We start from the raw sequence: 62,394 nt of genomic DNA on the forward strand, positions 1-62,394 counted from the left end.
GAGGGACATCAGTGTTCTGCTTACCTTCCCAAGTTTCTACTTCCCCTACGATGGCTATGCTCTCTAAAACCAGTAAGAAGCATGTATCAGAGTTATTACAAGATTCCGGTCTACTTAAGATTGTTCTATAATTTCAGCAAAAGTCAGAAAGGTGATTGTGCTTCCAGTAGACTGAATTAAAGCAAGGAGCAAGCTGGTAGAACAAACATTCCCAAAGGATCACAAAACACCTAAGATAAGATAGAACACTAAATGTCATGCCGGAATAACTTAAGACTGATCTTGTTTTAATTTTGTAGGGTCTCTTTATCTTCCTCTTGCACTTTATTTTTAAACTGAAGGCCCTAAGAATGTTGGGTTGGAAGCCCTTCAAAAAAGAAACTATATATATATATATATTTTTTTTAATTTATTTGACAGACAGATCACAAGTAGGCAGAGAGGCAGGCAGAGAGAGAGACAGGAGGAGGAGGCAGGCTCCCTGCTGAGCAGAGAGCCCGATGTGGGACTCGATCCCAGGACCCTGAGATCATGACCTGAGCCGAAGGCAGAGGCTTTAACCACTGAGCCACCCAGGCGCCCATATATATATATATATATATATATATATATATTTTTTTTTTTTTTAACATACTACTGATAGAAGTGTAAACTGGTAAGTTTTCCAGGGGGCAAACTGGCAATAACAAAAGCTTAAAAAAAACAAAACTGGCATATCCTCTCCACTAGCAATTCCATTTCCAAGCATTCATCTTAAGGAACATTAAGAACACACAAAAGATTTAGCAACATGAAGTTCTTTAAAGCAGTTTATTAGTGAAAAATTGGAAACCTAAAAATCAACAATAGTTTAATAAAATGTGGCACATATGATGGCATACCATGCAGCCATTAAAAAAGATGTAGAAATATATTTGACACAGCAGGATAGTTATGGTATTGTCAAGTGAAAAAAAGTTACAAAACAGTATGTACAACTTGATTCCATTTAAAAAATGTATAAATGCACAGAAGACTCTGGAAGGCTATACATCTCAATTACAGTTCTCCCAGATGGTGGGATTATAGGTGATTTTTCTTTAAACTAAATTTTCATTTTTTTCCCTTTTTACCAACACATCTATGACTTGTATTATTTCAAAAAAAAAAAAAAAGCTTTAACAATTCTTAAAAAGTCTCCTGTGAAGTAGAAATGAAAGAGCTTAGCAACCTGAGGCACAAGGCTGTAAACGTTAATCTGAAACCTCATTCATGGTTTCCCAGGATGCTTTAATGTCAAATTGTCACTGTGTTAATGGAAATGTGCATGGTCGTAGTGCTGACCCTTCTTCAGACTACAGGATCCATTCCTAAGAAACCCTCCACAGCAACCAAGTCCTGGCATTCCAAGTACTATTTCCCTTGCTTACCCTAAGCATACCCTTATTCCATCACAAGCATTCATAATACAGCCCAGCAAGGTGCCTCTACACTTGAGAGAGCAGTGCTGGGTGACGGTGCGGAAGCCAGGGAGGATTTCTCCAGTGATGTCAGGTAGTACCTGAAGGTGGAAGGCAAGTTTTTGTTTTCTACTGAAGTGGTTCTCAAACTTGTAAAAACAGATTCAGTAGATCTTGGATAAGGCTTAGGAATTGCATTCCTCCCCTTTCATTTGACAAATATTTACTGAGTACATACAATGTGCTAAGTCTTGTACTAAGAGTTGGAAATTTAATTGTGATAAAAAAAATTATAACCTCTACCTCAGGGAGCCTGTATTCTAGACTGACAGATACATATTAATCAAATAAATTATAGAACTATATAATTATGACAGTGTTAGAATACAGTAAAGATCAGAAGACAGTTTTTGTCTTCAACTATTTTTACAATGTTACATGGAAGAACTAAGACTAGTTCTATAGCCTCAAGATAAAAAATTCAGTACAAATAAAGGTAGAAAGTACTTGGAAATATGAATTAGCATTTGAAACAAGTCCCGAGGTGATGTTGATACTGCCTTTCCTGGGGTCTCACACAGAGAACCACTGCCCTACTGAACAGACTTTCTAATTAGGATAATGTGGGAGAAAGGGCACAACTCCCTTCTCCCCTTTAGAGTCTCACCACAAGGTAGGGGCCATTTAGTCATCTGGAGGAGAGGTTGAGGCAAAGCTAGCTAGCTATTATAGCTCCTTATTCAGGACTTAAGTGCTACATACTAGAAAAGATATTTCAAAATTTCAAGCACTTGGGAGGTAGGAAAGAGATTTTTTGAGGAATCCAGTCAACACATGGAGGTAAGCTGGGCTCTCTGGGTAAACAAAGCTGTTGATTCCTGTCCTGCACTCTGTCATCTTTCCCACAGTGTATCTCAGAAATGCCCTCCCACACCAGCTCCTCCGTTCACATTCTGTTCCTTTGTTCTGGTGGAGAACGGCAGACTATGAGGATGCCTCTCAGCGACTGGCGACCCCAGCCTCAGGTCTCTTAGCTCTCCTGTTACTCAGAATGAGGCACATTCCCATTTCTGGGACCTAATGTCCTACAATATGAATTTTTCTGACTAGCACCATAAAAAACAATTTAACACCATGACCTCTTAATGTTAGATTATTTTGAGAACAAATGTAGAAACAATCCAATCATTTTTGTCTGTCTACAAAAGTGCCTATAATTATTTCCAAGTTTATTATTTCATTCATATGTGCATCCTTCACATGTTACTAAACTTTTAGGTTAAGCTCAGGGGCACAGAGCTTATTTAAATCATTTAAAATTGCACCATGTTACTAGCCTTCCCAAGCTTTTCTTCCATGCCTAAGAACCTTTATGGGCTTTTACCTGAGTAAAAATTAAATCCATGACTTCAGAAGTCAAAACCAAAATAAAAAAAACCCACAAAAAAAACCAAGCTAACCCTCCCCACCCCCACAAACAAAACTCCTTTAAAGTAAAAAGCAACAAACATAAGAACAAGTCCACGTATTATAGTGGATTTGTGGTAGACAGAGGCACAAGAAGCATTCGAATCTTACTATTATTGAAGGCTATTGCACATAGGGTTATAATCAACATTCATTTGATGGAAAACAGAAGGTTCTGATAAAAAACTTATGCTGGCTGCAGTGAGGTTAAACCTAGATCTAGGTCTCCTTTAAAGTGGGATGGAGGACAGGGTCGATGAGCAGAATAGAGCATGGGTATAAAAGGTATCTCTGGTACACAGTCATAAATAAGGCCTATGCTCTGGTTGGTCAGGAAGCTATAGGGGCTAATTAAGGGAAACTGGTATTTACAGAATGTTTCTACTATGTGTCAAACCTTTCCCTAAAAATGACTTACCACACAAGTTAACATTTGCTACAGAATCCTCATAGTAACCTTAGGTGGCATAATTATTATCCCCATTTTACTAATGAGGAAACAACAGTTGATACAATGTTGGAGTCCAAGCTCAAAAAGCACAGGATGTGGGACGCCTGGGTGGCTCAGTTGGTTGGACGACTGCCTTCGGCTCAGGTCATGATCCGGGAGTCCCGGGATCGAGTCCCGCATCGGGCTCCCAGCTCCATGGGGAGTCTGCTTCTCTCTCTGACCTTCTCCTCGCTCATGCTCTCTCTCACTGTCTCTCTCTCAAATAAAAAAAAAAAAAAAAAAAAGCACAGGATGTGAGGAAGATTGGATTTGAACCTGCGACGATTTCACTCCAGTCCCCATACTTTCCCCCACTTTACTACTCTACTTCCCATAAGCCTAATTTATAGTTGCTGTTTGAGTTGACCTGGATTTTTTGTATGATCTTTTAAAACCTAAACCTGAACTCATGTCACATGAAAGACAGTACCCCAGGCTGGCTCTGGAACTTCCTTTCTAGGAAAATAAGCAGCTCACTCACTCACCTGGAGCTATAGCTAATTAACCAGCTTGAACAGCTTTTAGGGTTGAGTATGGTGATTCACGGTATGAATCAAAATGTCTTTGTACAATTAAAAAATTGCAGAGGAATGTGTCTCAGTACAGAAATAAGAGGGTAACAACTACTGTTGAAGTTTGGACTGTGAACTAAATTATTATCAACATGTTTACAAAGCTCTTACTAGGAGCTCTTAAACACATTTTTTTTTTTTTTAAAGATTTTATTCATTTGACAGAGAGAGATCACAAGTGGGCAGAGAGGCAAGCAGAGAGAGAGAGAGTGAGGAGGAAGCAGGCTCCCTGCAGAGCAGAGAGCCCGATGCGGGACTCGATTCCAGGACCCTGAGATCATGACCTGAGCTGAAGGCAGAGGCTTAACCACTGAGCCACCCAGGTGCCCCCTCTTAAACACATTTTAAAATACCTTTTTTGTGTTAAGTGTTCATCATTTTTTAAAGTACCAAAAAATATTTCAATACATTAACATTCTCTGAAGAAATCAACTACACTTTTGCACTTCATGTGTTAAGCCAGACTGAAATACTACTTGTAATTGTCAGAATATGCTACATTCTCTTTCCTCCAGGCCCTGCACATCTTTTTCCCTGTGCCTGGAACACTTCCTCTCCAAACCATCTCCTACTCCCCAAATCTGATTTAGGTGACTCCCAAAGTTCCCAAACACAGTACCCTGTATTTCTTCTATCATGACATGGATTCTGTTACATGGCAACTGTTTACTTTTCTGTATTTTCCACTGGTCTTTAAGGTTTGCCGGGGAAGGACTGTGCAGCTTAGTAGATCAGTATAGCGCCTGGCCCTCAACAATGAATGAATGAAAATGAATGCAGAAGTCCTAACATGGAAACAATCTGATTAACAGCTATGGTCCAAATAGCAATTTTTTGACGGCAAGTGTGGCACTAATGATTTCATTAGTGTGTTTCATAACCAGAGATCCTGATCAAGATAACCTAAGTTCATTAATAAACATTCAAAATTAGTAGGCTTAGAGTAACCAAAAATGTATTCTGTTTGTATACAAATTTTCTATGATGGGTGTAGTTGCACTAATCTATATTTTGATAAGGACTGTTGTTCCATAAGAACAAATTCTCTTTACTGAAGTATGTTCTTAACATATCTGATTCTGATTATGCATTACATTGTTCCAATTGAACAATCTTAAAAAAACACTGTTTAGCAAATTGAACTTGATCCAGATGTTTTAGAACCTTAGCTGAAAATATTCCAGAGTAATAATGCTTTTCAAGGACTAGTTTTTCTTAACTTTAGAAGAAATAATTTAGTAGTGTTTAATAAAAACCCCAAAACCCCCTAACCACTGAGATACAGTATTGAAATAATTCAATTTCTGTTGGAAAACAAGGTAAACATGGTATAATTGCATTTCTGTTTATGGAAACATTCAGAAATAATCTATTTTCCACAAAAGAGGATTATATCCTAGAGCTCTTTTTAAAACAACAGCTTAAAACAAATTTTAGTTTTATTCTTTGGCTATTAATTATACCTAATAAATGAGTCACTGATATCAATTCACAATAAATTTATTTTACATAAAAGAAAAAGCTTGCCATTAATGAAAAATTCAGTAGAAAACAGTTCTTCTGCTTTAAGTTGGAGCTCAAAAGTAGAAGCTGCTTATTAGTGAAACCTCAGTAGAAAGAGAATTTTGTAAGAAAACATTCTTGGCATGAAAGCACTAACATAAATTCTGTAATGAAATATGTACCATGCAATTTTATTGGCAGAAAGGCTGGCTTCTGGTGGCTGGTATTTTCTTTTCAGTCTCCTAAGAACATTAACATGGAAGATACTTAAACCTGCTTTATTTAGAGTTAATTGTATATAAATACTGGTGTCATGATGGGTAATCTTTCCATAGTCCACCTATTTAATTGAGCAGTTCTAAGTAGGTAATTGGCACCCTGCCCTTCTGATTTCCCCTTTCCCCCATTAGCCAGTCTGAATCCATTCCAACGACACTGAACACAGTGATCACCTACAAAATAAAATATTTCCAGTTATTAACTATGTTACAAAATAAGCAAATAGAAGAGTAATCAGATTTGTAATCTGTTTATTCATTACTAAAGTTCTTTAAACATTTTCCTCAATTTTGGGAAAAGATAAAGGATTTTATTAGAGGTAGTTTTAGAAATCTCCTAGTTACTTAGCAGTTAAAAGCTTTAAATATTTCTGTGATATTCTATTTTGTTAAAGAATAGTAAATTTTTTTTATAAAATGTTAATATAACCATCTTAAATCTATGAAAGTATTCACGATAAACTATTTCCAAAAAATTAATGCAGAATTTACACTTTACTATAATACTAGAAAATACGTCAATCTACGATACAGGTTTTCTTATACCCATATATTACTCACCTCATCTGCCAGAAGTGATAATTCACTACTGTTTGCAGCATCATAATCATACAGAACCCTGGCCTTCCTGCTGCCACTGCACTCCTTAAGGTCAATGAGGTTGGTAGGAGAGGCAATTACTAGGCCACTTGTTGAAGACAAGGCAGAAGAACCAATCACATTTGATGAAGCAGATGGCAAGGGTGCCACAGAAGTTTGATTGTTGTTACAGTAACTGGATGGAAAACTGTTGAAAAGAAAATGTCCAATAGACCAGTTACTAGAGCTTCTGAATACCACCACTTGGTGGCAGTATTTATTTTCTACCAACTTCCACTGGATAAAGATTTACAGATGTCAGTAATATTTTAATGACAAAGGTTGCTATCTAATTTATGCCTTTCCGGCCAGTTATACTATAGAAAATTCAGGTGTTTTCCAAATATAAGTCCTTCAAAGTTTTTTTTTTTTTTCAAAGCTCTCTTCACAATTATAAAGTTAAAAAAATGCCATTTTTTTCCTGAAAAAATTGAGTTTATCCTTAAAACACTTCCAAAAAACTTTCACTAGTATGTTTTATTAATCTTTTCCTGCCTTTAAGAGTTGTTAAACACAATGAAAAGCTACTTCTATATTAGATACTATCACAAGAGTGAAATTTTTCTCAAGTTAATTCTTTGAGAAATATTTCAACAGCCATACTTTTTTTATAAAACTGATCCAATCACATTTTTCTACTTATTCAAATGACAAATATTTATGGAGCATCCACATGTCCAGAACCACTACCACAAGCTGAAGATACTAAGAAGAAAAAATATCATTCCTTAGTGGGCATACAGACAGGTGACGACATGGGCATTCAAATATTATGCTACGACTAGTAGTTATCAAAATGAAGACTCAAAGTGAGAATAGGGCAAATTTCACAAGTTCATTCTGTCTTCTATTTTTTAGGGGGTAAAAATAAAAGTTTTATTAGAAATTAGTAAAATCTAGGGACGCCTGGGTGGCTCAGTTGGTTAAGCAGCTGCCTTCGGCTCAGGTCATGATCCCAGCGTCCTGGGATCGAGTCCCACATTGGGCTCCTTGCTTGGCGGGGAGCCTGCTTCTCCCTCTGCCTCTGCCTGCCATTCTGTCTGCCTGTGCTCACTCTCTCTCCCTCTCTCTCTGACAAATAAATAAAAATCTTAAAAAAAAAAAAAGAAATTAGTAAAATCTCTGTGATTGATGTGCTATAAATATATCTTAAAATTTAAAGATAATTAAAATTTTCATTCAATGTTTCTCCAATACTAAATGGAAAACAGCATAAAATGGCTGGCCTATATTCATTCTCACCCAACCATTTCTAAGGTTGAAAATTCATATTTAAATCTTAATAAATATAAAAAGACCTCATCTGGTAAGGTGGGTGAAATTGATCTCTCCATAAAATCCAATTTCCTTCATGACCACTGTGCCATCTGGAAATCACAGTCAGCCAGCAGCATAAAGAAAGTAGTTAAATTCTAGCAATTATCCCCTAACCTTTATTTTTTTTTTATAAAGATTTTATTTATTTATTTGACAGAGAGAGATCACAAGCAGACGGAGAGGCAGGCAGAGAGAGAGAGAGAGGGAAGCAGGCTCCCTGCTGAGCAGGGAGCCCGACGCGGGCCTCGATCCCAGGACCCCGAGATCATGACCTGAGCCGAAGGCAGCGGCTTAACCCACTGAGCCACCCAGGCGCCCTCCCCTAACCTTTATAATCAGCCAATGAGTTGTTTCCTTTTGAACTGAGTAGAAAAAGAACAATCACGAGACATCTAAGCTTTTGTGATCATCTGTCCTCTTACTACAGATGAGCTGTCTACACTTCTATGGTTAATTTCTTCACTTCTGCACAAAAATCTCACTTTCTTTTTCCTCTCGAGGACATCACACTAGCAATCTTCCTTTTCTTTCCCATGCTATCGTATTTCTCCATGTACTGTATCATTCTCACCGGCTTACAAATATGCTAATTTCTATCTTAAAAAATAAGAATCTGCTAGACAAACTTTCTCCTAGAGCTCCTGCTTCATTTTTCTGTTCCTCTTTACACTAGAACGCCTCTGAAAGACTTATCTAAATTCAACATCACAGTCCCTCTTCTGTTCTTTTACATTATAGACAAGCTTTTGCCTCCACTGTTCCGCTAGAACTACTCTTGTCGACGACAGCAATGACTCTGGTGTTCTAAATCCAGCAGTCTATTAATACACCTCATTTCACCTGGCCTATCTAGTGATCACAGTGGATCCCTTCCCTCCACTTTCCTCTACCTTCTTCACCCCACTTCCAGGTCACACTCTTGGTTTACATCTTACCTGTTACTCCATTCCACTGCTTCCTTAAGCTGTGCTGGGAGTGCTTCAAGGCTCAACCCTTAGCCCTCTTCTTTTCTCTACCTATACTTAGAGCCAGGCTTTCATTTGGTCTCAGATTTAAATACCCTTGATAAGCTGACCACTCTCTAATTTCTACCACTAATTTATCCTCCAAACTCAAAAGCTGCATATCCTACAACTGGGTATCTCCGTATCTCCACTTAGATGTCGGATAGGCATTTCAAACTTCACATGTCTAAAACTGGGCTTCTGGTGTAAACCTGGGGTGATACACCACCCAACCTGCTCCTCATGTGGCATTCCCTATTTTAACTAACTATAGCTCCATTCTTTTAGTTGTTCAGGCCAAGCACCTGCAGTAATCTGGACCCCTTTAAGCCCCATATAAATGAAGTCTGTCAGCAAATCCTGCTGGTTCAACCTTTAAAATACACCCAGGGTTTGACTGCTTCTACCATATCTACCACAATCACCCTGATCCAAGCCACTATCATCTCCTGAACGGATTGTAAGTTTTAAACAGGTCTGTTAGCTTCCACCCATGCCCCGTAACATTTACCTTTAACAAAGGAGCAAGAACAATCCTATCAAAGGTCAGTGTAAAACTCTCCAAGGGCTCCTCATGTCTGAGTAAAGGCCAAAGCCCTCTGTCTCCCAGCTTCCTGTTTCCTCAATTCATCTCCAGCCAAGCCCTCCTTACTGCTGCCTGAACATCACAACTATTTTCCTGCTGCAGGGCTTTTCTACTTACTATACACTCTCCTGGAGCACTTTCTCTCAGATGCCTGCCTGCCTGCTTTGCTTCCTCTCATCTTTCAAATCTGTCTTCCCTAAATAGTGTAAGCCTCTACTCCTAATCAAGAAGTATTTCCCTGCTTATTTTTCTTCACAGTATTTATCACCTTCTAATACACTATGCAAATCACATATTGATTTTCTACTTCCCTCTGCCCCCAAACAGAATGTAGGTTCAGTGAAAATAGGGATTTGGTCTGTTTTGTTTACATTGTATCCTTCCTGACTGGAATAGTGCATTTTTTAAAAATTAAAGCAAATATTTCTCTGACAAATTAACAGGGTTCTAATGACAAGAAACCCTAATTTCTAATTCAGATTTTACTCTGAAGTTAGGAACACCTTTCCTAGCATATCTTCCTCAGTGAACTGAGGAACTCAGCTGTGACTAAATATATACATTTCTGAAGATTAAAAAAAATAAGCTCTCATTCCCCACATATGTGGGGTTTTGAAAGTCTCTAACCATGGAATTTTACTTTCAAATTTATTAGTATAATTAGCCTTTGTTTACCACTGAGGTCTACCTATGTCAATTTTGAGGAATTAATGGTAAAAACAAAAACAAAGGGGCGCCTGCGTGGCTCAGTGGGTTAAAGCCTCTGCTTTCGGCTCAGGTCATGATCCCAGGGTCCTGGGATCGAGCCCCACATCGGGCTCTCTGCTCAGCAGGGATCCTGCTTCCCTTCCTCTCCCTGCCTGCCTCTCTGCCTACTTGTGATCTCTGTCTGTCAAATAAATAAATAAAATCTTTAAAAAAAACAAAAACAAAAAACCCCAACCAAACAACAAAACCCTGAAAGACCATTTTTACCTTATAAGAACTTTTACTGATATATTTTAAAAACTATAGACTTTTTGCCACTGTAGCTTGATATATTAAAACCTTCTAATTATTTAAAAGTAAAATACATTTACAAATTTTGTGACTTCTGCTTCCTCATCTGTAGAATACAGATACCAATACCTACCCTTACTAGTGTGAGGACTATCACATTACATATGAGGTGTCCAGAGGAGTGCCTGAGGACAACTGGAGCCCTTCCAACGACTACTACTACTACCAACACTACTATAACCATTAACATGACAATCTGGTTCTACTTTTCAGAAATAGCTTCTGAATTAGAGTGTAACTGGATGATTTGTCCAATACTGCATTTGAATATTTCTGTATACTCTCTTAAAAAGCCTAACTTGCAACATTAGGGACTTAAAAATTCCCCCCACACTCTATCATTGGTCCTCACCAGTAATCTAATTCTTTGTGGGTAGCGAGGTAAGCCAGACTTCTTCCCTAGAACAATAGTACCCATTTGAGTCTATAATGTTTGAGCTTATCCAGAAGTGCAATACTAGCATTTTGTTTGAATGGCAGAGTTCCAAGCATCTGTGTGGCTTTAAATGGAGTACAGGTATGAATGGTAACAACAGCGATCCCTTTGCTGCACTCCCCAAATAACAGGACAAGTGAAAAGGAAGTACTAAGGCTTCCTGGGCTTAAAATAGTTGTAATGAAGTGCAGATAAAGTAGTATTCTGCTTTCAGATACTGAATACCATTAACAAACTTCAAATATACAGAAGTATGAATCTTCTATAAATCTTATTGGAATAACCAGTGGTATCAGGCTATAATTAATCTTTAGGATCTAAAATTCGTTTTGTGGATGTGCCTAATTTTGTTCTAGGTCTAGTTTTAAAGGATTAATATGCAGAAAGGAACACCAAAGTGATTTTTAAAAAAACTTATTCCTTGAAAATAACTTCTCCTTATATTTCTCCTTAAATATTATATCACTCCCTTGCCTTAATGGCTCCTCACTATGTAAGTCTCAAACTCATCACTACTTACTTTACATGGCATTGGTGACATGACCCTGCTTCACTCTTGTAGTCTTATCTACCATTCCATTCTTAACTCAAACACTATGTATGCTCCATCCAGTACAAACTAGTGTCAGTTCCCTCAACTTGCCACTATCTCTTTTCTCTGGCCATTTCATATATGTGTTCTTCCTTTGTCTGGAAAATTTGTCCCGGCTACTTTTATCTAGATTATTCCCACTAGAATAATTTCATCTGTGAAATAATGTCAGACCCACCTGAGTCACAGCTAGAGGTCCTTCACAGAAACCTGGACTTCTACTTTCCACTTACTGCCTATCTGCCAATGGCCTATTATTTCTACCTAGACTTTAAATACCGAGGTATTTCTTTCTAGACCTAGCAGAGACCATGTTTGTCCTATAAATCGTTTTATTTCTAGTGTCTCCTTACAATGTGAGCTACATAATGGAAATCAATTTTGCCTGTTCTGTTTGCTGATATAATCCTAGAATACAGAACAGTGCCTGGTATATGACAGGTATTCAATAAACATCTGATGAATGAATGACCAGGCTATGTGTGTTTTGTGCTATCATTTTGCTTTAAAGTATATTAAAATATAATTTTTAATAATTACATCATGGGCTGGGCTTGAGGTCTTATAGACTATTCTAAAACTTTTTTTTTTAAATAGTGGACAGGTAAATAATGATTAAGTATAAATTAGTTTATCTCTAAGGGCAAATAAGTGTCAATGTAATCTCCCTCAACTAACTGGAAGGTATTTTAAGAGAGAAGTATACTTCAAACACTTAAGTTTTCTCTACATAGCACTAAAAAAGTATTCACCTAAACTATGTTCTCACCCCTGTTAAGTTTTTGGGTGCCAGAAGAGCACACAATGTTTTTGTTACCTCACGAGTCTGACAATTATTTTCCTTAAAATAAAATAAAACAAAACTGATTTTAAGTAAGCTAATAAAAGCCTTTAATTCTTCTAATCTTCACCTCCATTATTAGTTCATATGCAAAAATCTGAATTTCTTCTCTTATCAGGAGTTTCATGTGTGAAAAGGAAATTACAACCTTCCCAGTTGTTTCTGGAGGTCTAACATGTACTGGTAACACTGTGCATAGTAAGTCATCTGGGCTTCCACAAAGTCATTCAGACAGCGGAGATGATGGGCCTGTAAAGGAAAGTTACAGTTACCTCTTAGGTCTATAATCTACTTAAACGTGTTAAATTCCAAGGGGTAAACAGAGCACATATACTCAGGGAAAATCACCAGTATCTAGCATTCTACTACAAGGCTTATCAAGGCTGACCTCAGTTAATAGTGTAAGAACAAATTATGGCGCTAACAAAAACCAACAAATGGATTTGATGATGGTGGGAGAACTAGGCGATGAGGTGTAAACAAAAATTTAAAATATTTCTTTAAATATCTTGGAAAGTACTGCAATTTAAATTTCCTTGATAAATGACTGCAAAAGTTTTGAACTTCAGTTTTCCCCCTCACAGTGCCTTAGGATCATCAAAGTCTTCTGTTTCAAATGAATTCCCAGTGAATAAATACTCACATGCGTACTGCTGATTCCCTCTAGCAGAAGTCTTGTAATCTCTGCTTGACGATCAAATTCACTTTGAGTTATTCTCAATTCCTGTTCAGACTTAAATTGGAACACAGTTTTAGAATTTTATTTGAGGACTTAGTCCATTTTATGTACACTTGTTTAGAGAGTTTAAAAATCCCCCAAGTAAACCCTAAATGAGAAGCTGGCAATTCTCCGACTCTGCTGTGTTTAAATGTCCCTGTTTTCGATACCTTAGCTTTTCTACATTATCCAATTCCCTACCAGTACTTCACTCAAAAGAATCTATTAATGTCAAAGCTTAATGGCATATACATAAAAGCCTAGAAACACTACCATAAGACAGTCAATATGCTGTCATGACATTTTAAGAATATTGGTTTATATGTATAAAATAATATTTAAAAAAATTCTCCTGGGTGGCACAGATAGTAAGTGTCTGCCTTTAACTCAGGTCATGATCCCAGCATAGTCCATGTCTGGCTCCTGGCTCAGCAGGGAGTCTGCTTCTCCCTCTCCCTCTGCCTTCCCCCCTGCTCATGCACTCTCTTTATCTGTCTCAAATAAGTAAAATCCTTAAAAAAAAAATTGTTAAAAAAATTCTCAATTATCACTAGAGCTATTTTACTTTGAAGTTAAAGATAGTCTTTATTTTTTTATTTTTATTTTATTTTTTTGGCTTCTTTGTAAGACATATTCAACATATAATACTTTTTTAAAATTTAATTTTAAAATTTTTTTTTAAAAAGTCTTTAATCTCAAATGAAAAAAATTCAAAGTGAAGACATAGGATTTTAACCTCTTCTGTTTAGTTACCAAACATATTGTTTCTAGGCACACAGTTTTTAGCTTCTTTCAAAGGACTCTTTCTTGTATAAATGACTTTTCCAGTTTTCTTTTCAAACTTTATATAAAATGTGCCTTAAGTATCATTATTATATACAAGATATGCTAGGGTTTTTCTGCAAGTTATGGGGCACACCTTTAATGAGTGGTGTGCTGGGAGTGGGGTGAGTAAGTTCTACTGTGCTGATTTTCATGGTACAAATACTCCAACCACAGCTCGTTTTAAGCTACCAAAGTCATTGGTGAAGTCATTGACCTCAGATTTGGAAAAAGGTGTATATAATAGCACACCACTACCACTAGCTTTGGCCCTCTGATACAGGTTTAGTGCTGAGACAAAATAGTTCACTAAAAAATCAACGGGACCTAAAAATAATAAATACTGGCAAAAAAAAATCTTAAACCTTTAGCTTGGTTGGTGGTAAGTGAGGAAGAGAAAAATAAAATCTCACACTTGCGCAAAATAGTTAGCTTATCCCACACAGGGAATCATCAATGATGATAATGTCATTAATAACGCTCTCTTCTTCTACCTCTCCAGAATAAACAGCTCCTCCCACATCCAGGTAATTAAAATATTTCCAAGACTGTAGTAAGTATAAACATTAGGTCTAAGCATTTTCCTTGCATACCACATTTCCCTCTCCTTCACCTTTTGGTGGCAACAGTTAATCTAGCGAACCAGTCAAAAAGGAAGTAGCAGCAAAACAAATCATCGGTTGCTGTAGTCATTCTCATCCCACTGGCAACAGATCTGGGAGAGATGATTAGAAGTGACCACTAGATTGGATTTATGGATATAGGTTTGAATTACTCAACAATTCAAGATTAAATTTTACTTGACTGAAACCAGAATGCAAGGCTGAAGTACGCGTCATCTAGAAGAGAGTATGAAGTAGAAAATCAAGTCCCAGGAGAAGAAAAAAAATCAATGATCTTCCTAAGTAAAGTGTTAAGGAAAACCAATCACTTCAGTGTTACATTTGCTTTATTTACTCTTCTGCTTGGTTGAATAGGAAAAAGTTTTGATTAGTAGAAGTAACCATAGTAAACCAAAAATAAATGAACTTTAAAAGTAAACAAGCCTAGTTCCATTTGGGTCTCTATGAAAGTACAATTTGATTTAATGACCATTAGGAGAAATGGCAGAAAAGCCTTCGAAATGGCATTATTTCTGTATAAGGTGTAAGAAAATGAACTAGGTAACATATTAAGTGACGGGGAAGTTTGAGCATGAAGTGGAAAAAGTTATAAAATGATCTCAGAAAGTATAAGGGGTCAGTCTTCTGTGTTTGAGCAAAACATAAATAATTTAATTATGAAAAAAGGCACCGTATTACAAAGCCTAGGAAGTCAACCTTTGCACAACATACTTTGTATTTAGAAAAGGTAAATGACAGGAAGGAAATGAATCTCGCTTCCTGAACAAGTTTCAGTGTATGCCTGGGGTGGCTGTAGTCTAATCTCCCAAACCATCTCTACTTTTGACACACATAATGATCATAACTAATCTGAGAGGCAGATGTAACTGAAATAGGTTTGGCACAGTCAATTTACTTAGGAAGAGAATGATCCATATTAGAAAGACAGATAAAAAGGGTTTAAAGAAAGAATGAATTTTTATTTTTATTTTATTTTTATTCTGTCCTCCAGAAGATCTCATTTCCTGACTTAGTTTTATAGTTAAGACATAGAGTTCTAGTAAAGATACCTTCTCCTGCCAGAGTATATGACAGGAGAAGCTGGGTTAGGGAAGCAAGAATTCTTTGAAGCTGTAACATGGGAAAAGGGCAAGAATTTGTTGATCTGTGATACGAGGTCTGGGTCACTGTAAGTTAGAAATTTTGGTCATGCTTTTGAGGCATTTGCTGTGACAATCTTGTTCTGTCACCTATTTTTTTTTCTATAGGCCTAAATCTTAAAATATTCAAGGAATATGAAGTTTTAAAATTATAAAAATGGCAGAAGTGAGAAGTACAGAAGAAAAAAATCTTCCCAAATCCATTTTAATATATTCTTAAGTTTTACATTCAAAATGTAAATATTTGTTTCATGAGCTTCTTCCCATAATATCACATATTTCCTGAACTTACAGAGACTGAAGAATCAGAAATGTTTTGGTGTATCTACATGCTAATCAGAGAGGAAGAGACCCTGGTTTTATTGTTCAACCTATATTCTCTTCCATGATACTCTGTCCTCTTTTCAAGCTAGAGGTTCAGGAAAAAAATCAAAGGCCAATGGAGAACTATAACTAAGTTGATAAATGGATTCTACAAAGGGGGATGAGAGTGGGAGTCAACAACTTCACACTGGATTTCCAATTCATAGACTCAAACCCCCCACAATCTATGCACAGAATAGACCATATAGGTGGTAATCCTACAAAGTCAGAAAATAAAGAGTTAACATTTGGGGTGGGGGGAGGAAAGAAAAAGTCAGGGTCCACAATTATCACCTGCCCTCAATCTTAAGTACTGTCCTCATCTGGAGGTCAAATTTTGGTAGGCACAAACATGAGGAGTAAATAAAAAAATGCTTCTTAAGACTTCAAATAGCAGTTGAAACAAATCTACACTAATGTCATAATTTATTCCTTAAATTCTTGCTTAACTACTTTACATCCCATCCTAGGAAAGATTAGAAATGGTAACACAGAAAGAGGGACTACTAGTAGCAGTCACATGGACAGCTTCTAAGTGACAGTCTGACACTGAGGGAGGAGACAACATACTTCAAAAACAAACAACAGATCTAATTGTTACATGGTACAATAATGTACATTCATACCCTAACTGTAAGTAAAATTAAATATATGCTATTCTGTATTTAATGGAGCAGTAAAATATTATTTTACAAATCTTTTCAACTAAAGTGACAGAAGACTTAACTCTGGTACTGGAGAGAACAAGCTTCAGTTATCTAAGAAATTCATTTGTGTGACATACAATCACATATTCAACCACTGAATATATAAGACATGGTATAAACTGTATTTTACATAATTGTCATGTAAGTAAACCAAGTATGTAAACTGTCTCCTGGCAAGATTACTACTTAATGTAACACTGTATCAGAGCATGTGCAAAGCACATCTCTGTAACATTGTTCCATTGCTTTGTGGAGCTACTATTAGCCAAACAGTTCTGACCTTTCTATGATAATTTCCAGATTTTATAAGGTATAGTAGCAAAGACTATGACTGGCCCCATGGCTGCTGTCCAATAAGTACTTACTGAATGAATAACAACTGTTTCATAATTCTGTAGTTTAATAATTTACTTACTTTTGTCACTTCCTCTGCCCAAATCTAGCCAGCATTAAAAATCAGAGAAAAATAGAGCATGAAAGAAAGTTGAATTTAACATTTTCTACAACTTAGTATAGAAAAATGTAATTCTTTTAATTCAAAGGTATACTCTCCTTCTCCAGAATCACATTAACATAGTAGTAACTAAATCAGTACAGCTTAATGTACTGTGAAAGTATGCCTTCATATGTATCAATACTATTAGTTTTTGAATCTTATACTAATTTTATAAGTTACTAAGTAATAGTTTTCAAAAACTGGGAATATCTTAGTTGTAGTTCTCTCATCTGTAAAATGAAAGGTTTGGACTAAACAATTTTTAATTTCTCATTTAGGTCTAAAATTCTAGAATTTTAGGAAACTAAAATAAAGCAGGGATAAATAGACATTGATATAGCCACCAGAGGGGCACAATAAACTTGAGATATAATGAATTTAAAATGACCAGAATTAAACACATCTTATTATAAGTAGATGATATCAGTAGCAAAACAGATGCCTAATAAGTGAACGAAAGTCTTGTTAATTGTTTAGGATATTCTTACCTAAAATGAAACCTATGGTTTATATATGAAGTTACCAATGACTGAAATAGCTCACACATTTTCATTCACCTACAGCTAGGACAATGGAAATGAATGAATGCATTCTCTTGCTATCTAAGGAAAGCCTTAATTTAGCGAAGGCTTCAATAATTAGAGTAGTTTAGAACAACAAAAATGCATTTTAAGTATTCTGTATATAAACTTTCCTATTACATGAATTTTCCCCCTTTTAGCTCAATGCTAATGGAATAAAATCAATTAACTGTGAATTTATTATAACTACTGCAGATTTCATACCACTTCTATGAATGTAACGTATCTAGGAGTATAATGCCAAACACTACATGTATAAATCTTTATTGACTAAAGTTTATGAGTTTTTGGGCTATATTCAGATTTTACGAATTTCTATTTTGTTAAAAATTAAAAATTGCTAACATCGCAAAAACTTCCTCAAATCAAGCTCAATATATATATATTGGGTACTACAGAACAATTCTCATTTCTGATTCTTGCCCAAAGCTATCACTGTTCTGCAACTTTCTTAAGTAAATTAGTACCAAATAGGGAATTGGCCTTGCTACAACAGAAATATGGGGGGTGAGTATGTCTTGGCATGAAACTGCACAAGAAATTAATTCTATGTTGAGTTTGGGTGAATATTAAGGTAAACATCAAAGATACTGAAAAACAAAGTCAATCTGTAAACTTTACACTTTTCTCTAAGTAAATTTTGTTTTCTTTGCCAAAAGTGAAAATACAAAGTGCCAGTTAAATTAATGTCTTTCACTAGGATAAAAGGCACTATTTATATATAAATTTATTTTCTAAAATCTGAATTTGGCATAGCTAATATAGTTGGCAATTAGAACACAAAATTCTTTTCCTCAAGTTCCAATATTACTTCAGCTAATATTCTCTGTAATTTTTGTTGGACTAATGAATTCATGGCTTTGACTACGTTAGACTTTTACATGCAGATAATAGCAAGAGAAGGCACTTTACTCAAGATGTAGAAAACACAGTAGGCCAACAAACCTTCAGCCATTTTACATGCAGGAAGTTGAGCATGTAAGAGAAATTTACCATATTGTTATCTCCTTCAAGGCGAGCTGAGTTAAGTTGCTTAAGTGCATAGGTAAGAGACAAAGAACACATTATACCAATGAACACAGTGAAACAAGTTACTTCTTCACAATAAAGAACACACAAACAAGTATTAAGAAAGCTGATAAAATGGTTTTCTACTTAAAAAGAAAACTATGTTGTTCTATGGGATTTCACATTGTGGTGCCTATTCAACTTTTCCAAAAGACTCAGATTTTCAAAGACAAAAAACATGATGCTTGATTGATGCTTATTTTAAATTAGAATCATTTAGGAAAAATGCATCACTTTAAAAACTGCCAGTAACCTACAATTTTTATTAAATTTTCACCTATGAAAGCCCTTCTGCCTATCCACAATTCCCTAATCAAAGATCATTTCTATTTTATGAATGTATGATGCCTTCAACCATGTTCTCTCTCAGTCAGCCTCAGCCAGGTCTTGGCATACCCTGAAGAAATATGAAAGGTATGTCAATCCTTGTATTTTTAATAAGTTTTAAATTCTTGTATGTGTACTAATATTAAGGTTAAGTTATATGATGATGCTCAATTTATAGATTAAATATTTAGACATCTGTGGAAATGCTCAAGTGGGCAGAGGGACATTCACAATACTGTGTTACCTGAAGATGTATTTTCCACATTTGTATACCCAAAACTGAGGTCTAAACCTCTAAATATGAGAGAGAACTTTGAAACCAGATGATTTTTTTCTTCTCATTAACAAAAGTCTAAAATAATTTTTAAAAATTTATATAAGACTAAAGGAGGTTTAATGAATGTCAGTTCCTCATAATTTAAATGCAGAAATTTTGTCTTTGCTTCTTTGACAAATTCTACACTATTTTCAAAATTGTGTTTTTGTTCATTGTGAAACTTTCAAGTAGGTTTTCTTTCTGTTCAATTGGTGTATTTTTGAGAAATGCCTTTGATGTTGCCTTACCATTCTTCAACATGCTAACTAATAAAATACAAGCTAATAAAATAGTAATACTGGATACAGGCATAAATATTTTACTGACAGGGTTAAATCACCAAAAAGTTCAATCTAGTATACTAGATTGTGAACTGAGGGCAGTAGAGATTTTGCATTTATCTCTGAATTCCTCAGCAAAGTGCCTTGTACAAAATAAGCATTTGATAAATACAGATTTTAAAAAGAGGTCACAAGAAACTAGTAAACAAGTTAAAGAAAAAAAAAGTGCCGATACGCACAGGTCCCAAACTTTACTTGCAGAGAAATAACTATTCACAAAACAATCTAAGGCAATTTATAGAGTGAATTCAAAGGAATTCTGAAATTAGAGTAAGCTCTTCAAGCTGCCAACTAGGAATGAGGAAATGTGTCAAGAAAAAAAGCAAACACAAACTCCTAGTGGTTTCTATTTTTCTGTATTCTTCAAATAAACAGAAAAGAAATACAGAACCCCCCCCACCAGAGATCACAAAATAATAGGCATGCCTCAAGGATTTATGTAATAATAAAATAAGAGGACTTTTCTAAAGTATTTCAGACCTACTGCTATAAAGTTTGAAGAAAAATGGGTTGGTTATTTAGGGGAAAAGAACACAATTATAATCAGGAAATGTGAATTTCTGCCTAAACTAATATTCTAAATATTTGGCTATAGTTAAATTTGTTTTATGCAACATATAAATTCTAGGAAAAGCTGTGTATAAATGAAATTGCTCAATAAAGTTATTGGTATAATCTTTCATTTTTATTTTAAATGTAAATTCTCATGGAAAAAATTTGTCCTCAACAATACTTAGCACAAAAAAACTGTCAAGAAAAGATCTGGAGGGGCGCCTGGGTGGCTCAGTGGGTTAAGCCTCTGCCTTCGGCTCAGGTCATGGTCTTAGGGTCCTGGGATCGAGCCCTGAATCGGGCTCTCTGCTCAGCGGGGAGCCTGCTTCCCTTCCTCTCTCTCTCTCTACATGCCTCTCTGCCTACTTGTGATCTCTGTCAAATAAATAAAATCTTTAAAAAAAAAAAACCTTTATAAAAAAAAAAAGAAAAGATCTGGACATATCAAAAGGATCTTTCAAAATTTGTCTACTACTGATTCTTACACATTTTTATAGCAATGGAAAAATAATTTAGAATAACCAAAGGACCTTATAAGGTGTTAAATCTATAAATTTTCTGGAACTTTTCTAGGTAAAAAAGATTACATTATTCCGTAACAGTGCTTGTTAAAGAATTTTTTTTTTTTTTAAAGATTTTATTTATTTATTTGACAGAGAGAAATCACAAGTAGGCAGAAAGGCAGGCAGAGAGAGAGGAGGAAGCAGGCTCCCTGCTGAGCAGAAAGCCCGATGTGGGGCTTGAACCCAGGACCTGGGATCATGACCTGAGCCGAAGGCAGCAGCTTAACCCACTGAGCCACCCAGGCGCCCCTTGTTAAAGAAAATTTTGTACTGATACTTGATGACAGTATTCTCATTCCAAAATCATTATTGGGCGCATACAGGCATTTTGAATGAAGAGATTTTGACTTATTTCCAAATGATTCTTATTTATCTTAACATTTTTCCTGATTATGAAATTAGTATCTTAAAAATCAATTTCTATTTTACACATAAATCTACTATTAGCAACTAGAAACTAATTCTAATTTAGAGTCCTTTGCCACCCATAGTGTTCATTTTTAAAGTTCAGATTCTGTGGAAAGTCTGCTTTGGGAAGTTAGGGTGTTCTTGATGATGACATCATGATAAATCCTGAGGTGAAAAAGCCAGAGAATTTGGATTTAATGTCTTGTCAAAGCAAGCTCTCCTCCAGCAGTGACTAATACAGAATCTCCAAAAGGCTGTTTAGAAGAAAATATTTCTATAAGCAATTTATTCTGCTCATATAAAGTGTTAGGGTACTTTCACAAGATATCACTTTCCAATGCCAATTTTACCAGTTTAAAATTTCACTGTGAAACAAGTCTGAACCTCTTCTTTTCCCAAACAAGGGAGCCAAAGTTGTCTTCCACCAGCACTGTGGCGTATGTTCCTTAAGGCAATGATTCTTGATGATGACAGTGGTAGTGAGTTGGGAACAGAAGGCAGGGGGAATGTCAAGCTTCTTGACAAAATATATCTCTTAGTATAAATTAAGAATTAACTTGTTAGCCTCCTCTAATAAATTCAGACTTGTTTATATTGTACTATTTGATCAATGTCTTCAATCTTTGGAACGAAAATATAAACTGTATAAATAACAGATCAAATAAGTTTATAAATAAAACCTTTTAAGAAACTTATAAATACATAAATGTAAATCATTATATTATTATATTTAATATTTAACCAACTCCATTTAAAAAGATTATTCTGAGATTGATTTTATGAAATAAATATACCAGAAGTATATATCTGGTATATAAAAAATACACCAGAAGTTATGTATTCAAATGGGTTTCCTCCTCTTCAAAATAGTCACCTGTGTGTCCATGCTGCAACTATTTGAATTGTTTTGGAACTATTCTTGGTGACAATGCCTTTAATCAGTTTGACTCACATATGGAAAGGAAGTAAAGTTTAATTTTTAGGTCACACATGAGCAATCTCAAACTTGGTTCATTCTCATCTTAATTACTGTTTTTCTATTTCAAATATAATAAACCTATCTCCAAAAGAATATTTGCCATCATCACTGAGGATATTTAAAGAACGACAGAGCTTTAGGAGCTCTTATAACTTATTTTTTAGCAACAGGTGTATCACTGAAACAGTACTGCCTGTGGATATGACTACTTTGCGCGGATTCGGATGTATTGTTTTGAAAAGCTTGTTTAAACACAAAACAATATCCTAAAGTCATTATTATAGTCTTAGTAACAGACTGTAGCTTGCATGCTATAGGAGTAAAATATTTTACACATTTTAAATTTATCAACCCAAGATGTTTTCCTATGAAAAAACACTACTTACTGAAGCTCTAGTTTCTGCAGCTTTTGCCTTTTTTAGTCTGGTTTTTGCAGCATCCAAATCCAGTCTCTTATTTTGTAATAGTTTCCTCTCTTTCTATAAATATAGGAAAGAAAAAAATAAAGCCTAGTGATGTTAAAATCCAGTACAAGCATGCACATTTAAAGTATCATTCTCCATTAAATACATGAATCATCTGATAAACAAAGATCATTGATTACAAAATTGGCTATGAAGTGACGCTTGACTCTTTTTTCTTATGGTTTTCAATTTTAAAATAATGGAGACACTCTAGATGCCCAGGAAATCTGGGAAAGATGGCAGGTGATGGCACAAACAAAGGAATGCCAATTTTAATATTTTGCAGTTTTGCCATTTAGGGAATGTTTTGCTCAATCTTCTTGGTTGTCACAACTAGGGGTGGGAGATGTTACTAGGCAGAAGCTAGGATGCTTCTAAATATCTACAATGCAGTACAGCTCCTACAACAAAGAACTATTCTACCCAAAATGTCAGTAATGCGCAGGTTGATGAGCTGTTTCAAAGAGATTATCTAGGAAGTACCTATGGTAAAGGAGGTACGAGCCTAGGTTAAAGTTCCTTGACACCCCAAGTGATGTACAACAAGGACTGGGCAGGCTCCCTTAATGTGCCATAGCACTGAAAGCAACTCTGCTACTCCAAAGGAAATTTCAAATTTATAGAATGAATAATGAATAAATAGTGGTATCTTGGAATTCCTCATGGTAAATTCAACATAATAGGCAAGTTTATAAAAATTCACGGCTTGCTTTATTAATTCTCAGATTTCATATATCACATTTCATCCTACTGACAATCTAAGATCCTTTAAATCATATTTCAACTTGGTGGTTTTTCCTCTGTTCTCAGGCAAAATACTTTTTACCCAGAGACGAATTCATTGTAAACATACTGAGTTTCTAGAATATTTTATAATAAGGAATCTGCAAATTAAAGTTTAAAGTAGTATTCACAATAAAGAACAATCTTGCAAAAATCTTAGGAAAAAAAAAACCCACCTAGATCTTAGCTCTCCATTGCTGGAAAAACAAACTAAAAAATAGTATTAGGCTTGGGAAGGCTATTATTTATTTCTTCAGCAATAACACACAGCTGTGTGAAGAGAAGATAACAGACTTCTAGGGACGCAAACAACAGAAAGATAAACAGCGAGAGGTATAGTAACTAGGTTTTTGGCTCCCAGTTTAAATGAAAAACCAACATGGCTATACTATGGAGATATTTTGTGCCATATTTTTATAATCATCCCAGGAACTTCTCTACAAATTTTAGTGCTGGTAATGAACAACAACTGATGTAATCTCAATAACACTGCAGGGACACAAAGATGACATATATATTTTCAATAGTTCATTTTGGTTAGCTCTGTGTCCCACTGAATATGTACCTAGCTAGATTATTTAAATTTTCTACATCTACACAGTCAGTAGGAGGGCAAATTATTCATTAAAACTGTAGTAATATATATAAATTATTTTACTACAAAAAAAGGGAACATTTTCCAACTCACAGCAATTGTTTTGTAATCTCCTTCTATAAAGTTTCTTAAAGGAGTGAGAAAATTTAAAGCTGATGTTTGAATCAGCTCTCTGTCTGCTGTTCCAATTCGTTTTTGTGTTTCTCCACATTTAATAAGGGCATTACCTGCAAAGGAAAAAAGTGTTTTGTTTTGTTTTTTTACCATCTTCTGGTAATTTCAGAAAATAAAATCAGCAATCTGATCTGCTTTAAAGTTAGTTATCACTTGTTTACTTAAAAAAATTCAAGAGAATTAGCTGTCATTAGTTTTATTTTAAAAGTAAATTTAAGATTATAAATATCTGAATGAAAATGATAGATGTTCATGAAGTCCTTATCATATCATAGTTAAATGTACCAATTCAACCTATGGAACAAAGGAGGATAAATCATTAAAAAGTATTTATGATACAGCTCAAACAGTGGAGACACATTTAGAAAAGCATTATGCTAAAAAATTTTCATAAGTAGATCAAGTTAAAATTCGTCTATTATTTCTATAATATGCATGAGCCTCAAGCATCTTTAAATGATATTATATATTTGTATCTTAAGTTAAAGAAAAATCCACATTTTCCAACACATATACCTTAATGTTTAAATAGGACAAGTTCAATGCAAAACAGAGCAAAAAGGGGACAACAAGACCAAAGTTCTACTTCCAGTTCTATCTCTAAAAGCTTCAATTCTGTGGATCTTAAATCTTCCTTCCATGTTAGGATGAGATTAGATCTGATTGGCAAGGAAGATAAAATAACATAGTCATTAAGAGCTCCATGTCTGTTTACAGATCTCTCTTTGAATTACTAGCTGTATGATCACTGATAAATTATGTAATCTAAGATTTGGTTTCCTTGTCTTAAAAATGGAGATAACAGAATTTATATTATAAGCAGGATATAAGTGAAGACTTATAGAAATAATATATTTACTGTATAGTGTAGACCCCAATGCCAGAAATACTCAATTGTTAGTTCTTATCAATTACGATTAGATTCACAAAGCCTAATTCCAATAATCAAGTTACAGTCAACAGAATTACTACTGGTGAAAACAGATTAAGCATATTAAAAAAGGAAAAAATTGAGAAGCCTTTTGAATGTCCATGCTCCACTAGGCCTTCAGCTTGGTGAAGGAAAGGGCTAGGTGTCTTTCATGTACCTTTATGACCTGTAGGATCTAACTACTTCTGTACCAGCAGGCACAAAAAAACCTGTTTAATGTGTAAAATTTTCCTAAAATTAATAGTTAAAATTTAGAAATAAAACTATAGAAATTTTAAGCATTTTCAGACTTCTCAAAGAAGTATCTTTTGAAGGCCACGATGTAAAAGTTTCAATTGTACATTTAACAGTTATTCAATGGATTAATGCCATTCATTTTACAGTATTTAGGTTATTACCTTCTGACATAACGGTAACTATTAAAACTTTACATTCATTTTGTTCCAGAATTTATGAACTATTTTATAAATCGGTACCATATGTAAAAAATCATTTAATTTACCTACATTTCATTTCATACCCACATAAGGACCAATTTCCTGCAGAAGTCTTTTTTTTTTTTTTTAAAGATTTTATTTATTTATCTGTCAGAGAGAGAGAGAGAGGGAGAGCGAGCACAGGCAGACAGAATGGCAGGCAGAGGGAGAAGCAGGCTCCCTGACAAGCAAGGAGCCCGATGTGGGACTCGATTCCAGGACGCTGGGATCATGACCAGAGCCGAAGGCAGCTGCTTAACCAACTGAGCCACCCAGGCGTCCCCCTGCAGAAGTCTTAATAAAGAGAATTATTTGCCATGAACAAGAGGAAAAGAAGCTATAGAAATTTGAAATAGTCTTATATTCTGAGAAAATTAGATTTCAGGGATAATGAGCTTCAGAGTTATACATTTAAAAAGTCAGCATAGCAACTAACAAAGCAACTAACAAATGTAACTGCAAAACATGATTATAGAAAATTTGAACTGCATGAGGAAAATAGAATGAAATATAATCGAAACATCCAAAGATAACTACTGTTAACATTTTTGTGGTACTGACATTATCGTGTAATGAAAGCACTAGTGGTGTGTTCAAACACTATGTGCCAGACATTTTATTTAAAAATACATAAAACCTCAAGAAAACTTAAAATCACCTAGGAGACATATGTAAACAAAGTTTATAATACATCAAAAGAAGTACTATAACGGAGGTTACAATAGTCGATGGGAGTACAAGTGAAGAATTCATTTAACTTTTTAGATCTAAAGTGATAAACGTGAATTCTCAGAGTAATATATACTTAAATATATTAAATATTAAATTGAACTATTCATATTTGCTGGGCACCTCTATTTCTCACTTTGTCCAAAACATAAACAAAAAATTTGAAGTTAAAATTGATTCTACTAATATTAGATAAATGTTCATGATGTTTCTAAGTAGTAAAAATCTATAAGTAAAGCTAGTTCTTAGCTGATCTTTTTGCCTTTTGCTTACCATATGCTGTTCCTGGGCCAAACTCAGTCCCTGCATCAATCATATATTGTCCCAAAAGTTCTGGGTTGTTTATACGACTTGGAGCTTTTCTATCCAGTTTCTCATAAACAAATTCTTCTATCCTGGCATCTAGGAGAAAGGTTTAAAATTATCAATGATTTCAAAAAGCAAAACTATTTAAAAATTTTTTTTTACCTACTACCATTTATCACCCTGTAAAATAAGATGATGTTAGCATTTTTAAGTACATATCTTCATACTTAATTTTTAATTTTTATACTAGAATATTATATAGCTCTATGAAACTTATACTTTAGAAATCTGATAAAATATTTTGGCACAAAAATATTTACTTAAAGTAAAACTATCATATGATGAATATTCTATGAGATTCTAAAAGCGTTGTTCACCTAATGGCTAATGAAGTTGCCTTTGCCTCTTTGCACAGTCTGATTTTTAACTTTGAATGTATGTTCATTTCAATTTCAAAACCAGGGATTTCCAGCTATGAAAATATGGATATAAACTATCTATTAGAACCAAAGAGTCACATACTTCTAAAACCTTTATCATGCTTTTGCTTGCTCACATGCTCTCTCTCCTTCCTAGAGTCTAAATATAGGCATGGGAAATTAAGGAATAGAACAACCTAGGTTTGGAACAGTCACAGACCGACATCAGTAATATGAAGTCATGGCTTAATTTTATTTAAAGTACAAGATATATAGATATCTCTCAGCATGTACTCACTCAAAAGTTTTTGCCATTAAAAATGAGGTCAAAATATGAGATAGGTTAAAAGAAATAGCAGAATGCTAGTATACATGGAAAGGAAAAAAAATCAGTAAAATCTGAATAAATGCTTGGTTAGTACAATATACAAAATATTCACACCTGCACACCTGCCTAATAGGTATGACAGAGACAAGCGAGAAAAAGGTCAGTTTCCAGAAGTAATGATTAACTATAAATCAAAAATTTATCATCCAAAGAGAAGCTAAAAAAAAAAAAAGAGGCTCCTTTTAATCATCTCAGATAATTCCTCCACAAGTACAAGTTTCACACAGTGCACTGAAAACTTAAAAAGTGAATTGAACCAGTAATAGAAACACTTGAGGAATCAGCATAAGCATTAATTATAATACATAAAATAGGCTACTGGAATAATACTTGTTTTTGTGGTAGACTCTGGAGCAGCATAAGAAGTTTTTAAGCAGGACTTTAAAAACCTTTAAATCAGTTCAAACCAAAATGAGTCAGTTCAAAACATAACCATTTAGAAGATGCTAACTACATTTCAGAATTTCATTTTCTGACTAAGAGAGTCATTCTTAGCTTTGGTGCATTTCTACTTATTTGGTCAAAAGTTTAAAGTTGAAACCTATGTTGACTTTGTTCAGTTAGTAAAACATTTGGCATATTTTAAGTAAATGTTCATTTCAATAGGACATCAATAGACCATAATAAAATCTTAAAAGAATATGTGGGCGGGGCACCTAGGTGGCTCAGTGGTTTAAGCCTCTGCCTTCGGCTCAGGTCATGATCTCAGGGTTCTGGGATCAAGCCCCGCATCAGGCTCTCTGCTCGGCAGGGAGCCTGCTTCCCTGTCTCTCTCTGCCTGCCTCCCTGCCTACTTGTGATCTCTGTCAAATAAATAAATTCTTAAAAAAAAAAAAAAAGAATATGTGGGCAATACTGCTATAATGCGATAGAGATTTTTGAAAAACCCTAGGTTGTGGAAAATCATACCCTAAAAATTACAGGACTTACAGGTAAAAGAGGTTTGGGCCTGACTACTCATAATCTATGTAACTTTATAATCAGAGAACAAACAAAAAAAATCTAAATTTGTTTACTACTTTAGACTTAAAAAAACACTAATGTAAAACTGTATTATATGAGCCTCTGTAACTTTGTACTAATGAAATTCCCATTTACCAGTTGTGTATGAGTTTGTCTGCCACTCAGAAAAATATGTAGAATAGACTACTTATGTGAAGAACTCTAGACAGAGCAAGGAACATACAGAAAAATGTCTACGACTTTTTTTTTTTTTAAGATTATTTTTTATGGGCACCTGGGTGGCTCAGTGGGTTAAGCCGCTGCCTTCGGCTCAGGTCATGATCTCAGGGTCCTGGGATCGAGTCCCGCATCGGGCTCTCTGCTTGGTGGAGAACCTGCTTCCTCCTCTCTCTCTCTCTGCCTGCCTCTCTGCCTACTTGTGATTTCTCTCTGTGAAATAAATAAATAAAATCTTTAAAAAAAAAAAAAAAAGATTATTTATTTATTTGACAGAGAGAGAGAGAGAGAGAGAAACAGTAAGGACACAAGCAAGGGGAGTGGGAGAGAGAGAAGCTGGCTTCCCGCAGAGCAGGGAGCCCAATGTGGGGTTTGATCCCAGGACGCTGGGATCATGACCTGAGCCGAAGGCAGACACTTAAGGACTGAGCCACCCAGCCGCTCCATGTCTACTACTTTTTTAAGGTGCTCTGGTACATAATTTAAGTAGCTTTAAATGAGTAAGAAATAGCACATGGTGCTCAAAGATAATAGGCCTCACTCAAAAGTGTAGAAGGCCTATTTCAAAAGATTACCATGATTTAATTAAAATGGTACAGAATTACTCATGTTTTGTTTAGGTTCATAGGAGAGCAACAAAGATTAAAGCTTGGAACTTTAGTATCTAAAAATGAGCTTATGGCATTTCACAACATGGTCACAACACTGGGGAAAATAGGAAGGAAATCATTTGCTGCCCTTGTTCTTCAGTTTTGATGTGTAAAGCTCAGAGTGAAAAGACTGGATTTTGATGCACCAGATTCTAGTTCCGTTTCCACTTCTAATTAGCTATTCTACACTGTATAAAATGCTAACTTATGATTTGCAATTAATAAACAATCATGTACCTTATTCGATAAATTATTGAGATGCGTGATCTGAAAAACCTTACAGTTGTCTGAAAATCAAATGTATTAATTTATGTAAAAACATCAAACTTAACATAAATGTTAACTATGTAAGTTTCCATATAATTTTCCCTTAATTATTTAGGGACGATCATCCCCCCTATGAAAGGAAGATTAATTTATTGCCATAGCCCTTCCTGACTCTTAAAATTAAAAGCCACTCCTAGGGTGCCTGGGTGGCTCAGTCCATTAGGTGCTGACTCTCCTGATCCTCGACTTTGGCTCATGTCATGATCTTAGTTTTTGAGATCAAGCCCCACGTTGGGATCCACACTGAGTTTAGGATTCTCTTTCCCTCTTCCTCAAGGTGTGTGTGTGTGTGGGGGGGTACTTGTATTTCCTTTTCTCTCTCTCAAAACCAAAATTCATTCCCTTAAATTTTCAAAAAGATTCTACAAAGACATGGAAAACCCAAGCAGTCAATCTGTTAGAGGGTACACAGAGGTGTTTATCACCCTCTTCTTCACCAAAAGGACACACACACACACACACACACCCCATACACCTGAAAGCCATAAACCAAAAACTGTTTTCCAAGAGCCATCAAAACCTGTTTAGTTTTTTTTTTAACATTAAAAAAACCTAACGGTATCCTTTAATCAGATTAGTCAATAAGGTAGACAAAGGTAAAAAGTTTCTTACTTGGATTTGGCTGCAATAACACTTCAGTTTGTTTCATTATTTTTTCTGTCCATATTTTGGTACATTCAGCTTTGCTAAGAAGGTTCTCTAAGTGAGCATCCAATTCTGTCTTCTCTGCCTGGCCAAGCTTTTCTTCTGTGAACTGTTATTAATTACAAAAAAAAATTAAATATACCTCAAATACATTTTAGGAACCTATATCAATAATTAATAACTCAAACCCAGACAGTCCTGAACATACAAATAAATGTAAACCATTGCACCGAATGCTTTTTTTTGCCCCTATGGAAATTTATCCATACCTTTTTTACAGCACTTACGCTGACCTTCTCTTAAGGTTACATCTGCTAGAATGGATAGGGTAAACTCTAGAAAATCTATATGCTGCCTGGTATATGAAGTATATAAATACTTCTTACATATAAAGTAGGTTAGTATAGTGGTAAGTAGTAAGAACTTTAAGTCAGTCAGTACTAAATTCAAATTCCTGGCTGCACTACTAATTTTGTGACCTAAACAGGCTTTTGAATATTTTTTCCTTAGGTATCTTCTATCATTAAAGAGAGATGATACATAATGTACAGTACCTTGAGAATTAATAAGAGTATGTATGTAAATCACTTTGTTCAGTGCCTGGTAATTATTATTTTGAATTTAAAAAGGGCTGCTTATGTTTAATACGGCTTTATATTAATGGCACTTTAATCACACCTAGTTAGATAGGCTTTTATGGGATGTTTTGGGAAACTATCATTCAAGTTGTTTCTTCAGGATATGTTCCAACAATTGATTCACAAACTAACTTCTGGAACATACACTATTTCTACTATGGAAGAGCATTTTTTAAAGATCATAATATGTAGTTAAATATACTCAGCGTATCAATTTTTATTACCTTGAGTGTGTTGGTTTTTGAGGGAAGGCAGCATTGCCCATACACAAGCAAAGAGATAAAAAGATTACCATGTAAATTTTACGGAGACTTTTGAAGACTTTTAATTAAATACCAGAAGTGATGACTCAGGTTGTTTATCATGTATATTTTTCCTCTAGAATAGGCGGCTTTCTCCCATTTTAACAGAGGCATATCACTAGCACTAATTCTACACTCATTAGCCATGACTCATTTCTGGCTGAAAGAATATAATATTTACCTTGTTTTTTTCTCCCCTTTCATTTCTTAAAATATCTTCTGCTGCTCCATTTTTCTGAGTTTTATTATGTTTCTTTTAGCATCCTTCTTATTGGCCTAATACTTTCTGATTACCAGTTAATATTTTTAGTTAAAAAGTCCTCTAGAATGTTATTCTTAGAGTCTGGTTACAAGCCCCGATTGAAGGTCTTGTTCAGGGGCTAGAAATAAATGCTTCAATAGCTTTTGTAAAGCCTTAGGTCTTTTCAAGACTGGCCTGCAGCCAAGCCCTCAACCGGTGGGTGGAACGGAGAATATCACTTCCAAAGCTATTGCCTAAGCCCACAATCTTGCAGTATACTGTAACCGAGGAGAGGAACAGGAGATGCATTGGGCAAAAGATCAAAACCCTGATGCCAAGGTCAGTTGGATAACTACTGCAATTTCACTTTTAAGAGAGAACTATGGTATTCTCTACAGATCCCTGAAGATTTGAGGCTATAGACCTTCTACAGAGGGAAAGGTTAGAATTTCACATGTTCAAAGTCTACCTCTATTGGTTAAATAGATTATCTCTCAGATAAAGCAAGGAACAGAAGGGGAAAAAAAGAGGGTAATTTATCCAGGTGAACATCACCTATAAAGGATGATCTACCAGTAGAAAAAATTCTTAACTTAGCACCTTAATAAAAAAGTATATCTACTTATTTGATTCATTCCTTCAACAAATAATTTATCAAGCATCTTCATGTGTACCAGGCATTATTCTAAGCACAAGGGTTTCAGCAGCCAGAAAAAACAGGTTTCTGCTCTTAGGAGGGCAGACAACAAACAATTTGATAATAAGGATACAAAGATAAAAAGACAGTGGACAGAGGACTGACACAGGTGGTCCTATTATTTCTTGAGTGAGTGACTGAACAATTAACTGAATGAATTAAATGACTTTGAATATAGAGGAAGGAAGAATTCAATCCGCAGGGAGGGAAGGAAACAGGAGAATCAGTGAAGGCTTCAGGGGGAGAGGGATATGCAATTTTGGCCTGGACGTGGGGAAGAGGAGTTTGAGCGTGAGATGTAGGTGTTAGACAAACACCTTCTCTGAGCAGGTAACAATTGACCTGAGAGTGAACGATAAGAAATGAGGGATTCCAAGGGCAGCACATAGAGTTCTCTGATGATTTATCTTCCAGTTGCATTTCTAGAAGAATCATTAGCACCATCTTTATACATCCTATTTTTTTAATAGAAGTCCTTAACTTACATTTAACAACCAAGAATGAATTAAAACAATTCATAGACTCATAATTTAAAAATCAGTATTAGGTAGGTCAGTTTTTGTGCAAGGCACTCTCCTAAGAACTAGAAGACATGGTTGCTGTTTACAGGAGAGCTAAATGAAAACTATCATATAAACAATATAAACGTAACAGGCCTATTTTCTTCAGTACATAAAATCATGTTAAACTTTATCTAACACATCGTTTAGAAACAATGGAATTAGAGGTACAGGCTAGAACTTACTTAAACATGTTTATAAATAGCAATTTATAAACAGTAGTTCATCAGTAAGTTTATCTAACACAAGTTAGGTTTCAGGGCAAATTTTTTCCCAATAATATTTCAGAGAACCAACAACTAGAAAGCTAATTATTTGGAAAATAAAATATTTCAAACTTTAGGTCAGAAGATTCCTTTCTTTAATTATTTAGTTTCTCCTCTATGATTCTCATTATACTACCTTACAATATCTTTCATTAAATACTTTGCTTTTTAAGTGAAAAGACAGAGTGTGAAAGTATAACTGCAAAGCTCAGTATTTGCAACAAGCTATTTTTTGTATGAGTCTGAGCAAGAAATAAAGTAAACTGACTTAGAATGTAAGATCCTATAAACACAGTAAACAGGTTTTTAATATTTTAGCTTGGAAGGGTAAAAAACAAAACCCACAAAATATAAGGAATGCTTAAGTATGAGTATAGTCTGACTATAGAAAACCAGTTTAGAAAATAGCAGCTCTGTAGGAAAGCCCATGTGAGCAGTTTGTTAAGTACCAGTAATAAAGTCTGATATTTCCTTGCATTTTCTGGGAGTAAAAACTATTCTTTTACTCTACCTAATTCTGTGCTTTGAATTCCAGTATGTTACATATGTTCTTGTTTTATCTTTTGTCTTTAACGTTTTCTTTTCTCAGTAAGATCATTTATAAAGACTTTTTTTTTAAAACTTCTGTGTTTTTAATAGTGTTAGGGCTTAGTATAAATTAGAAAATGCCATTTAGTGGCGCCTGGGTGGCTCAGTGGGTTAAGCCTCTGCCTTCAGCTCAGGTCATGATCTCAGGGTCCTGGGATTGAGCCCCGCATCAGGCTCTCTGCTCAGCAGGGAGCCTTCTTCCTCCCCACCCCTCTCTGCCTACTTGTGATCTCTCTCTCTCTCTCTGTCAAATAAATAAATAAAATCTTAAAAAAAAAAAGAAAAGAAAATGCCATATGTTAAGCTGTACATTTTATATCAAATATTCCAAAAAACCCCTTCTTAATATATAGGTAAGAATCAATATAATATATAGGTAAGAATCAAAACTTTATTGATAAACATTTTGCCTAAGGTGTCAGTGTCATGTTTCAATTTCACATGTTTATTCAATCATAGTCTCATTATACTATAAGACTTCCAGTAAATATTTGCTGATTTTAAGATATTAATATTTTCTACTACCATTATACAAATATATTTCAGTTCTTTCTAGCCCCTGTGTTTTTGCTCACAGCACTCTGGTCAGCTGGATCTTACAGCCCACCTCGGCTTCCTACATGTATTCAATAATCATCAAATTAAGGGTAACTTTAATCCTATCTGGAATGAATAAAAAAAGGCAGGGGTACAGAAAAACACTACTAATGTTATCATATATTTAAGCTGAAATCATACATTTAAATTTTATTAAATATATATTTAATTATATTAAAAATATTTATTTTATATAATATGTGCTTATATGTTATATATTTATATATAATTTCATAAAAATATTTAATTACATTAAAATAATTTAATTACAAGACATACAGTATGTCTTGTAACTGTAAAAAGACATATGTAATATGTAAGAACACATATACAATATGTCTTATAAAAGACATTATCTCCCATGATTTTATTGTAGAGGTTTAAGGATTTTTTTCCATCATTAACCAGAAAGTATGACATATTAGCAATATAGTATCATTTAATACATTTTTCTCTAATACATTTTAAGAAAGCATCTACTGTAGAAAATGATGAGTTATATCAACTAAATTTAGGTTTACATTGTTAATCAAAATACTTGTGGCATATATTTCTTCTATTGTATGTGAGATGTATACAGCCCATGACATGGTTCTTGCCATCCAGGATTTTATGATCTTAAGAAACATAAAATGATAATAACGGTTTGCTTCTGAGAAAGATAAAAGACCCGTTCTTTCTTAAAAAAAAAAAAAAAAAAAATCCTTTTCCCAAATACCAAAAATCTAAGTCTAAAATCATTACTATTTGTAGTCTCCTACCAGCTGTTAAAAACTATAGTTGATTTTAAGCATTTTAATGAATGTTTAGTAGTTTTAATAAAAACCTTTGTGAAAACAACCTACAATGAAAGTCAGAATATATCACAGAAATCCAAACCCAATGTTCTCCTAGATATTATTTGATGTACAGTTCTCTCATAATTATTTCATGAGTAATACAGTAAAATGACATGAGACCAGAAAGCTTAATCCCCTCTCTTTATACATTTTCTGTAAACATTGCTTTAAGGAAAGGACTATGACTCAGCCACATTATGCCAAGCGCAGTGATCCTTTCTTTATTACAGGATAGCCATATAGCCTACAGTATGAAACACGGAGCCTGGATTCCAAACCATGCTTCATCACAAAGAGAAAAGGACAACAGGTAAAAAGGCTTTGTGATGAAAGGCATCTATAGTATGAACTCTTATCATCAATTCTTTGAGTAAAGTAATATTTTAAAAGTTACCTAAACTTCTTGGGGATAAAATGCGTAACACGAATTTTGATTATAATGTGTTAGTAAACTGTAAAGTAGGTCCTTCTCAGATCATTCTCATTTTTGGCTGCTCTTTGGAACTACCTGGGGAAGCTTTCAAAAACAGTGAACAAAACAAAAACAATCCCAAGGATTCCACTTTAACTAGACTGGGGTATATTCTGTAAAGATTCCTCAGGTAATTTTAAGTGCAGTTAAGACTAAGAAATACTGTTCTAAGCACACGGGTGATTATTTTAACATCAGGTTAACCATCTTCTATCTAGTAGTTTACTAAATTAACACCAGTAATACCAAAGGATATGATGTTTTGGGTAACAGCAAATATGCAAAGTTTTTACATAACAAGAAAATGTGTGGACTTTGAATGTGACAAGTTTTATTAGAATTTGAGAGACACGTAAAGTTGTTACAGTTTAAATTCCATAAAGGAAACAGGATTTCAAAAGGGCTTGGACCAATGCTTAGCCAATTTGGAAATCCATCCAGATAGGATCCAATAGGAGTTAGTTGAGGGCAGCATTGTATTCATCTTTAACTCTCCAGGTTAGACACACCATTATTTGTTAAATTAAATCAGAGATGAAAGCCAAGCTTGCAACTAAATTTTAAAGACTTTTTTCCCCCTCAGAAAATAGCTGGCATTCATGAAGTTCATAGTATAACTTCAGTAGTTAGGTCAAAGGAAATGTTAGAAAATTAAAATGAAACTCCTAAGTAATTAAAGTTGAAAATTTGGGGGGGGGTATATGGTCTTATTTTAAAGATGGTGAGCAAAAGTTTTGCTTCAGTATCAATTCTGAAGTAAAAATGTGTCCACTTGGGACATTTATCAAATGAAGTAACAGAACAATACTTCAAAAAATGGATATTTACTACAAAGAAAAAATAATTATGACAACTGGGGCAATGAAGTCTTTGAGGGCATCAACTAGGTCTCATTCATCTTTGTACTTCAGTGCTAAGCACCTAGGAGGTACTCAATAAATACAGACTGAATTAAATAGTTTAATATTTCAGACTGGCATTAGTCAACTCCAAGTTCAGCAGATATGTTAGAAAAATACTAATAAAAATAACAAGATCATTTAACATGCTAAATGATTCAAAGAGTAAACTTTGCATATGGATACGCTGCTTGGCTAAAATGATATAAAAATTTAAAAAAAACAATGTTGGATACTGTGAGAGGGGAATAAGAAACAGCTGATTCCTTAGGACATACAAACTTAATAAAGATGTGAAAGCCAGAGAGTTACAGAATTTTATAGCTCCAAGGGACCTTACATAACACTTATTAGATCATGCCACATGATCGTACAGAATTAAAAAATGACACAGGAGTTCACATCAAGCTCTTGTGGTCTGAGATGGACTTTAAGATTTATCTTGAGGGAAGGAAAGAATACACAAAGAGGGAGGGGGTGGAGGGCGTTCACAATGAGTTTAACTGTATGAACATAAAGTCTAGAGTTAGAAAAGTACAAAGTATTTGGGGAATTAAAAAATAATTTGATAGGAATACAGTGTTTATATATGAGTGAGAGAAAAGAGAAGGCTGCTCAATTAAGGAGTCTACCAAGAAGACAGTAAGAATAAATAGCTTTTAAGATACTAATAAAGTAACAATTTATGGAGGTCAAATTACCTGATGCTTTTGTATTTTTTTATTTTGAGGGAGTTAAGAATAACAAAAGCACCCAAACATACTGTTAAGGAATGAATATTCCTATTGATTATACATTTTTACCTCAACATTCTTTCAAAGTTGCAAGACATACAAACAGATTTTATGAGTGAGAATAGAGTGGTAAAACCCATTTGTATGTTTAATAGTTTTTCTTTTTAAAAACAGGGAATGTTCGCTTGTTAACCTAAAAATTTTTAAGTAAAATGAAAAAAGATATGGCAGTTGGTCACTCAAAGAATGGCCTATTCCTTAAGGTATAATTTGAATAGAAATTATTATTTAGAAATGTGAAAGCTGAATTCCATTCCTACTGTTCTTATTGCTTATAAGGAGTAATTGGCATAGCTCTTACCTATTCTTAGCATGAAACTTGGCACCTGACACTATACTGATGTCAATGCAATCTGACTGGGAATTCAGTTATTGACTAAGTACTAAAATGACAATGCAGTGTTTTTGCTGAAAATTACCACACAACATTCCAAATTTCACGTGTTATGTTTTCAAATGAATTTTTTTCCTTACATAATAAAAAAAAAGTACTGTGCAAAATGTCAAACATTCTAAATTTTAATAGTATATTGAAACTTAGCTTTGTAACTGTCAACATTCTGTCAATGTTTCAACTTTTCTCTCTTCTGGAATATTTTAAAGCAATCCTCAGACATGATATAGTTCATACATAAATATTTCAGAATCTATTTCTAACAGATTTAATACAAAAAGACATATTGAGGAGTCTATTTCTGCTGAAATTTTTCCCTTCTCAGTAAATGGCTCAAGCCAAAGCCTTATAGACACCCTTAACTTATCTTTCTTCCTAACCTAGAGCCAATCTGGGAAGGAATACTGAATAGATTCTGAACCTTCCCTGCTATCACTCTCACCTAAGTTTTATCACTTTTTGCCTATCCTATGGCTATAGCTCCCTAACCAATGTCCCAGGTACTCCAGAACCTCAGTCTTCGTACTTTTTCCTTCTGCCTAAATTGCTTTTCCTCCAAAACACTGGAACTGTCACTTCCTTGAGGTCTCTTGGAATTTGATCCTATTGGAAAGGCTTGCCATGATTATTATGCCTATACAACATGGCAAAAACTGCCATCCCCACCATTAACTCACCACCTCTCCTTCACCTGATATATTTACTGTTAGATTACAAGCTACAGGAGGGCAGATGTTTTGTTAATTTTATTCACTGCTCTGTCACCAGTGTCCAAAATAGTGTAAGGCAGACATGAAATAGGCATGAAAGTATTTAATACTAAAAATCATTTGATAGCTCAACAGATTGGGACAGACTTTAAAAAGTCTGAAACAGGGGTGCCCGGGTGGCTCAGTGGGTTAAAGCCTCTGCCTTCAGCTCAGGTCATGATCCCAGGGTCCTAGGATGGAGCCCCCGCGGCATCTATCCGGTTCTCTCTGCTCAGCAGGGAGCCTGCTTCCTCCTCTCTCTCTCTGCCTGCCTCCTTCTCTCTCTCTGCCTGCCTCTCTGCCTACTTGTAATCTCTGCCTGTCAAATAAAATAAATAAAATCTTTAAAAAATAAATAAAATAAATAAAAAATCTGAAACAAGTAATTAAAATTCACCTAGGAAGTCCATCTTTTGAGAACTTTGCTAGATTTTTTATATCAAGTCTATCGACAATTTAAATCAAATTCCAGTACCCATGTCTGTTCCATTTAAGCACTGTGCATTATGTATCTGAAAACATACATCTTTAAAAGTGTCATGTCAAATCTCCACTCCACAAACAAAATCATTAGGAACCAGCAATAAAACAAACACCAAAGGCCTCTTTTCAGTTAACATTAAGTCTTACAAATCAAGTTCATTTCAGACCTTCAACCATTCTTTTTGCACCCCGCCCCCGTCTTTGAGCTATTAAAAGTAGGTCAATTTAAATCAAGAAATTACTTTAACCATATAGTTCATTTGTCTCTACAGTATAGCTTATAATTTCATAGAGAATGGGGAGCTGAGGGTTAAGGCAGCTAGCTTATTACTATGCAGATTTTGGAACTGAGAAATCAAGACTCAGAAGGAATTTCCCATGCCTTAAGTGCTGTCTGTTTAAGTATTGTTGAAATGCTCAGACTGTAATACCAGATGATCTTTAAGGTCTCCCTAGCCTGTAACATTCTATTATTCTATATCTGCAATGCCTATCCTGGAAGAGAGAAGCAACTTGAAACAAATTAGTAGATTAGAGAGAGCACTTGGCCATTTACTAGCCATGCAAGTTAATCAAGTTTCTTAACCTTTCTAAGGCTACTTCCTCATATATAAAAGGCGTTAGTAACATCTATCTGGCAAAATTATAGAAAGGATAGTAGGTAATCTGTCAAGTGCCTTGCAAATGTTTGACAGTTTTTTTTTTCACAATATAGGCAGCTATTACCTTGCACTAGTTCTACCATTCTTTTGCCAAGAGCAGTGCAATGTTAAGATCAATCACATCAATAAAACTGGGGTAAAGGAGACAATGTAGTAAAGGCAGGACAACTGATTTACATTTCAGTATCAGTATGGTATGCATATTAGAAAACTATTTGTGTTTTCTCTTTACAAAAGAGAATGTTGTTGCTACTGTGACTGTGCTATTAACTTAAACACCAGATTGTTTATAACTCGTGGTGAAATTTACATCTGTTCATAGATTTAACTGAGTTGGCATAATGTGGGTGATGACTATGGAAAACTGTCCAAGTTCCCTAGACTGATACTTCTCTGCGGAAAGCCGCGAGATAGCCAAATTTCCCCCCTTAAAGTGTATCTGAAACTCAAAACTCTAACATGCGTAAGACGAGTCTCCTCCTCCCCCTCCCCCTCTCCATGTCCTACAGCCGGTGCTTCCCATTTTGAGAATGAGTGGGAACCCCCAAACTCCAGACTTCCCAACGCCTTGGCGGAGTACGTACGCCAACTGGCAATCTCCATTTCACCCGCGGACCGCCTAAGCCCAGCGACCGTCCTTCCCGAGGGAGAGAGAGGGCTGGAGGGGACTGTCTTGGCAGCTCTTTGGGTTCAGGGGCAGGAAAAGGAAACTTCCTTCTTGGACTCGGCGGGGAGAGTGAGGGAGACGAAAGGAAAGGGTGGGGGTGGTGCCCGAAGGGTCTGTCTTCAGGGCCCTCACCCGCCTCGGGAGGGCGGCCACACCAGCACTGTGGTCGTGGGGCCAGAAAGGAGGGCGGTGCTGTGTCTCGGCCCGGGGCCGAACTCTGGATGTCCTTGAGGGGCGGGGGACGCTCCCGGCCCCGTCTCCACCCCGTCTCGCTTCCGGAGCCTCGGCGGTTGAACGGGAGGGGGGCAGAAAACGGCCGCCGGCCGGAGGGGCACCAGGCCGCGCCCATCAGTCAGGCCATCTGCCGCAGGCCTGCCAGCCAGTCGGTGAGGCCGGGTGCGGAGAGCGCCGCCGCCTCTGGCGGCCCCCTTGGCCTCTCGGGCGCCGCCGCCCCTTCCCCCTACACCGCGGTACCTGCACTGCACGACTGAGGAAGGTGCCCGCGTCGGCCGCCAGCTTCTTCACGTTGAAGTCCATGATGTTCATCCTGGGCGGCAGCCGGGCGGAGCTGCCGGCTGACCTAGCGGGGAGGCGCCGCGGCCGGGCTGGGGCGCCGGGCGAGAGTGGCGGGGGCAGACGTGGTAGGTGGAGAGAGGCGGCGCCAGCTCCGCCGCCGCAGCTGTCGTTTCCGTGAAGGGGAAGCGAGAGGGTGGGGCGAGAGAGAGAACGAGCGCCTCGGGGCGGGCCGCGCGCCCGGGCGGCGGCGGCGGCGGCCGAGACGCAGGGCCTGCTCCGCCGGCAGTGGGGAGTTAGCGTCGGCACTAGCGACGATGGGCGTGCAGGACACTGACGAACTGGTAATCCGCCGTATGGGGCGGGGTCTCGGACGGAGGAAGCCGGCGCCGGCCGCGGGGTGGAGCCTTTCCTGAGGTTATCGCGGGAACAGCGACCCCTTCTGGATCGCGGCGGCGCAGTCGCGGGGCGGGGCGCGCCGGAAGCTCCGACGCCCGCACAAGAGGGAGGGTCCTGTTAGCCCGGAGAAGGGAATCTCGGTTTGCGTTTAAGCCCCTGAAAACTAAAAGCAGAGACAACCCAAATCCCCCTTTTTGTGTTAAGAGGAAATCTGAAAATTGTAGTATAGAATCACACCATCTGTGAAATTAGAACCAACAGCTACCCTGTCATCTTCTAGCACCCGCGCCCTGCTGGTCCTGGACGCCTGGTGACCCTCGGCGAACGTTTGCTATTAGAATACGGTTGAATTTAGAGTACCCACCGAGTGTGTTCGGGCAGCATTATTGAGACTCTTCTGTGTACCAGGACTGAATCAGGTGCTGAGATACCTTGCTGAACAAGACGGTCCCTGGCCTCAAGGAGCTCTCAGTTGGGTTGCTTGACAACCTTCGGGGATTTCTCCACCCCCTCCTGAAGCGCTGTTAACTATTTGCTGCTGCTGCAGGGACTTCGTGACTGTCTTAAGGCAGCGGGCGCGCGCTGGATTGCGGGAGCAGCACTAGATGCCTACTGTGTGAACTGTGCAGTGACGGGGGACACAAAGTGCCAGGTGGAGGACGCAAAGAAGTATAACATGGTGAGTGAGGTAGGATAACTCTTAATCCTTAACACTCAGCCTGGGGAATTTTAGTAACAAATGAGAATATGATGTGAAATCTGTTCAAGAGCCCATGATTCCAAGTAACTTCCTAAGCAAATTTCATGATACCAACCTATGCTTGAATGAAGTTAAAACGGGCAGTAGCGCAGAGGGAGAGACAGTATTTCAAGAATAAGAAAACACTCCATGTTATTTTTTGTCACTGGGTCCTTTTGTTATTTTAGGGCTGGGAAAATGCAGGCCCAGCAGGCAATGAAATGAGCTCATGTTTGTGCTTTAGTGTTTTACTGAAGCAGTCACAGAAGCAGTACCTGTTGTTAAAGACGGAAAGATTAGTTCCTAAAGACATGAAGAACAGCAGATATGTATAAATGTTTGTGTTTTCTAAATTTTTTTTTGTGATGGTGACAGAAATAATAACTTCTTTCTAAAGTAACTCCAAAAGAATGAGTCTCCAGGACCAAAACTACCCCATGTATCTTTCATCTCAACTTATTTTCCCAGAGATATATAAAAAGGAAATATGTAATCAGGAACCTTGTTTTTCATTTATTGTTCATTTTAGATTTTCATGTAAAAAAGCACTTTCTTTCTTTCCAGACATCTGTCTTCACAATAAGTGTGTTTGCCATAATCTATGTCCATTACATTTTAGGATCACAAAACTGTGTCCACCATTAATAGAAAAAACCCCAAACCCTCTTTCTCTAAAATGTAGATTTTCCTAACTTGGAAAAAAAAAATAACAACTTCTTCCTGTTGAGCCCTTTAGAGCTGTAATACTGTTTCTCTTGTTTCACTGACAAATTCATAAGACTCGTGTATCACTGCTGTTCCCTATTATCCATCTCCTGCCTGTTTCAATGCAGTTGACTTCCATTGCTATAACTACACCTAAATAGCATTCTTGAGGTTGCCAGTTAACTTCTTGATAAACTCATCGGCTTTTTCTCAGACTTCCACAGTGACTCTACTCACTGCCTTCCCAAAGACACAACCCTTTATAGGTCCTTATTATTTCCTGGTTTTCCCGCTTCCTTTTGGACTTGTCCATTCTCTTCTGCTGGCACTTCTGATGGCTTTACTGTAGGTATTCCTTATGTTCAATGTTTAGCACTTTTTTGGATTCTCTTTTATTACTTAGTTTCTTAATCATGACTTCAATTATACCACTTCATTCTTTTATGCATTCATTCAGTAAATATTTTTTGGACATCTACTGTGTGCCACATGGTGTTATTCTTGTGGCTAGGGATATAGCAGGCAAAAAGAACAGCCCTTGCTCTCATGGGATTTTATAACTAATCTGGTAAGACAGAAGTTGAATACAGTAAAGTGTGATGAAATATCAAGGAGGAATCCAGAGTACTTTTAAATGTTCACTTCCATCCTGTACCCAGTAACCTGAATTCTAATTTGGAGGTTTGGTCTTCCTGTAAGGGTTCTAGATCACCTTTTTAATGCTTTCTTTCTCTGTCCCCGAAACTAAATTCTTATTCCAGTACAAAGTATTATGAAAGCGGTATTTTTAAGATCATACAAAGTGCCGAATACCTGAAATCTCCCCCCAAATTTTTAGCTTAAAAAAATAAACAAAACCTTTATAAAAATAGTATTGTAGATAGTATGATATGCATTTTATTTTTATTTTTTTTTTGCTAGTGTCTGACAAGGTGTTCATTACCTCATGTCTACACCAATGACACCTAAAGTGGTGGTATATGTACTTCATTGGTGTGTGCAATATGATCCACTGGAGTGCAGAAAAATATTAGAAATTTAATTTATATTTTATCTACAAACAGGAAAAACTTGTTTCATTAATTTTTTTAAATACATGAATTGGCACTGGTGTCCTTACTTTGCATTTATCATTTAGACACATGTCACAGATAGTAAATGGGGTATCCTAAGGGAAGAATGGGAATTCACAACTTGGAAGAGTTGAAATTAGTAATTTCCTCTAATTATTTGCATCAGCATATGGTAACATAATACAGTGTGGCTGGTTAAGTGTATTTGTAGATGATATTATCAATCCAGTTTTAACTAAATAAACCTCCACAAAAATGGGCAAGTAGTCCAAAGAGTTGTCCCCACCCTCTTGTACTGTTGGTGGGAATGCAAACTGGTGCAACCAGTCTGGAAAATGGTATGGAGGTTCCTTAAAAAGTTAAAAACTACCGTATGACCCAGAAATTGCACTACTAGTATTTACCCAAAGGATTAAAAATACAGATTGGAAGGGGTACATGTACCCTGATTTTTGGGGGAATATTTTGTTTATTTATCCAAAGAGGAGAGAGAGAGAGAGAGAGAGAGAGAGATTGCACACCAGTGGTGGGAGGAGGGGAAGAGGGGGGAGGGAGAGGGACAAGCAGACTCCACACTGAGCCCTGAGCCCAGTGTGGGGCTCAGTCTCACACCCGAAATCATGACCCAAGCTGAAACCAAGAGCCACCCAGGTGGCTCCCACCCTGATATTTATAGCAGCGTTATCAATAATAACTGAACTATGATAAGAGCCTAGATGTCCAATCGACTGATGACTGGATGAAGACGAAGTGATTTTATATATATATCTCACCATATATATATGGTGGAATATTACAGAGCCTTCAAAAGAATGACGTCTTGCCATTTGCAATGATGTGGATGGAGCTAGAGTGTGTTATGCTATGCTAAATGAGTCAGTCAGAGAAAGACAAATACCATATGTGGGATTTAAGAAACTTACATATGGAATTTAAGAACAGATGAACATGTGGGAAGAAAAAGAAGAAATAGAGGGAAGCAAATCATAAGAGATTCTTAATGATGGAAACCAAAGTGAGGGTTGATGGGGGGAGGGTGGTGGGGGATGGGCTAAATGGGTGATGGGTATTAAGTAGGGCACTTGTTATGATGAACACTGGGTATTATACGTAAATGATGAATCACTAAATTCTACTCCTGAAATCAATATTACACTATATATTAACTAACTAGAATTTAAATAAAAATTTGAAAAGGAAAAGAGTTTCTCCGAAGAAACCATCATTAAAGGTAAGCAAACAAGAAATGCCAGAGTCGAATATATTAGGAAGGCTGTTGAAATATGAATTAAAAGATGATGAAAACCTGGTTCCAACTTTCAAGGAACTCAGAATCTAGTGGGGGAGACACTTTTGTAAAGTAAAACACAATGTGAAAACTATAACGATAAAAGTCTGTATAAGATTGGGCAAGGGGGGCACCAGGTTGGCTCAGTTGGTTGAGCATGGGACTCACGGTTTTGACTCAGGTCATGATCTCAGGGTCCTGAGATCAAGCCCTGCCCTGTGTCAGGCTCCACCATTAGCGGGGAGTTTGCTTAGAATTCTCTCTCCCTCTGTCCCTACTGCCTCTACTCATATGTGTGTGCATGCTCTCTCTCTCTATCAAATAAACAAATAAATCTTTAAAAATTTAAAAAAGATTGGGGGAGAGTTAGAGGAATGGGGCATTAGCTAACAGGAGAATAGAGGTAATAATTAAGTCTTCTGGCTGGGGTTTTGATTGAATTCATCTGGAAGATTGAAGTTTGAGGGTGGGGAGAGATGATCAGACTTCTAATTTAGAACATGTTTTGGGTAGTGTGGATAATGAACTGGGGAAAGGCAAAGACAGATAGGAAGACCAATTAGGATTCTCTTGCTATAACTCAACCTGTACTGTGCTATCTTGAAATTTTTAATTTAGAAATCCCATTTTGACCAAAATTCCTTCTCACTTGATCTCTCTCATTCCTTTGTTCATTTAGTGTTCTTACCATCATCAAAGCCTGCAGGCCATGCCTCATTTCTGTTCTACAGATTTTTAACTCTCACTAGCATTCTTAGTTCCCTCTATCCTTCTGACCCGTCAACCTACATTCCCAAATAAATATTTTCTCTGTTCATGCTCTCAAACTTCCAAACATTTTTAGGGAAAACTGCACAACCTTGTAAATGGATGCTACTACCAATGTATGATTGCCCATTTTCACTGAACCTTTATAATTGCCTAGAAGTGCTTTTACTTCTCTCTGATTAACTCCTTTTCACACTCTCTGCAGACTCTACTGTAAAACTTTGCCATTCCTGTTAAGATGCCTGCTTTAATCTCATATGATCTTATTTTCAGCCTTTGATACTTTTTCTTTACAGAGAAACTACATATCATCAAGCTATTTGGCCGGAGCTCCTTCAATCAAATTCCCATATTCCCACATTTTGTCCTTTCCACCACCCTGCACACCCATTGTTATTGCCAAATGCTTCAAAGGAAGAGGTATCCCAGGTGTTCTCTTCTGAGCTAAGGTACTGCTTTCTTAATCTTGGCTGTGCATTGGCATCACCTGGAGAGTTTAAGTAACCACTCATGCCTCAACCCCACACCCAGAGTGTGGACCAGGCACTGGGATGTTTAGAAGCCTTCCAGGTGATTCTGATATGTGCCCTAGGTTGAGAATGAACCCATCATCCTCTGAAAACTTCCTCCCTGGTTTCTAGCCTACACTTGTAGGCAGATTCCCTTTCTCTTATTGGATTGAGTCCCTCAAGGGCAGCAGCCATTTCTTATTCATTCTTATAGTTTTATGGTCTACATTCCTGGCAACGTAGTGGATTCTCAATTTGTTAAATGAATAAAGTAATCAAATCCAGATGTGTACAGTTCTTTTGTGGCCCCTCCTCTCCAATCTAAGTGTGCAATGACAGATTGAATATTTCCAGTGCTGAGCCTGTTTAGTTTGCTTTTCTTTTTTGTCTTTTTTTTTTTTTTTAAATTTATTTATTTGAGTGAGTGAGAGAGCGCACGAACAGGGGCAGCAGGAGAGGGAAAAGCAAGCTCACCTGCTGAGCAGGGTACTGACATGGGGTTTGATCCCAGGACCTCAGGGTCATGACCATTGTTCTTGACCTGAGCCAAAGGCAGATGCTTACCAACTGAGCCCCTCAGGTGCCCCTAGTTTCTTAAAAGTTGTTTTTCTTCTTGGGTTTCCTGTAATGGTAAATTGAATTATATGCACCAAGTCACCTGAGCTAAAAATATGAGTCCCCTATGATTATTTACTCTTATTTCTCACATGCAATTGATCAAGTTCTGCTAATTTTTTTGCTGAATATTTCTCATCTTTATCTTCCTTTTTTTTTAAAATTGAGGTATAATTGACATACCACATTGTATTAGTTTTAAGTGTACAACATAATGATTCACTGTGTTGAATCGGTTACAAATTTTTTTTCTTGTGGTGTGAACTTTTAAGATCTATTGTCTTTGCAACTTCCAAATGGGCAATATAGTATTTTTAACTATAGTCACGGTGTTGTACATTAGATCCCCATTACTTGTTCATTTTATAACTTGAAGTTGTAACTTTTGGCCCCTTTCACCCATTTCTTCCCCCATTCCCCTCTGGCAACCACCAGTCAGTTCTCTGTATCTTTAAACTTGGGTTTGTTGTTATTGTTTTAGATTTCACAGATAAGTGATATCATATGGTATTTGTTTTCTCTGTCTGACTTATGTCACTTAGCATACTAAGTCCATCCATGTTGTCACAAATGGCAAGATTCTCTGTATGGCTGAATAATATTCCACTGTGTATATGTGCCACATATATTTTCTTTATTCACTCATCCACTGATGGACACTTAGGTTATTTCCATATCTTGGCTATTGTAAATAATACTATAAAGGAATGTGGGGGTGCAGAAATCTTTTTGAGTTAGTGCTTTCAGTTTTTTCAGGTAGATACCCAGGAGTAAAATTGCTGTATCATATATTAGGGTTTTTTAAAAATATTTTTTGAAGAATCTCCATACTGTATTCCAGAGTAGCTGCACCAATTTACATTTGCATCAGTAGTGCATAATGGTTCTCTTTCCTCCACATCTTCACCAACACTTGTTATTTCCTGACTTCTGAAAATAGCCATTCTAACAGGTGTGAAGTGGTTTTGATTTGCATCTCCTTGATGATTAATGATGTTGGGCATCTTTTTATGTGCTTTTTGGCCATCTGGATATTTTCTTTGGAAAAATGTCTATTCAGATTTTCTGTCCATTTTTTAATTGGATTTTTTTTCTGTTGAATTGTATGAGTTCTTTATATATTTTGGATATTAACCCCTTTTCAGACATATGACTTGCAAATATTTTCTCCCATTTAGTAGGTTGCCTTTACATTTTGTTGATGTTTTCCTTGCTATGCAAAAAATTTTTAGTCTGATATAGTTCCACTTGTTTATTTTTGCTTTTGTTGCTTTTGATGTCAGGTTAAAAAAAAAATCATTGCCAAGACCTATGTCAAAGAGTTTACTGCCTTTCTTCTAGGAGTTTTATGGTTTCAGGTCTTATATATAAATCTTTACTCCACTTGAGTTAATTTTTGTGTGTGTTGTAATATAGTGGTCCAATTTCATTCTGTTGTATGTGGTTGTCCAAATTTACTATCACCATTTATCGGAGAGACTGTCCTTTCCCCATTGTTCTTGACTTCTTTGTCATAAATTAATAGACCATATATGTGAGGGTTTATTTCTAAGCTATTTATTCTGTTCTGTTGATCTATGTGTTTGTATTTTGACAGTACTATTCTGTTTTGAGTACTATAGCTTTATAATATAGTTTGAAATCAGCATGCCTCGAGCTTTATTCTTCCTTATCAAGGTTGCTTTGGCTATTCTTTTGTAAATGATTTTTAGTTTTAGGGAACATTGTGTTCAGAAAAGATACTTGATATAATTTCAATCTTCATAAACTTACTAAGACTTACTTTTTGGCCTAATATATATCCTTCCTGGAGAATGTTCCATGTCTATTTGAGAAGTATGTATATTCTGTTGCTTTTGGGTGGAATATTCTATATAAATCTGTTAAGTCCATCTGATCTAATGTGTCATTTAAGGCCAATATTTCTTACTGACTTTCTCTCTGGTATATCTATCCACTGATGTAAATGGGGGTAATAAAACCCCACTATATTGTATTGGTGTCTGTTTCTCCTTTTAAGCCTATTAGTGTTTGGTTCATATATTTAGGTGCTCCTATACAGGATGCATAAATATTTATAAGTATTTAATTCCCTTGTTGGATTGACCCCTTTGTCATTATGTAATGCCCTTTGTCTCGTATTAGAGTCTTTATTTTAAAATCTAGTTTGTCTGATATAAATGTAGCTATCCCAGTTTGTTTGTTTTTTCATTTGCATTTGCATAAAATTCCCTTTTCATTCTTTCACTTCCAATCTTTATGTGTCTTTACATCTGAAGTCTCATAAGCAGCATATAAAACTTGTTTTCTTACCCATTTATTCTATGTCTTGTAGTTGGAGAATTTAGTTCATTTACATTTAAAGTAATTGTTGATAGTTATGTACTTATGACTTATGACTTAATATTATAAGTACTTATTTTGTTAATTATTTTCTTTTGTAGTTCCCTTCTGTTCCTTTTTTCTTGTTGCTCTCTTACTGGTTTGACGGTATGCTTAGATTCCTTTATCTTTTGTGTATCTATTATAGGATTTTCCTTTGGGATACATAAGGCTTACATATAACAACCTATATCTACAGCAGTCTATTTTAAGTTGACAACAACTTAAGTATGATTGCATTCTAAAGCCCTACATTTTTACTCCACTGCCCTATCCCCTTGTTTTATGTATTTGATGTCACATTTTACATCTTCTTTTTTTTTTTTCTCTTTTTTTTAAAAGATTTTATTTATTTGTCAGAGAGAGAGGAGAGCGAGCGAGCACAGGCAGACAGAATGGCAGGCAGAGGCAGAGGGAGAAGCAGGTTCCCCGCCAAGCAAGGAGCCCGATGCGGGACTCGATCCCAGGACGCTGGGACCATGACCTGAGCTGAAGGCAGCTGCTTAACCAACTGAGCCACCCAGGCGTCCCATACATCTTCTTTTAAAAATATTTTTATTTATTTATTTGACAGAGATCACAAGAAGGCAGAGAAAGAGAAGGAAGCAGACTCCCTGCTGAGCAGAGAGCCTGATGCGGGGCTCAATCCCAGGACCATGGGATCATGACCTGAGCCGAAGCCAGAGGCCTTAACCCACTGAGCCACCCAGGCACCCCACATTTTACATCTTCTTATCCTGTGCATCCCTTAACTAATTATTATAATTATAGTTATTTTTACTTTTCCCTTTTAACCTTCATACTAGCTTTATACATGTTTAATCTATTACCTTTACTATATATTTACCTTTCCTGTGAGATGAAGTCTTACATATGTTTTCTTGTTACTAATTAGCACCTTTTCTTTTCAACTTGAAGAAGCCCATCTGCCGTTTTATGTAAAGCCAGTTTAATGATGATGAACTTTTTAAGCTTTTGCTTGTCTAGGAAACTCTTTATCTCTTCTTCAGTTCTGAATGATAACTAGTCATGTATTCACAGTTGGAAGTTTTTTCCTTTCAGTACTTTGAATCATGTCACTCCCTTCTGACTTGCAAAGTTTTTAACAACAACAACAACAAAATCTGCTTGTAGTTGTATGAGGGGTTCTCTTGTACATAACAAGTTGTTTTTCTTTTGTGGGTTTTAAGATTCTCTCATTATGTTTGACTTTTGACATTTTAATTATAATGTTTGTTAGTGTGGGTATCCCGGATTCATCTTATCTGGGACTTTCTGGGCTTCCTGGATCTGGATGTCTGATTAGTTGTCCAGGTTGAAGAAGTTTTCAGGTATTATTTCTTCAAATAATTTTTCACTCCTTTCTCTCTCTTTTCCCTTCCTGGGATCCCTATAATGAGGATGTTAGTCTATTTGTTGTTGTTCCATAAGGCCCATAAGCTCTCTTCCTTTTTTTCCCTTCCTTATAATCTCTTTGTGCTATTCTGGTTGGACGAAATCCACTGTCCTTAGATTAACTGAGCCTTTCTCTTCCTTCTTCTAGCCTGCTTTTGAAACCTACTAGTCTGTTTTTCAGTTCAGTTATTGTAGTGTTAAGCTCTGTGACTTTTGTTTGGACTTTCTGTCTCTTTGTTGAAGTTCTCACTGTGTTCATTCTCCCAAGTTTAGTGAGCATCTTTACAACCATTACTTTGAATGCTTTATCAGATAAATTACTTATTCCTGCTTCATTAAGGTTTTTTCCCTGAGGTTTTACCTTGTTCTTTTGTTTGGAATATATTCTTTTGTTTGGAATATATTCTTTTGTTTCTTCATTTTACTTGATTCTCTTAGTTTCTCCATGTTAGATGAAACATCCACCTCTCCCAGTCTGAAGTAGTGGCCTTGTGTAAGAGATGAACATTGTCATTCAACCTAGCCCTAGCTCTTGGTTGTCTCTCAAACCTTTGTAATTGTCTAAGCAGCCATTATATTTTTAATAGCTCCCAGTAGCTGAGGGTTTGTGAAAACCTTTCAGTGTCCCCAAGGGGAGGATCTCAATCAGCACCTAGATTCAGGCTGATTGGAATATAGACCTTTTGGCAGCAGCTATTAAAGTATACACATGTACATAGTCCTTTGGGATTGCAAACATAAGCCCTGCAGGCCACTAGAGCCAGGCCATCTGGAGGTGTCCTCTGGGTATTAGTCACAAAAATCCAGACAAGTATATAAGGTGGGTTTTGCCATGAGAGACTATGGACTCTGAAAAACAATCTGAAGGTTTTGAAGGTGTCGGGGATGGGAGGTTGGGGGAGCCAGGTGGTGGGTATTAAGGAGGGCACATATTGCGTGGAGCACTGGATGTGGTGCAAAAACAATGAATTCTGTTACGCTGAAAAGAAACAAAACAAAACAAAAAAACAAAAATATAATAATTTACAAGGAAAAAAAAAAAAAGGAAACATGCCTCAAGTCACCAGACTGGTTAATGTCAGAAACAGAAGTAGAACCAAGGCTCCCTGACCAGAGGCTTTTTGTAGTCCTTTCTGTTTGTAAGCAGCCATGAATCTGTATGGGTGGGCATGGTTCAAGACCAAAGAAGACGGGAGTCCTTGAAGGGTAGGGTTTGGTTGTGGACGGAAGAGCGGATGTTCCATGATGGAGTGACACTGGAAGACCCGGGGAAGAGCGAAGAAGGGAACAGCCTAATGAGAGTAGAAGGCACAGAGTAGAGACTGTTGGTCACTGGGGGTTGGATTAAGGAGTCCTTTCAGACCAGGTAGATTTTTACATTGTGGGCCTTGGGGTACTTTCATGGATTTCTCAAATGGAAAGACTTGGTAAAAATTTTATTTTGGGAAGATCAGTCCATGTGTTGAACAGGAAGGATGGAAGTAAGAGAATTCAAAGGGCAGGAAGACAGGGTAAGCTGGGGTATCAGGTTGTGGCAGTAGGAATGAAGCAGAAAATTCAAACCCACAAGGCAATTCTAGGAGGGGAAAACAATAGCCCTAGCTTATAGTTTTATAAAGAGATTAAAGGATCGAAGAGTATAGAAGAATGGTATTCCCATGGACAGAAATAAAATAACTTGAATGAGGAAAAAAAAATAAGGTGGGTTTTGTTGTCGTTGTTTTGTTTTTGTTTGTCTCCTCCCCCCACCCCCCAGAAATGCTGACAAGTTGTAGCAAGGTAGAGGGAGAGTGCAAAGCTAGCATCCATTGGCTTTGTTCTGTGAGATTAGCTCCATAGCCCTAGGTATATGCCATACCTGTCCTTTAGGCTGAAACCCTAGGATAAGCAAATAAACATTTTTCATAAGAAGACTGGGGATGTGCTTCAGTCTGTTGAATATGTAGTGCCCTGGGGTGGTATCCTGCCAAGAACTCTCTCTCTCTGAGTGTTATAGCCCCATGAGACCCACGAATGCAAGCTCCCTTGGGCTCCAGAGCCAGGCAATCAAGGATCATCCCCTGGGTTGGTAGCTGCACAAATAAGGGCACTAGACACCTGTAAAAACTACCTTTTGGGAGTTACTGGTGTGCTGGTGCATGGCAAGATAGTGTGACAATGGGGGGCGCCTGGGTGGCTCAGTGGGTTAAGCCGCTGCCTTCAGCTCAGGTCATGATCTCAGGGTCCTGGGATCGAGCCCCGCATCGGGCTCTCTGCTCAGCAGGGAGCCTGCTTCCTCCTCTCTCTCTGACTGCCTCTCTGCCTGCTTGTGATCTCTCTCTATCAAATAAATAAATAAAATCTTTAAAAAAAAAAAAAAAAAGATAGTGTGACGATGGTTCTCATCAGCTCTAGGAAGGAGAGAAAGAGTATAAAGATGGCACCTACCAGAGTAAGAAAAAAGAAAGAGGTTGTGCCTGTTGGCTAGAGAAAGGCAGTGGGAGAATGTGACAATGAAGTCCTCCAGTTTCTGTCCCCAGAGAAGGTTTTAGCAGGCTCTTATGTGTATGTTTCAATTAGATGTCTGCTCCTCAGGCTAATACTTTCATATAAGCAGGTGAGCCTTTCTCACTTAAAGTCTAAGAGCTATCAGCTGCTTCTAAGCTGGGCCCTGGTGTGGGTGAGTCCAAGCATGTGAGCCCTATGAGAGCTGTTTCTTAGATTGCTACAGTCTTGTAGTGTGAACCCCATTGGTTTTCAAAGCTGCATGTTTTGGGGGCTCATCCCTTAGGTGCAGATCTTAAAAGTTGGGATGTTGGATTTGGGTTTAAACCCTTTGCTTCTCAAGGACACGCTCCAGGTTTTGAAATTCCCTTCTGATTATAAGTCTCCACACTTCAGCTGAGGTTTATGGCAATTTATGGCAAAATTGTGTACAAGCCTCTTTTACCTGCTTTGTTGTGGCTTTTTTTCTTGTTTCCTCAAAGGGTAGTTGTTGCTCAGCCAGCCTTTAGGTTTTTTCAGAGGAAATTATTTGGTATGACTGTGGAAAGAGGTGAGTTAGGAATCTTCATCACCATGTTGAACTGGAACCCATCTTCTTATTTTTAAAAAATGATTGTTTTATATTGAAACAATTTCAAGCCAATAAAAAATTGCAAGAATAGTACAAACAATTTCTGTATATCCTTTGCTAGAAAGCTCTTTCAAGCTTTGTCAGTTATTCCAATAATATCTTTATAGCAAAACATCCAAGCCAAGATCAGGTGTTGCACCCAGTTGCCATGGTACTCCATCCTCCTTGAATCTGGATCAGTTCTTCATCTTTTTCTTTTTCTCTTTGACACTCTATCCCTACCTCTTTCTTTCTGAAGAGTTAATCACTGTTCTTAGGTTGGTTTGATTAATATTGATTGTGTCTTGTATTTTCACTGATTATATATGGAACAATAAATGATACTAGTTTATATTTTAAACTACATAAATGATATACAGATGCATCCTTTTGTGATTAGGAATCTAATACTGTTCTTTGTCATGTCTGTTTCCTTACTGCTTGTAGACTGATGATTCCTTTTCTGTTTTGAAAAAATTAATTTGTTTTTAATGTTTTTTTTTTTTTTAAAGAATGTTGTTTCTATGACAGATCTTTATGGTTATCACTGGCCAGACACCAATTTTTATATGAATTTCTTTCTGGACTTAGAAGTTCCAAGATTATTTAGATATTGTAAATTTGAAATGCTAACCAGCTGAAGCATGTATTATGATTACAAATACTCTTGGGAGACCATTTTCCACTCTTTTAAGAGTTCATTCCATGACAGAAAAGTTTCTTTGTCCTCTTGCTAACGGTTGCTATAGGGTGAATTTTGTCTAATTTACTTTTTCACTGAGGGTACAGAACTTACCAGGTCTTAATTTATGTATGTAGTGAGACAGTAGGAAGAAGGGCTTGTAGTTTCTAATTTCTGCTTTCAGCAATGGCTCAAAATCTTATCTTTGGTTTCTATATGAGTTTAAATATTCCAGCACCTTCCTCACCCATCATCTCCCTGCTCAAGACAGGGTCATATTGTGTGCTCCAGCTCTGGTATTCAGATACTTTTTTATTTCTGCCACTTCAGTATTTCCCTTCATTTTTTGTAAGCTCAAGCATGTATTAAAAGTATCTTTTTTTTTTTTTTTTTTTTTTTTTTTTTTTTTGCATCTTACCCAGTATGTGTAGTGGAGGAGTTTTCATGTTACCTAGTCTGCTGGTATTAGAGATTGATTGTGATCAGCTTAGTTAACAGAAACCTGGGTACAGAGATTTACCCAAATAGGGATTTATTTTATCACTTACTAAGAAGCTCAGGGGCAGGCAGCTTTTTGTGTTTCTATTTTGCTATTCTTAGCATATAACTTTCATCCTCTTTTCATGAGATGGCTTCTGTATTTCTAGGCATTACATATATCTTGGAAGGCAGGTAAAAGGAGAAAAAGGTGAGGCAGAAGGTACTTGTCAATCAGGCTGTTTTCTTTTCTTTCTTTCTTTCTTTTTTTTTTTAATCAAGAAAATACCTTTTTTACAAGCTTCCATCTAGTAAACTTTTACTTACATGTCATTGGCCAGACCTGGGTCATTTGTTTCCTTGTTACAGTAGAATTTGTAAATGTAATTTGCTCTGTTTAAAAATATTAACATTTGGGACGCCTGGGTGGCTCAGTTGGTTAAGCAGCTGCCTTCGGCTCAGGTCATGATCCCAGCGTCCTGGGATCGAGTCCCACATCGGGCTCCTTGCTCGGCAGGGAGCCTGCTTCTCCCTCTGCCTCTGCCTGCCATTCTGTCTGCCTGTTCTCGTTCTCTCTCCCTCTCTCTCTCTGACAAATAAATAAATAAAATCTTTTAAAAAAAATAAAAATATTAATATTTAACAAGGTTCATTATTATCCTGAACAAAACAGCAAAGCTCTTGGCAAAGAAGAAGGTGAGAATAGTTATAGAACAAACAATTATCAATATCGGCTGTGCTACTGAAGGGCAAGAACTGAAAGTCTCTTGTGCTCTTTCTACTACACTGCAACTTCCTTTCAGTTTAGAATAATAAACAGAGTCAGCAACAAAACTTGAAGAGCTCAGTGCAAAATGAAACTATGAAGCTCCTTGTTCAAGAAGCAGGAGGAAAGTGCCATTAAAAGGTACTAAAATAGGAAACTTTTTCCTTTCTTCCATGGTCTCTTTCTCAACTTTCAAAAGTTTTTGTTTTTTATTTGCTGTTCAATGTCATTCTAAACAAAGAAAAACTAAAAATTTTAATTGTCAGCATGAATTTACCCTACATTTTCATATTGTGCAATGCCAGTTTAAAAATGCAAATTTAAAAGCATTTAATTTTTTTTTTATATTTATTTGACAGAGAGAGATCACAAGTAGGCAGAGAGGCAGGCAGCAAGAGAGGAAGGAAAGCAGGCTCCTTGATGAGCAGAGAGCCCGATATGGGGCTCGATCCCAGAACCCTGGGATCATGACCTGAGCCGAAAGCAGAGGCTTTAACCCACCGAGCCACCCAGGCGCCCCTAAAAGCATTTAATATGTATACATAATTAAAGAAATGACACAATTTGTATTTCATAGTCTGTATGCATTGTATTTCATTCTTACCAGAATAATGGGAATGCTGCACAAATATAACTTAATTTCTAAAATTTTGTTTCTTGACATATGCACATTCTACCATTATTCTCTACCTTTGGCTTCCTGATGAGTGAGGAAAGACTGAAAGGAAGAGGAACTATGGATTACCATTTCCTTTTGTCATCCTTTTCAGTAACTTTAAGTGGTTGGCAACTTCCATGCACCCTTGCCTTTTACTCTGGTTGGTCTATTGGAATTTTTTCTTCATGGAATATTGAGAACACTGTGTGAGTAGGGCAGCAAGGACCTGCAGTGGACATGTATATCTGTGGAAAGATCTCCAAGGTGTGTTTAAGACAAACAAACAAACAAACAAACAAGGTGCACAGTAATTTGAGTTCTTCTGTGTAAATAAAAAAGGAATGTGTGTGCTGTTTTTATATAAGTACATTGTATATGCATAACTTATTTTAAATAAAAATATAAAGAGACTATAGTGGTTATCTTTGTAGGGAAGGTACAGTGGGGTAAGGAGTGAGAAGGGTTTGAGGTTTTCATTTTGTATCTTTCTTTACTGCTTGGATTTTCAATCTGTGCATCTGTGTGTGTGCATGTATAATGTTTCATATTTCTACTTTTTTGACTTTAAAATAGCAATTTTATTGATTTTATAAATATGATCCCTACTCATTAGAAATATTCATTGGCAGGGGCACCTGGGTATGTCAGTCGGTTAAGTATCTGCCTTTGGCTCAGGTCATGATCCTGGGGCCCTGGGATCTTGCCCTACATCAGGCTCCCTGCTCAGTGGGGAGTCTATTTCTTCTCTCTCTCCCTCCCCACCCTACTTGTACTCTCTCTGTTTGGCTCTCTCTCTCTCAAATAAATAAAAATTAAAAAAGAAACGAATAGCTAAACCTCATTTATTTCTTCTACATGAGAGATATTAGATCCTTAACGATCCCTCTTGGAGTCATTAGAGTCATTTTGTGTGAGTTTTCTTTTTTTTCCTTCTTTTTAAAAAACTATCTGTTTCAACCTTGGACATTATCTTAAATTATTAAAATTTAATTTTAAATTTTAATTAAATTTAATTAATTTAAAATTTAAATTATTACATTAAAGGTGAGATAATGGGAAACCACTTTTTTTTTTTTTTGCTTTTCCTTTGTCACCCTACAACCTTATATAGCTTTTATTATTTTTACTTTTCAGTCAGGAGTTAAGCAGAGAATCAGCTTTAATGTCCAGTGTTATTGGATGTGGTAGGAAAACAAGTACTCTCATACACTGTTGGAGGAAGAATACACTGATAAAGACATTTGAAATGGTAATTTGCATGCTTTTCAAAATTAACAATATATAAGCACTTTGAATCAGAAATTCTACTTATAGGAATCTATCCAAAGACATGTTTATACAGAGATAAGCATACAAATATTATTTTGCAATAATTTTTTTTCCCCAAATTTTTATTTAAATTCTGGTTAGGTAACATGTAGTGTAATATTGGTTCTAGGAGTAAAATGTAGTGATTCATCATTTACATATAATGCCCAAGGCTCATCATAACGAGTGTCCTCCTTAATACCCATCATCCATTTAGCCCTTCCTCTACCTCCCTCCCTCCATCAAATCTGTTTGTTCTTTATAGTTAAGAATATCTTATGGTTTGCTTCCCTCTTCTCTCTTTTTTTCCCCCTTCTCCTATGTCCATCTGGTTTTTTTTTTCCCCCTAAATTCCACATGAGTGAAATCATATGATATTTGTTTTTCTCTGACTGACTTATTTCACTTAGCATAATGCAATACTGTTTTTAATACTAAAAAGTTGGAAAGAACTTAAATGTTAATCTGTAAGGAAATGGCTTTATGACTTGTAATGTATCATAATGAGGAACACTATACAGTTAGAAGAATCATGGAGACAAGTGTACTAAAATGGAAAGAAATCTCTGAGCTGTATTCTTAAGGGAAAAAACCCAAATCATATAATATACCTACAGCGTGATTCCATTTATTTATTCATACACTTACATAGGTAGAGAATGGTACACATAGAGAAAGAGACAAAGAGTGGGAAGGGCCTGGGAGGATAAGGGGGTAGTTTCACTTTTAATCTTATATACTTAAAAACTGCTCTTGTGTTTTACAAGAGAAAGGTATTCATTGTATAAAAGGTAGGGGGGGATAAAAGAAAAAACAAAATTCTAGTCTCTTCTCAAAAATTTATTATGTGAGAACAAGGAATCTAGTTAATTTTGTTGATATTTCATGGTTAAGAATTAATATAATAATTAAGTCTGCATTACATTTCAAACAAAAATTTTGATGCAATCCTCATGACTTGCCATAGATATTAGCAAACAAGCTAAACTTTCCCTCATATTAAAATGACATAATTTCTTTCCTGCTATGCTTAGGATCTTGGAATAATTTAGTTCACCACAACCTTTAATCCTCAATAAAAGTGCTAGGTTACTGGCAATGTTACTTTCTTTCAAAGCATTTGTAGAAATATCTTGCGCTTTATTCCCATGTTTTCGTTGGGAGGATTGAATACTTATTCCACTATAAAATAAGGCCTAATTTTCATTTTATTTTGTAATTTAGGTTAATGTGACTCACTCTAGTAATAAACTTCCTGTCCTGAAAGGTACATATCAGTTATTAACTCATGCTTTGAGGTATGGGAGGAAGGAGACACTATTATCAAGTGGTATAAGTTTAAATTCTTAAGCTGTCAAGGAAAATTTCAAAAGGACCCACTCACCTGTTGCTTACCAAACAGATGAACTAGCAAACACCTATTATGAACAACCCCTATGATAAATTTGGTGGATACCAACCAATAAAAGATTGTTCCTTTTGTCAAAGGACACTACACAAAATATGGAAAGTCAAATATAAGAAAGTCTGACTTTGAAGGCATTCAATTGGTCAGTGGAGTTAGGTATTACAGAAGTCTTGCTAAGAAGTACAAAACATGATCCTTGTTTTCTGGAGGCATATAATCTGGTTTTATTCACATACAAAGAAGACCTACATGGTGAGGCTGTGTATTGCCAAGTATTTACTGAAAAGAACAGAGAAGTGCTATGGAAAATGACAGAAGGGACACGTTATTACTTCACTACACATGAAGTAGTCAGGTAAATTTCACAGCATGAGACATGAGATATCTAAAAATGTCTAGAAGGCAATTAGAATATGTAATTAAGGACACCTGTGTAGCTCAGTCAGTTGTGTCTGCCTTTGGCTCAGGTCATGATCCTAGGGTCCTGGGATTGAGTTCCACATAGGACTTGCTCAGTGGTGAGTCTGCTTCTTCCTCAGCCTACTGCTCCCCCTGCTTGTATGTGCTCTTTCTCTTCTCTGACAGAAAGAGAAAGAAAAGAAAAAAAATACTAAAAATATATAATTAAAGCTTGGGAAAAAACACTGGGTTGAAGATACAGACTCTGGAATCATTTGCATAGATGTGATAGATAAGGTTTCCATCCAGAGATATCCAGAGTGAGAATGGAAGGAAGATTAAAACCTAAAGAAAATAGTAAGAGTGTGGGAAAATAAGGACAGATTAAAAAAAAATAGAACATCCAGAAATTAAAAATACATTTAAAATAAAAATTTTATGAATTGATTAATAGCTTAATGGATACAGATGTAGAGATATTAGTAGATTGAAGATAGTTCTTAGGAAATTATACAGAAGGCAGCATGGAGAAATAGGTAATGAAAAGTATGGATTAAGAAAGTTGAGGAGAGAGTGAGAAATTTATTATCCAACAAAATTTCCAGAAAGCAAGATAAAAAGGAGAGAGAGAAATTTGATGAAATAATGGTTGATAATTTCCCAGAATTGATGAAACAATGTCTCAAAGTCAATAATCAGGAGTCTTAAGCTGAATAAATAAAAAGAAGTACACCCTCGGCATGTTGCAGTGAAATTGAAGTGCAGCAAAGATAAAACGTGGAAAGGAATCATATAAAAGGCAGATTACCTATGAAAAGATAACTATTAGATTAGCAACAGAGCAGCAACAAATTTTCCCAAGAACAGTAGTGTAGTGGAAGCCAGAAGTTAATTAAACAGTATCTTCATTTTTGTGTTGTTTTTTTGTTTTTGTTTTTTATTTTTTTATTTTTTATTAAACAGTATCTTCAAAGAGCTGAGGAAAAACCAATAAATTTATAATTTGATATGCAACTAAACCATCATTTATAAGTGCCAAATTAGTAACACTTCTCAGACAAAGGCTGAGAAAATTTACCTCTCCCCGACTGTCACTGAAAGACTAAAATAGTCATGTCAGTGCTATACATTGTTTAAAGATGTATTCATATATATTGTGTACATATGATACATATGCAGACAGTAAGTGGTAAAAGCATAAAAACAAGCACAGGAGCGAGGAAGACCTAGATCAAAATAGTGATTATCAAGGTGCCTGTGTGGGTCAGTGTCTGCCTTTGGCTCAAGTCATGATCTTGGGTTTTGGGATTAAGTCCTACATTAGGCTCTCTGCTAAATGGGGAGCCTGCTTCTCCTTCTCCCTTGGCCTCCCTTCCCCATTAATGCTCTTTCAAGCACGCTCTGTCTTTCAAATAAATAAATAAAATCTTTGGAAAAAAACAGTGATTATCTGTGGGAAAAGGGAAGAGAATAGAATTGGGAGTTTCATTTGTATTTCTTAAGCTACTATATATGGACAGTCATTACATTCTTATTATTTTTTTGTGGGGGTTTTTATGGTTTTTTTTTTTTTTAAAGATTTTATTTATTTATTTGACAGAGATCACAAATAGGCAGAGAGGCAGGCAGAGAGAGACAGAGAAGCAGGCTCCCTGCTGAGCAGAGAGCCCAATGCAGGACTCGATCCCAGGACCCTGGGATCATGACCTGAGCCGAAGGCAGAGGCTTTAACCCACTGAGCCACCCAGGCGCCCCTATGGGGGTTTTTTTTAAGAGAGAGAGAGAAAGCGAGAGAGCTTGAGTGCGATAGGGGCAGAGAGAGAAGGAAAGTCTTATGCTTAGCAAGTGCGGAGCCCAACAATGGGGCTCAGTCTTATGACCCTGAGATCATGAGCTGAGCCAAAATCAAGAGTTAACTGACTGAACCACCCAGGCACCCCTCATTTTATTATTTTTAGACCTTTTTTTTGGCCTATTTGAAATATACTTAAAAAGGCAGGAGAGAGTTTTAAGAAAGAGAATGATCTACAATATCAAATATTGCACCAGAAAATGAGACCGGGAAATTCCACAGTTTTGTGTTCTAAGAGGCCACTGATTATGCTCCAGAGAATTGTTTTCCTAGAGAAGGGAGAATGGAGACATCCTTTCCAGCCTGCCTACATCTGCTCCTACCCTTTCTCTTTCTCTCCTGTTACAATGGAGGAGATGTCCTTCTGCCCACTGAAGATCAGTCCTTTCTCTCTGTGTCTGGATCCTACCTTTCCTACCTTTTTAGGACTCATATATTTATCCCTTGTCTTTCATATTATTTTTGCTCTCTCCCTTTCTACAAGTTCCCTACTAGCATTTAAACATGGTTAAGTCTCTCCTATCTTTGAACTCCTCCCAAATTGCCGCAAAACCAAATACGGCCTCTATTCACTCTTACAACGTTATTCCAACCACTGCCTTATTTATCTCCTTCTCATGTCTGCTAAACATCTTAAAAGAATTATCTCCAATTAGTATCTCAATGTCTGTATGTCCTATTTACCTCTGAAACCTCTCGAAATGTAGCTCCTCCCTACCCACCCAACAAAAATTACTCTCCTAAAGATCACCAGTGATTTCTTTGTCTTGTTCTTTTACCATTACTTAGTATTCCACACCACTTCCTTCTCATTCACCATCAAAATAAATGCAGTGTTCAGTGAGTATTTACCATATTCCAGGCACTTTATGTGCATTATTTGCCTCTTCAAACCTGTCTTCCTTTGGCTTCCATGACCTAATACTACTCTGATTTGCCTTCTACTTCTTAAGTAGGTACTCTTCAGTTTCTTTGCTCATCCTCATCTCTCTGGCCTTTAATAGATGAAGTTTCTCGAAGTCATCATCCTTATTCCTTTACTCTTCTCACTTTATACCACAGATAACTGCCTCCATTCATATACATCAATCTGTACAGAGATGAGTCCCAATTTTATTTTCATTTCATCTGTTAATATTTTAACATGTAAATCTTTTCATTTATTATTTATTATTTATTTATTTATTTATTTTTATTATTATGTTATGTTAGTCACCATACAGG

At 36.4% G+C, this 62,394-nt stretch overlaps 1 protein-coding gene across 2 annotated transcripts; it reads right to left on the minus strand.

Annotated features, from left to right (window-relative positions):
* Positions 1-5,452: 5,452 nt before the first annotated feature.
* Positions 5,453-41,011, minus strand: SH3GLB1 (SH3 domain containing GRB2 like, endophilin B1). Of its 2 annotated transcripts, XM_047728562.1 has the most exons (10): positions 40,615-41,011; positions 30,260-30,401; positions 26,652-26,780; positions 24,162-24,295; positions 22,613-22,705; positions 17,011-17,034; positions 12,867-12,956; positions 12,372-12,472; positions 6,311-6,536; positions 5,453-5,923 (listed from the first exon to the last, which is right to left on the minus strand). In XM_047728562.1, the coding sequence occupies exons 1-10, from the start codon at positions 40,684-40,686 to the stop codon at positions 5,816-5,818; spliced, it is 1,119 nt and encodes a 372-aa protein (XP_047584518.1). In that variant the 5' UTR covers positions 40,687-41,011; the 3' UTR covers positions 5,453-5,815. The 2 variants fall into 2 exon arrangements, with proteins under 2 accessions (XP_047584518.1, XP_047584519.1); XM_047728563.1 differs by lacking the exon at positions 17,011-17,034 and having other exon boundaries at positions 40,615-41,007.
* Positions 41,012-62,394: the final 21,383 nt, after the last annotated feature.

Source organism: Lutra lutra, chromosome 4 (assembly GCF_902655055.1).
Source record: "Lutra lutra chromosome 4, mLutLut1.2, whole genome shotgun sequence".
NCBI classification, from domain to species: Eukaryota; Metazoa; Chordata; class Mammalia; order Carnivora; family Mustelidae; genus Lutra; species Lutra lutra.

Coding starts and splice junctions, on each gene's coding strand:
- SH3GLB1 (XM_047728562.1), bottom strand. CDS start 40,686: ATGAACATCATGGACTTCAACGTGAAGAAGCTGGCGGCCGACGCGGGC. Junction 30,402..40,614: donor TCCTCAGTCGTGCAGTGCAG/GTACCGCGGTGT, acceptor AATTAATAACAG/TTCACAGAAGAAAAGCTTGG. Junction 22,706..24,161: donor GAGATTACAAAACAATTGCT/GTGAGTTGGAAA, acceptor CTATATTTATAG/AAAGAGAGGAAACTATTACA.